This window comes from Panthera onca, chromosome A3 (genome assembly GCF_046562875.1).
Source record: "Panthera onca isolate mPanOnc1 chromosome A3, mPanOnc1 haplotype 2, whole genome shotgun sequence".
Lineage (NCBI taxonomy): Eukaryota > Metazoa > Chordata > Mammalia > Carnivora > Felidae > Panthera > Panthera onca.
Genome location: NC_138341.1, coordinates 50,254,069 through 50,322,233, shown reverse-complemented (window position 1 = coordinate 50,322,233; position 68,165 = coordinate 50,254,069). Strand labels below are relative to the sequence as shown.

Below are 68,165 nucleotides of genomic sequence, written 5' to 3'. Positions count from 1 at the left end.
ATGCTGGTGTCATTTTGTTAGGGATTGCATTGAATATGTAGATTGCTCTGGGTGGTATCAACATTTTAACAGTATTTGTTCTTCCTATCCAGGAGCATGGAATCTTTTTCCATTTTTTTGTGTCTTCTTCAATTTTTTTCATAAGCTTTCTATAGTTTTCAGTGTATAGATTTTTCACCTCTTTGGTTTGATTTATTCCTAGGTATTTTATGGTTTGGGGTGCAATTGTAAATGGGATCGATTCCTTGATTTCTCTTTCTGTTGCTTCATTGTTGGTGAATAGGAATGCAACTGATTTCTGTGCATTGATTTTATATCCTGCAACTTTGCTGAATTCATGAATCAGTTCTAGCAGTTTTTTGATGGAATCTTTTGGGTTTTCCGCCTAGAGTATCATGTCATCTGCTAAGAGTGAAAGTTTGACCTCCTCCTGGCCGATTTGGATGCCTTTTATTTCTTTGTGTTGTCTGATTGCAGAGGCTAAGACTTCCAATACTATGTTGAATAACAGTGGCGAGAGTGGACATCTGTGTCTAGTTCCTGACCTTAGGGGGAAAGCTCTCAGTTTTTCCCCATTGAGGATGATATTAGTGTTGGGTCGCTCATATCTGGCTTTTGTGATCTCGAGGAATGATCCTCCTATCCCTAATTTCTTGAGGGTTTTTATCAAGAAAGGATGCTGTATTTTGTCAAATGCTTTCTTTGTATGTATTGAGAGCATCATAAGGTTCTTATCCTTTCTTTTATTGATGTGATGCATCACATTAATTGTTTTGCAGATACTGAGTCAGGCTTGCATCCCAGGTATAAATCCCACTTGGTCGTGGTGAATGATTTTTTTAATGTAGTGTTGGATCCAGTTGGCTAATATCTTGTTGAGGACTTTTGCATCCATGTTCATCAGGGAAATTGGTCTATAGTTCTCCTTTTTAGTGGGGTTTCTGTCTGTTTTTGGAATCAAGGTGATGCTGTCCTCATAGAAAGAGTTTGGAAGTGTTCCTTCCATTTCTATTTTTTGGAACAGCTTCAAGAGAATAGGTGTTAACTCTTCTTTAAATGTTTAGTAGAATTCCCCTGGAAAGCCATCTGGCCCTGGGCTCTTGTTTTTTGGGAGATTTTTGATTACTAATTCGATTTCTTTACTGGTTATGGTCTGTTCAAATTTTCTGTTACTTCCTGTTTCAGTTTTGGTAGTTGTATATGCTTCTAGGAATTTGTCCATTTCTTCCAGATTGCCCATTTTTTTTTGCGTATAATTGCTCATAATGTTCTCTTATTATTGTTTTTATTTCTGCTGTGTTGATTGTGATCTCTCCTCTTTCATTCTTGATTTTATTTATTTGGATCCTTTCCTTTTTCGTTTTGATCAAACTGGCTAGTGGTTTATCAATTTTGTTAATTCTTGCAAAGAACCAGCTTCTGGTTTCATTGATCTGTTCTACTGTTTTTTTTGGTTTCGATAGCATTAATTTCTGCTCTAATCTTTATTATTTCCTGTTTTCTGCTGGTTTGGGGTTTTATTTGCTGTTGTTTTTCCAGCTCTTTAAGGTGTAAGGTTAGGTTGTGTATCTGAGATCTTTCTTCCTTCTTTAGGAAAGCCTGGATTGCTATATACTTTCCTCTTATGACTGCCTTTGCTGCGTCCCAGAGGTTTTGGGTTGTGGTGTTATCATTTTCATTGGCTTCCATATACTTTTTAACTTCCTCTTTAACTTCTTGGTTGGCCCATTCATTATTTAGTAGGATGTTCTTTAGTCTCCAAGTATTTGTTATCTTTCCAAATTTTTTCTTGTGATTGATTTTGAGTTTCATAGCATTGTGGTCTGAAAATATGCATGGTATGATCTTTTTGTACTTGCTGAGGGCTGATTTGTGTCCCAGTATGTGGTCTATTCTGGAGAATGTTCCATGTGAACTGGAGAAGAATGTATATTCTGCTGCTTTAGGATGAAATGTTCTGAATATATCTGTTAAGTCCATCTGGTCCAGTGTGTCATTCAAAGCCATTGTTTCCTTAATTTTATTTTTTTAAAGATTTTATTTTAAAATAAAATAGGAGGTCTGGGGCAGCCTAACCTGAAACCAGGGAAAGGGGGAGATGAGACCAAGAGAGCCTCCACTTATATCAGGAAGTCACATCAGGGAAACCCAAGGGTGCTAAATGCACTGGAAGAATTCTGAATCTGTCTCAAGTCATCCAGAGAGACTTTGGAAAGCCAGCCTTGAAAAGAATAGAAGATCTACTAAAGGGCACCAAGGAGACAACTTGAAAGAGAAGTGGAGGGGAGGACAAGGCCAGCCTTCTTCTGTATGAAGTGACCCTCTCAGCACAACAAAGTAAAAGTCATTGTTACAAAAACAAATTTTGATTAAATTAAGGATGCAAAGAAAATAGATAAAAATCCAAAAAGATAGAAGTTTACAAGCAGTAATTGAGAGTTAAGGGAAAAAAGAAATAAACAAAAATCAACTATTGTATGATCCATTTATAAGCAGTACGTAGAACAGGTGAATCATAGAGACAGTAGCATAGTGGTTACTAGGGACTGGGGGAGGGGGAACAGAGTGTTGGTGCTTGGTGGGCCAAGAGGCTCACTAGGTTAAGCATCTGACTCTTGATCTCAGCTCAGGTATTGATCTCAGGGTCATGGGTTCAGGCCCCACATTGGATCTGCACTGGGTGTGAAACAAACAAACAAAAGATAATAAATAAATGTCAACAGAAGAGAAATTTTTAAAGGCATGATTTTTTTTTAAAGAAATAAAATAATTTTCAAAATATGTGATGAAGCCAGGAGTTTATAAATTAAGATAGTGTACATAGAACAGACTTTTTAGAAGAGGGAAAATAAGAATGGTCACAAAGCCTAAAAGAAGGAAAATTAAGCTAAAATAATTCAATAGACAAACCACAAACTGTCAGCAGTGAGGACAAAATACACTTGAAATCATTTGAAAGGAAAACAAGGTAGCAGTTTGAAAATATATGACAGAAAGAAAATGAAGGGCATGCTGATAGGGGAGCAGTCAGAGAGAAGGGGCGGCCTATGTGACCTCCCAGATAGGAATGTGTGTGGTGGGCAGCACCAAGCCCCCAGTGACCTGGTCCTGTTCACCCTTCTCTGGTCAGCCTCTCATCAGGCAGGTATGTGCTGCCGTTCAGCTTCCCACGCCCACGGAGTCCCTCATATCCAACTGAAGTTCAGGTTCAAAGATAGCAAGGTTATGCAGCATCATTAAGGATCCAGACTGCCTCTTGATGCTTCCAGGGAGAAGCTACTCGTGCCTTCAGTGGTTTGGGGAAAGGGACCCACCCCCTTGTTGCACCCAACAGACAACAGACCCCTTCCTCTTCCCCTCCCACCTCTCAAAATGCCCCATGGAGAGAGTTCTGCTGGGGACCCACTGTCCTGCCAAACATCACTCCCCTGAACCCCCAGGCTTCTCGTAGGATCAGAGCTCCAGCCCCCCATGAGGGTGCTTGCTCTTCCCTCCTGTTTCCTAGACCCACAAAGCCATGAGGGTGCTCACTTTTTCCCGTGGGCACTTTTCTACCTCACTGAGCATCTACTTCAAGCAGCTGGTGCGTCTCTGCTCTGCTTTCCACCCCAGTGAGTTAAGATGGCCCCATAGGGGTAAAAAACAAATTTACCTACTTTGACCAAACTCATGTGAGTAGCTCCACTGTTACATAAAAGGAAACCTTCACATGATAAGTGAAATAAGCCTCCCATAGGGGAGGTGTTGGCTGGAGAGAGGAAGCTTCAGGTTCTGCTCTCCCCTATGGGCCTTCTCTAACCATAGCTCTAGGTGACTTGGCCTGCAGTGGTAGTGCCCCTGTTTAATTTCCTCTAATGCTCAAAGTCGATGCCATTTTGTCCAGTCAGCTGCTGGCTTTAAAACCCCAGTCTGCCACCTGATCACAAGTATGTCCTGCATAGTTGTTCTAAAATAAACTTTGTAGGGGTGTCTGGGTGGCTCAGTCATTTGAGCAGACGTCTGACTTCCGTTCAGGTCATGATCTCACGGTTCATGAGTTGGAGCCCCGCATTGGGCTAGCTGCTGTCAGCCCAGAACCCACTTCAGATCCTCTGTCTCCCTCTCTCTGTCTGCCTTACTTGTGTTCTCTTGCTCAAAAATAAACATTTAAAAAACTAAAATAAAATAAAACTTCATATAACAAGACTCACATCAAAAATCTAAATTAGGTTATCCCCAGTATACAGAGCTGAGCATTTTCATACCGATTTAGTTCAGATGGTAACCACCTGGCTTGTAATACATGTAAAATTTATTTGTGAACCTCCCTGATGCTCACGATGCTGCCGCCCCCCCACCCCCCGTAGATTAAATGTTGTTTTTTCCTGCGTGGTTTTAAAAACAAATTAACTCTGGTCAAAAGGTGGAAACAACCCTAATGCCCATCAACAGATGAATGGTTGAATAAAATGTGTGTGTGTGTACACACACACACACATACACATATTACTCAGCCTTCAAAAGGTAGTGAAAACTCATACATGCTACAATATGGATGAATCTTAAAAACATGATAAGTGAAATAAGCCACACACAAGAGGACAAATAGTGTACAATTTCACTTAAATGAGGCACCTAGAATAGACAAATTCCTAGGGACAGAAAGTGGAATAGTGGTTGCTAGGGATTGGGAGGGGGGTGGGGAATTACTGCTCAATGGGTACAGGGTTTCTCTCCTGGGTATTGAAAAAAGTCTGCAAATAGTGATGATAATTGCACGACATTTTGAATATAGTTAATGCTACTGAACTACACATTTAAAAATGGTTAAAATGGTAAATTTTATGTAATGTATATTCTATCACAGTATTAAAAATACGAGAAGAAGAGGCAGAAGAAGAGGGGGAAGGAACACAGGCCGGCAGACCTTCCCGCATGTTCTCAACTCACATGTGCACATGTGCATGTGCCAGGCAGAGGCATGTGTATGGCAGGCAAAACCAAAAAACAAATTTACCTACTTTGACCAAACTCATGTGAGTAGCTCCACTGTTACATAAAAGGAAACCTTGATGTCCTTAAAATTTTACTGAGTTCAGAATAAAACCTCATCCTTCAGATTGAACAAATAACTTATTAGCTGAAAAAAGGTGAAGGGAAGTTTAGAGTCAGCATTCTAGGGGGTTTTTTTGCTGCTGGGTCCAAGTCACTGACCTGTAAAACTATCTTGGACCACATGCTCCCTCCTTCCTATTTTCTACAAACCCACACTTGCCCAAAGGGGTCCTTGCACAAGTCACAAATCTGTACTTTGCAATTCCCTGTAAGCCATGGCCTCAACTCTGCCTGCATTCCCATTGGCCCAGTTCAGGAAAAGCACTTTCCCTTCCTCCTCCTCTTTCTGCCCCTTCTTCTCCACTCTCCCTCCTCTTCCTCTTTCCCCTCCTCCTTCTCCCGCTCCCCTTGACCTCCTCCTCCTGCTCCCCTTGACCTCCTCCTCCCTCCTCCTGTGTCTCACCGACAGAGTCAGCAACATCATATCTCCACCAGAGTTCCAGGGCCATAGGCACTGACTGTGACTTTTAGATTCCTCAGGAAAGTGTCAACCATCAGCTCTTTCTCCAGCAGAAGGGCACATAGGTGTCAAGCCTTCTCCGTCAGTGGGCTTGGGGTCGCAGGTGGCTCCTTGCCCACCCTTGGCTTGGTTGGGGCAGACTCACTGCTGGCTAGCCATAACTTCCATAATGACCTCTCAGCATCTCTGCTCTCTCCAATCTTTTGTATCTTCCCTTTGGGTTTTAGAGCCATCTAAACTCTTCCTTTTTTTTTAATCTCTCAAACTTCTTTACAAGTGAATTTCACATAACAAAATTAATCATTTTAAAGTGTACAAGTCAGTGGCATTTAGTACATTCACAATGTTGCCCAACAACCACCTATATCGAGACTCAAAACATTTTCATTGCCCCAAAAGAAAATTGGCAGCCATTAAGCCATCACTCTCCATTTCGCCTTCCCCCCAACTCCTGCTAACCCCCTAAACTGTCTTGGTAACCCCTTTGGAATTTCCACATTTGGGTCCCAGATCTTATTTCTTATCTGTCATATCTGGTGCTTGGTCTGAAGCTCCAGTTTAACTTCCCATTATCCTTAGCCCACTATCTTGACCTAAATACCCTCCCTGCAATTCACAAATGCAGACACATTCACTTCTACGGCTTTGAGGCCCTTTCCTGAACTCTGCAGAAAAGCACTGCTTAAAACTCCACTGACCGTGAGTGTGGATCCTGTCTGGGGAAGATGAGCAAAGGCGTTATTATCCAGGGAGGGCCTGGATTCTGTTCCTGGCTGTTAGAGCACCCTCTGTGAAACAGGCAATAGGGAGCAGAGGGGTCTCCTGACTTCCTCCGCCTGAGGTGGAGCCAGAGGCTCATGGGAGGGTGATCACCATGTTGCATTAATACTGATGTGCTAATACCAATCTAGTGTGCGTAATAAGCTTTGTATTCACACTTTCTTTTAACAGGCTTCCAGGCAATGTCCTGCCGATCTGGGGACCACCCTTTGAGTAACAGGGACTAGACAGCAATAACTGCCAGAATAAAAGTAGGATGAACTGCTTCTTACCTGCTCAGAAGTTATCTTTCCAACCCAATTACCCCTGCCACTCGGCTGAAAAGTGGAGAAGCACTTTTCAAACAAAGAGGATAGGTGGGAGAGGTGGAAGGCAGAGGAAGCATGTGTGGAGGCCTTAAGCAGAAAGACAGCTTTGGTTTATTGAAAGAACTGAAAGAACCTCAGGGTGATTGAGATAGTGAGTGCAGGGAATTGGAGCAAGTGATGGGCAAGCTCCATTCCTGGTTCCAAATTTTCAGGGGCACAAGCCCTGCCCCCTCTGGGAGACCCTCCCCCAGTCTCTGGGGTAGGTGTCCTTTTGATATTCTTTGTCCAGTATTTCCACCATCCCCACACTTATGACATCACTGCACTTGCTCCTTCCTTGGTCTCTCAGCATCCATCCCCTGGCCTGTAAGCCCCTGGAGGGCATGGACCATGTCTACCTGGGATGAGCAAAACCATTTAATTGTCACTTAAGAAAACTTTCAAGGCATTGGGACCACTGTGGACCTCCCCCATCTCCAGCACCAGCTGGTGCCCACTTGGGAACTCCTCCTGAAGGGCTACATGGCTGAGCCTAGGACAGCTGGTGAGGGCTGGTGCCCTCCTCTTCCTACCCCTCAGAGAGGCTGGGCCCAAGGCCCTGCCATTAACTAGAAGCTGGAACACAACTGAGAGGAAACAGAAGCTTGATTTAAAACGGGGTGGGGGGCACAGTGTAACAGGAGATTCTGACGGTCCAGTCTTCTGAGAAATACACAGGGAAGGTACAAAGGCAGCAGGCCTGGAGGAGGTAGAATGCCTGGCAGAAGGGACTGAGCGTGACCCAAGGCCAGAGAGGAAAGAGACTGAATGGAGGGCAACACAGTTGAGGCCCACGGTCTTGGGCAATAAAACATGAGTATTTGCAGTCACCCCATTCATTTGATGGAAGGTCCCCAGTTAGGTAAAATGTGCCTGTAACAATGCCAGTTGGCAGGTTCAGGCCTGATTTGTGGCCTACTGACCCTTCACAGGAGATAAGCTATGAGCAGGCACCTTGCCAGAATGGGAGATGCCCCCAAATACCGCTGTGTCACAAGACCCAGACTGAAAGGGTGCCTGGACTTCCTGGGTCATCAGGGGACTCACTGGCTCCCTGGACTCAGCCTCTGGGTTGGGGAAGACCGGTGCCAATGATAGGCTAGCTGGGCAAAGTGCATAGGGCTGCATACACCAGCATGGGGCCTAAGCCCCACTTTGCCACTGTATCACAGGCTTGGGGACAAAAGGGTCATACCTGGGGCTTCTGTGAAAATCTTGAGTCTCTGAGCACTTGGGGACAGGAGGCAGGGTCCCAGGTGTAGTAGGTCTGGGAGACTCAGCAATCCCATTTCCTCTTGGCCAGACACACACATTCTCAGTTTCTCTTCAGGCCTGTTCAGGACATGTGACTGGGGCCTGGCCAGTGGGCTGGCCCGTTTTAAAATCCCACTCTCTGTCCCAGGCTGTCTTCTTCCCTTTCAGTGTAGACAGTGGATGGGGGCCAAAGCAGGCTGATGGCACCGTCGGCCCCAGTCCCTCTCACAGAATTATCCTCTCCGTCTTCCTCGGCCCTTTGCTGTGTGCCTGCAGCTCCTCTCACTAAAGAGGTAGGGCCCATTTCTCTCCCCGGGTCTGGGATGTCATAGATGTGACACCCAGGAAGCTTGAAGAAGCATTTGCCTTACTTTTTGCCCCTCTGCAATTACCTTAAAACCATGGCTGAGCTCGCCTGTTGGAAAATGAGAGGACCCAGTGGCCCTGTCACTCCAGCCCACCCCATGACATGTGCATTAGGCTATCTGAGACCAAAAGAGCTGCCAGTCAAGTCCAGCCTAAATTGCTGACCACAGACGCATGAACTAAAGAAATAGGCGTTGGCGTTAGTTTATTTCATTAGTTTGTTTTAATGCAACATCTCATGGCACTAGGTAAATGAAACAGCAGCAACCCCAAAAGACTGAATGAGGGGACCACCCACCGCCAACTCCACTGGGTTCCCACATGACCGAGCAGTAAGTTTTCACTGTGCTGTCACATTGAGACTCTGGGGTTTGCTTGCTACCTCAGCAGAGCTGGCCCTCTCCGGGCTGAGCCACAAGGAACCAGATCACAGGCCCCCTCCCAGACCCTGTGCCTCAGAGGCCCCAGCAGAGGGGAGGTGGTAGACAAAGCCAAATGTAGGAATAGCGACTAGCCTCCAGATCATGGAGGAGAAGAATTGGTGCGTTTTCTGGAAGCCCATGTGCTGGTAGAGGGCCCAGGCCGAGTGCTGCACCAGGGAGGTGATGAGGATGACTTGGCTGTACCCCTGGTCCCGTGCGAACTGGAGGGCAGTCCTGACCAGGGCCTTCGCTATCCCCTGGCCTCGGTGCTCTGGGGCCACACACAGGTGAAGCAGCTGCAACTTCTCCTTCTGCAGGGTGGCAGGCAGAACGCCCATAATGCCCACCACCTGCCCCTCAGCTTCAACCACCCAGAAGCAGGAGCCAGGTTTACCCAAGTAGGTCTTGGTGATGTCAGACATATCTGTGCGCAAAGACATGGCTATAAACTTGGTCCAGGGGTATCTGGAGAGGAATCTCAGGGCAGCAAGGAGGATGAGGCTGGCTACAAGGGCCAGGACCCAGGAGCCAGAGAACAGGAAAAGGGTGAGGGGCACCCCAAGCAAGAGCACCAGGGTTCGGGGCAGCTTCAGGATGTGGCAGAAGGTGGTGGGGATGTGCTCATTCATTCCCTGGGAGAACACATCCAGGACCCGTGTGCGGTCGTTCTCCCGGTATTTGCGGATGTGATAAGGAGCCACGGAAGACTGCTGAGCCTGAATCTCAAAGTCCATGAGAGAAAGAGAGAGAGAGCTAAGTGTCCCTGCACACCTTCCGGGCCACCCTGGGGAAAAGAGAGGAAGTCAGATGAGTGTCCCATCTCTGCCACCTCCCAGGAGTGGGGGAGACCCCTGCTCATGGGCATTTCTTTCTGCTTTTGCCCAAAAGGATGTAGGCCACAGCCACTGGGAGAAAGTGTAGGGTCAGAACGATTTACATATGATCCTGGCTCTGTCCCTTTCTAGCTGTGTGACCTTAACATATCACCTAACTTCTCTGAACCTGTTTTTTTCATCTGTAGAACCGGATCAAGTAAAAACCTGGCTTCTGGGATTGTTTTGAAGATTTAATAAAGTAACATCAAAGCTCTGATATACAAAATACCCTCCTCTCCACCCTCTTTCCCCTTTTACTGGCTCACTTAGCTTGCTGGCACTTTGGGGCGGCACCATGCAGCAGCCAGACCATGTGTCCCCAGACCTTCGGTCCCTCTCCAGGAACCATACATTGTAGGAATCCTGTGTTCCCAAGTAAAAGTTTCAACAAAGACTCCTTCCCCCTTGATTGCAAATTTTAGGCTGCTGGGGTTGTGTAAGAGTCAATCACCAAAAAAGGGGCAGCCTGGACATCCAGAGGAGAGTCTGGGGCTCCAGGCCTCTCTCCAAACACTGTCCTTTCTACCCGCGTCCTCTCACCTGCTATCACAACGGCCTTGAATGTCCAGAGCAGCCTCGGAGTGGCCTCTGCTCTCAGCCTCTGCTTGGCATCCAGGAGAGACTGCCCAGGGCCTGCTCCACCACCAGGGACCAGGCCCTCCCTGGATGGCCACCTCATTGGCTGGTTCTTGCACCTGAGAGGCTGGGCTCTGACCGAGCAGGAAGCGCATTCTCCACTCACTCTTGTGATCATCAGAGACTCGGCCTGGAGTGGGGGAGCGGGGTCTGGAACAGCTCAGGGGGCCTTGCCCTTGCAGATGGCCTTCACTCTTCCTCCCGTGGTGGTTAAGGCCTGGAGTATCTCCCAGCAGGCACCTTGATGTGCTCTGGTGTCCACTCTCAGCCCCTCCACACAGCTCCTAGAAGCCTGGGGTTGCAGGCCTCACCGTGTGCTGTCTTCATGAGCTAGAGTCGAGGCTGAGCACACAAGGGGCGCTCTCCCTGCCTAGGCGTTACCTGGTCTGAGGAAGACTGACCATGGGCAGTTCCCTGCACTCATCTCACTAGGCTCCATCTTTGTTCGTTCGTTTGTTCATTTATTCATTCACAGTACTATTATGTATGATGCAACTACTAGGTGCCTAGCGTCCTCTTCAGCTATGAGCAACAGTGACACACGGCAATGGGCACCAGTACCATGTGCAGCTGGTGTGTGTTCGATCGTTAGAGCCTGTGCCATCACAGCTGTTAAATAGTTTGCGCTGAGGTGAACTAAAAAAGGGAAAAACAGAAAATCCCTTCTCCGTGGAACGGATATGCTGTCGAGGGGGCTGCTTCCCTCCCCAAACTGAGTTTGCTCCTCTCCCCACGTGCCCTCACCCTGCGGCCCAACTAAGCCCCTCCCTCTATATTCTCACCGCTTCCTGAAGCTGAGACCACAGATCTATCTACTCAAGCATTTGTCGGTAGTGTCATCAAATGATGATCCGGCCACGCGCCGTGGGGGAGATTGGGCTACGGCACAGCGCCCGGCAGACCCTGGTTTCCCGTCCTCGAAGCTCCTCACGAGATTCCGGGGATTGCGCGGCGCGCGCCACCTCTCACACTTGTGACGCGCGCTGGGCGGAGAGGGGCGGGCCGCAAGAGAGGATTAATAAGGACCCTTAAATCGAGACCGGAAGGAGAGGTAGGCCTGAGCAGGGCTGAGTGAAGGAGAGCGTTTTGGGCTGAGGGAACAGAGGCGTGAAGACACTGAGGCAGAACAAAGGCAAGGTTTCCAGGGAAAGGTGGCCAACATGGCCACGGAGAGAGGGAGGGAGCGGTGAGGGTGGAAAGGGCCGGTGCGTGTGAGGTCTGTGCCCCAGTTGTGGAGTTTGGACTCTACTCCGAAAGCGACGGGAGGCCATTGGTCTGCTTTTAGCTGGGGAGTAACCTAGGCAGGCGCGTGCACGTGTTGCTGTGGCTACAGGTGGAGAGTGAATGGGAAGAGACCGTGGAAGCGCGCAATCCCCGCCCCCCCACGGGCTAGTGCGGCACCACAGCTGATAAAGGAGCCTCGGGGTAGAGATATGCAGGATGCAAGCAAGAGCTTCTGACCAAGGAGGGCTAGTGGGAACAAAGATAGAGCCCTGCTCCACTCACCAAGCCGTCAGCTCCCCCCCCCCCCCCCCCCCCCCAGAGCTGAGTCTGGCCAAAGGAGAAGGTACCTATTTCTTACTTGCTCAAAGACATGACTCCCACTGAACTGTACATCCATCGGGCAGCATCTGTATGAAAGGGGTGCCTTGTTCTGTGTTCACCAGGAAGCCACGTGGGCTAGCAGAGGCCCTACAAGAGTAAGTGGTGACTTGGACCAGAGTGAGGCGATGGTGAGAACCAGCCCACCTGTAGGTGCATCTGGGGACAGAAACGGCAGGAGTTTGTAATGATCGAGATGGGAATGAGGATGAGGAAGGGGTCAGAGATGATAGTCACATTTCTGGCAAGAGCCTCTAGAGCATGCTGGAGAGAGACAGACTTGGAGAGAAAGATCATAACTGGGGCTGGTGGTACCATCCTGAGGCCTTCTGATCAGAAACCAAAGACGGGCAGGCTGGGATCCAGGCCCAGTGGATGGAGACTGCTGACGGTTCTGGGTCTTTGGCAGAAGGGTAGAGTTTAACTTGAAATCTGAGTGGTGAGCCATGCGTATTTGCTACATTTGTTTCATACATTTAATATTTAAACATTTCAATGTTAAGTAACATTTGAACTAAGAATCAAAACGGGGGACAGAGAGCTCCAAAGTACAGTTGAGTTTTCCTACCAAGTCTGCTATTAACCAGTCAAAAACCTCACAGTCAAGCTGAAGGGTCAAAGGTCTGTGGTCTGTCCCCACATTCTCTTTCTCTGTATTCTCTCTGGTCCTCTGTAGCATCCTCAAAACCCAGTGACCTTGGTTTACATACAGGCTTTTCATCCTCACAGCCATGAACAATGATCATGATTTATTGACATGAAAAAAAAAAAAAAGTCAAAATATAACTGCAAGAAATAAAGGATTATAAAGCCGTAGGTTTTAACTCATTTTGGTGAAAATGTAACCTGAAAATAATGTACGGACACAAGCATGCAGAGAGAAAAGTCTGAGTGATCATACCAGATGCTGGCAGCATCTGTCTCTGGATGGAGGGCCTGTGGCTCATTCTCTGTGTAAAAGATGAAGCCTGGAGTGGGCTGAGGCTCCAGCCTCTTGCTTTCAGATGATGAAACAGAGGTTTGGGAATCTACCTGGCTCTGCCTCAGCTGGATCTGAGAGCCTAGAGGGACCTATCTAAGATCATGAACTCCTAAAGGTAAGGCAGAGGTGCTTATTCTATTAGTTCATGTTTTAATTAACTTTTAGTGTATATAATTCAGTGGCATTTTGTACACACACTGTGTCATACGGCCACCACTTCTGACTCCAAAGCCTTTTCACATCCCAAAAGGAATTCCCTTGCCCCTGTGCAGTCACTCTCTCCACCTGTTCTCTCTAGACCCTGGCAACAACTAACCTGCTTTCTGGATGTTTCATTGAAATGAAATCATGTGATATGTGAACTTCTGTGTTCAGCTTCTTTTACTTTATGTCTTCAAGGTTCACCCATGGTGTAGCATGTATCAGTACATCATTGCTTTTCTATGGCTGAATAATATTCCATGGGAGGAATAGACCACATTTGTTTATCCATTCATCCAGTGATGGACATTTGGGTTGTTTCCACCTTTTGGCTGTGGTGAATAGTGCTGTTAGGAACGTTTGGGTACACGTTTTTGTTTGAGCACCTGTTTTCAGTTCTATTGGTTGTATACCCAGTAGTGGAATTTCTGGGTCATATGGTAATTTTATGTTTAACATTTTGAGGAACTGCCAACATGTTGTCCAAAGTGGCTGCACTGTTTTACTTTTCCACCAGTAGTGAGCCCTATTTTATTTTACTACCTGCCTCAGCAATACTGCCTGGTACATAAAGGGAAGAGATTGTTGTTATTCACTGAGAAATCAGATGACTGACACTGTGACGAAGCTATTTTCCTATGCTCTGCTATTTGATATTCATGACAACCAAGGACAAAGGTTGCTATTAATGTTCCCATTTTGCAAATGGGAAACCAAGGCCAGAAAAGCTGAGAGATGTCCTACCCAAGACCTCACAGAGTCACTGTTATTCCAAGAGTTGTGGATTGGAGAACATGTCACTAAAACCCCACACTTACATCTATGACACACATTCCCTACTATACCAGCGCAGCCCAGAAATGGGCCAGTGAGATGGATGATGGTAAATGAGTGGCATTACATTTTGGAAGTCTCAGGGAGAAGAGAAAATCAATTCAATTACATTTTAATTGAGTTGGCAGAATCTCCTCTAACCTCTCGTCGGGGCTCCCAGTAACCCAACATCAGGCCAATGCCCTGAACTTTTACTGAGAACTCATCACTTAAAGGAGACGAGTGGAAGAAAATAGTAGCAAATCATTTCAAGGGGAAAGAAGTAGGTAAGAGCATCCTTGGTAAGATGCACAGAAATCCTAGGTCAGTGATTCCAGCTCTACAGAAATGTTCTGTAACCTTTCAATTCTCTGAGAAAGTGAGAAGGTCTCAGGCCCCAACACTCAAATTAGGGTAACTCCAGCAAATTTTATGCAGATGATGAAAGGGACTAACTCTGAAGGTGTGGGTGGGTAGAGGGGGATGAGAGATGGTGTGGGAGCCAGGTATGTTATTGCCCAGAGGCCTGAAGCCAGGTGGGAGGGTGAGGTGACAGGAGCCTGACCCAGGAGTTGAAAGGTTCAGGGACAAAGCCAGTGCACCTGACCTTACAGGGAGGGGTCAGGTTAATAAATACCCAGGCCTCACTCTCTTCCCCTCTCCAATCTCGGCCTGGCCTCCCAGTGGCCACACCCAAGCAGAAGCCAAGAGATCCCTTGCTGACATACAGGTCAGCCACCTGGAACACAGAGAAGAGGGGGTAAAGGTGAAGAGAGATCTGGAGGGGAACATGGGAGATCAGCGGCACAAAGGACTGTGAAAGCATCAATGACAGGCAAATTCGATGACTACAAACTGCTTATTCTAAGACCGGCCAAACTAGGTTATGCTTTCCTCATTATTGTGATGTGACTGCAGAGTGGCTGCCTTCGGCAAAGCCAAGAGCAGGGAAGTGGCTGCAACGGGGGGTGCAGAATGGCACCTTTCTGCTCTGAAGCCTTTAATGAGTTCAACTCCTCATCCCCAATAATTCCACTGTAGAGAAGCTATGCTAAAGAGAACCATGTACAAATGTTTATTTGCAAGTGAAGTGAAACATTGAAAGCAACGTAAGTGCATAAAAATAGAGGAAGCATGTATGTGATGTATTACACATCAATAAAAAGAATGTGAGCACGATGGCAAGGGAGGGACAGTGGACTGAGGTGTTAGGATCTGGGGTCACATAGATTGGAGTTTTAATCCCGGGCAGGGGAAGAGAGGTCTTTGCAATGGAGATGTCTGGGGGAGCACCACCTTAACCGAGGGACCAATCTTTGTATCACCAATAATAGGGCCAACTGACATTGCCTCCTGATGATATGCAATGGCAAGGACACATAATCTAAAATATTTAAGTTGACTTAAATCATGAACAAATCCAAACTGTGTGGAATTTTGAAAGACATCTAGGGTAGGTACTCTTCAAAAAATGTCAACATCATTCTTAACAAGATTGTTGTAGATTAGAGACTGAGATGACAGATAAACACCATAGGCTGAAGAAACATGTCTGCAACTCACTTTCAAATCTTGCAGCAAAAGTGTGTGTGTGTACACAAACCTGAGCTCAGGAGAGCACTAGCAAGCAAATGTAGCAAAATGTTAACAACAAGTAGTGAATTCACTTGAAAGGTACATGGACTTTCACTGTATTATTGTCAGTTGTTCTGTAGGTTAGAAATGGAGTTCAGAGACTAAATCTGTTTTCTTGCTGGTAAAAAATCTCTTGGGATTGTAGTAAGGACTAAATGAGGTAGTGCATATACAATGCTAAGCACAGTGCACACGAGAAATGTTAGCTATGTACATATGTACTTTATTATTTATGATCATGATAGAAATCACTAAGTACTTCTACCTCTCTGCTTTCCAGCATGGGGCAAGATCACACTTCTCCGTTCCTTGTGAGGTTGGCAGGGCCATGTAACTGGCTTTGGAGAATGAAACATGAGATAAGCAAACTGGGTTCCTGAGTCACTATCCTGACTGTTTACAGATTCACACAATCTGGCTATGTAGACTGAACAAGACACAAATTTTTGTCGTGTGAAGCCAATGAGCTTTAGGGACTGTAATCAAAGCCTAGCCTAACCCAGATATCCACAAAGCAAGGCCCTCAGGTCAAATCCTGTCCACCACTTGTTTTTGCCCATAAAGTTTCACTGAAACACAGCCGTACTCATCATTTATGGTCTGTGGATACCTTTGCACTATGATAGCAAGAGTTGAGTAGATACAGTGGAGATGTTATGGACTGCAAAGCCGAAAATATTTACTATCTGGCCCTTCACAGAAAAGTTTGCTCACCCCTGACCAAGCCTGTCTTGACTGCTACGATCAAAATATAAAGTGAAAAAAGAAAACCCAAAGCATTTATAAAACATGGCTTTATACTAGCTCTATGACCTTGAGCAAGTTATTGTTTCTATAATCTTTTAGTTTCCTGGGTGTAAAATGGTGGTAATATTAAGTGTTTATAACATTATGATGAGTAAATTCTTGTATGTAAAATACTTGGAACTGGGAGGCTTGGAAGGGAAATACTAGATTAGCCAGAAGTAAGGGCAGGAATATGAGCTGATGAATATAAAATCACTAAGGCAAGAACCTAGTAAAAATCCAGTTATTCCAATTAAATAAAAATAAACCTGAATAGAAACCGAAGACTAGACAACAACAACAAATAATAGCAACAGTGGTTATCTTTCAAGATATTAAGAGAGAGGACTAGGAATGGTTTGTTATACCATTCTGTGTTTTAAAATTTTCCATAATTGAACGTTTTTTTTTTTAATTAAAAAAATTTTTTTAACATTTATTTTTGAGAGAGAGAGACAGAGCATGAGCAGGGGAGGGGCAGAGAGAGAGGGAGACACAGAATCTGAAACAGGCTCCAGGCTCGGAGCTGTCAGCAGTCAGCACAGAACCTGACGTGGGGCTTGAACCCACGAACCGCAAGATCGTGACCTGAGCCAAAGTCAGACACTTAACCAACTGAGCCAACCAGGTGCCCCTGTTTTTTTTCTTTTAATTTTTTAATGTTTATTTATTTTTTTTTAATATATGAAATTTATTGTCAAATTGGTTTCCATACAACACCCAGTGCTCATCCCAAAAGGTGCCCTCCTCAATACCCATCACCCACCCTCCCCTCCCTCCCACCCCCCATCAACCCTCAGTTTGTTCTCAGTTTTTAACAGTCTCTTATGCTTTGGCTCTCTCCCACTCTAACCTCTTTTTTTTTTCCTTCCCCTCCCCCATGGGTTTCTGTTAAGTTTCTCAGGATCCACATAAGAGTGAAACCATATGGTAGCTGTCTTTCTCTGTATGGCTTATTTCACTTAGCATCACACTCTCCAGTTCCATCCATGTTGCTACAAAAGGCCATATTTCATTCTTTCTCATTGCCACGTAGTATTCCATTGTGTATATAAACCACAATTTCTTTATCCATTCATCAGTTGATGGACATTTAGGCTCTTTTCATAATTTGGCTATTGTTGAGAGTGCTGCTATAAACATTGGGGTACAAGTGCCCCTATGCATCAGTACTCCTGTATCCCTTGGGTAAATTCCTAGCAGTGCTATTGCTGGGTCATAGGGTAGGTCTATTTTTAATTTAATGAGGAACCTCCACACTGCTTTCCAGAGCGGCATATTTATTTATTTTTAAGAGAGAGAGAGAGGCAGAGTGCAAGTGGCAGAGGGGCAGAGACAGAGGGGTAGACAGAATTGGAAGCAGGCTCCAGGTCCTGAGCTGTCAGCATACAGCTAGATGTGGGGCCCAAACCCACGAACTGCGAGATCATGACTTTAGCCAAAGTCAGACACTTAACCGACTGAGCCACTCAGGTTCCCTGAACATACACATTTTATAATCAAGAAAGAAAAATCAATGTTTTCTTATGAAAAATCTTAATATTTCTGTCATTTTACAAAACATCTTTTGTTGACATTCTACAAATGATACCATCCAACAATGTTCCAATACTTTCTTCTTGTGAAGACAGTTTATATATCTGTGAAAATAAAAGATGAATTATGACATGCTAATATATTCATGCACTACTAGTTTCCATTATACAAACATATATAAGTGAAATTATTTATCATTCAACTACTGGGATAATGACATGAAATCACAAATCACGAATGTGATTAAAATATATAAAGTAGATGGCAATTCATCATTTATGTCAAAAGTTCCCTTTAAATTAGTTATGGTAATAACCCTCTACACATAGAAACTGAATCTATTTTTTTTTTGAATCTGTACCAATTTTTAAAGCATACGTCAAGATATTAAAGATCAAGCTTACACAGTATATTTGAAATGTAAAATAAATCTAAAATGTATTCTGCACATTTTTTTTTTTTTTTCTTCAGAGAGGAGACAGCACGAGCGACAAGCAGGGGAGTGGGAGAGAGAATCCCAAGCAGGCTCCATGCCCAGCACAGAACCCAATGCAGGGCTTGATCCCATGACCCTGGGATCATGACCTGAGCTGAAATCAAAAGTAGGGCACTCAACCAACTGAGCCACTAACGTGCCTCTGAAGTTATTTATTCTTTTTTTTTTTTTTAATGTTTGTTTATTTTTGAGAGAGACAGAGCAGAGTAGGGGCAGGGAGAGAGAGGGAGACACAGATTCCGAAGCAGGTTCCAGGCTCTGAACTATCAGCACAGACCCTGACACAGGACTCAAACTTGGGAACCAGGAGAACATGACCTGAGCTGAAGTCAGAAGCTGAATTGACTGAGCCACCGAGGCATCCCTGAAGTTATTTATTCTTAATTAAAGAATGCTTTTATCAACTAAATTTCTAACTAAATTTTACATAAATCAGCATCTTCTTTTTTTTATTTTTTTAATTTTTTTTTAATGTTTATTTATTTTTGAGACAGAGAGACAGAGCATGAACGGGGTTGGGTCAGAGAGAGAGGGAGACACAGAATCGGAAGCAGGCTCCAGGCTCTGAGCTGTCAGCACAGAGCCTGATGCGGGGCTCGAACTCAACGAACTGCGAGATCATGACGCTGACATCAGATACTCAACCGACTGAGCCACCCAGGCGCCCCTATAATCCAGCATCTTCTAATTCTTTGCATCTGTAACTATTTTTCAAGTAATTTTTAATTACATTAACCTTTCTTAAAGAAAAACAAAAACCAGAAGGATCAGTGATCAACAAGCAAACAACATCAGTATTATTCTTCATCTATCACACTTTGTAAAAATACAGATTTACAAACCTTTTTGACTTCTGTAATATTTGTTATGTCAGGTAGATTTTTCAGAGAAACTTGATGACCTTCTACCTGAGATATTAAGTCTTCTTGATTTATTTGTTTTTCTCCCTCTTCAATGTAAACAATTAGAATTGAAGTGTCATTTGCTGAGATACCAAATTTTTTCAAAGCTTCTGAAATCTAAGGAAAAGAACAACAACAAACAATAACCAGTAGCTTCTGTGTCTGAAACATCCCCCCATGGGCCTCCTTTTTCCTTGGTCAGGTTCTTATTTTTCATATCCTAATGATTCTACCTACAGTGTTTCTCTTCAACAACCCTTCTTTTTTTTTTTTTTTTTTTTTTTTTTTTTTTTTTTTTAATTTTTTTTTCAACGTTTTTTATTTATTTTTGGGACAGAGAGAGACAGAGCATGAACGGGGGAGGGGCAGAGAGAGAGGGAGACACAGAATCGGAAGCAGGCTCCAGGCTCCGAGCCATCAGCCCAGAGCCTGACGCGGGGCTCGAACCCACGGACCGCGAGATCGTGACCTGGCTGAAGTCGGACGCTTAACCGACTGCGCCACCCAGGCGCCCCGACAACAACCCTTCTTGACACCCACCACATCTGCCTCTAGAGTACTCTCTGCTCAAAACTGCACCTTATTCCTGGGCAATCAAGTCTACTTCTTGGCGTTTCTTAACATCAACACTCCCTCCCTCTGGCCCCAAGTGACCCTCTAGCCATGCACACCCACCTTCTACCCAGACTGGACCACCATTTGGTGTCCACCATTTCATACATTTTTTCCTATGCTCAAACTTTGTCCTCAGCCTGGAGTGTCCTCATCCCTCAAGGTCCAACACTAATGTCACTAATGTCATCCTTTCTCCTTACAGGAGTTGCTTCTTTGCTGTTTCCATTGGTTTGAAGTATTATTCCCATTATGTCACTTATCTTAGTGCATTTGGATTTCTGTCTTGTTTACCTGCCTTCCTCAGGAACATGTTTCTCCTGTCCTAGAACTGTAACTGTAAGAGGGACAAGCCCAGCAGATGTTTACCAAAGTGAAGTTTCTCAAATTATTTCAAATGATGTCAAAGAAATTATAATTATCTGGTAATTTTTTCTCCAGGTACTGAGGAATTCTATTATCATGCATTCTATAAACTTTATAAAATTTCAAACATTATTTTAAACCATGCTGCGGGTTTCCTAATTGTCCTTTGGATGATGTTAGTACCTGGTTGTGTTCTTAATAGCAGTAGTAATACTAAAACTTCATCAGCAAAATTTAAGTTATTTTTTTCATGTGCCACAGGTAGAATATCTTTAGCTCAATAACTTTGATTACTACCGGTATTTCAAACCACAAACTCTTCCTGAGCCCTGGGTATATGAGTGAGCCTGTGTTAAAGGCTGTTCCACGTACCAGGCAGGCTTCTGGTATATGGAAAAGACATGGATTCTATCCTTAAGGAGTTATAGGGAGAGTAAAAGATGTGCATGGTAACACACAAATATCCATGCTTAATGTTTTGCCATTTAAATTTATATATCATTTAGAGGGATCTTCCTGACCCTATATGGTAAGAAGGACAGATAAAACTATCCTCATCTAATGTAGCTAAATTTTTGTTTATTCCTATGTGAAGTGACTCCAAAGCTTATTTGTCTAGGAAGAGGCAGTGCTAAACCTCAATCTTTCCAGAACACTCTTCACTATTACAGCCCAACACTGGGGAACACACATTAGCACAACACAATCAACATAAATAAAGTAAAATCCATATTAATTACATTGTTATTTGGGGAAAGGTTGAAAATAATTTCAGTTGATAGAGTTTTTGTCTTCATTTTTCCCAGTCTGTAGAGATGAACTGCTTTGTTTGAGGCCACAAGTATCTGAAATGGATCAACAATCTACCAAAGAGAACATAAAGAATTACACACGGAGAATCTGGAGCACTTGGAAGACACATGCCTTCTCTCTTGGTAACTCCAATGTCAGGCTGTTTGACTTCATCACAGTTTCTATGGACTAGGTTTTCAAAATTGCTGGGTGTTCAGTAAATCATAGAATGTTAAAGCTGCAAGGAACTTAAATAGTAAAAATTTAAAAAAGAACATTGGGGGGTGCCTGGGTGGCTCAGTCAGTTAAGCGTCCAACTTCAGCTCAGGTCATGATCTCGTGGTTTGTGAGGTCAAGCCCCGCGTTGGGCTCTGTGCTGACAGCTCAGAGCCTGGAGCCTGCTTCAGATTCTGTGTCTCCCCCTCTCTCTACCCCTCCCATGCTCATGCTCTGTCTCTCTCAATAATAAATAAATAAATATTAAAAAAAAATTTTTTTAAAGAACATTGAGCACTAATATGGGGAAAGGCGATAGTCTAAACATTTTACCTGTATTATTTTAATTCTTAAAACTACCCTATGAAATCAGTAGTATTATTCACACACAGTAGATGAGGAAGCCAAAGCAAAGAATGTTTGGGTTTGAATCCCAGCTGTCACTTCCTACTGAGGGACCTTGGGCAGATCCCTTAGTTTTATCTGTTAGATGCAGATAATCATAGTAGTTACTTCATAGGGTTGTTGTGAAGATTAAGTGAGTTAGTATATGGAAAGCACTTAGAACAATGGCAGGAACAGAGCAAGCATGGTACAAAGGTTGCCTACCACTTGCTCAAAGTCATAATAAGTGGCAGAGCTGAGATTAAGTCCTAGTAACATGGTTCCACAGTGTGTGCTCTTAACCACTATGGATGCCTCCTGTGCAGAGATTTTTCTAGTTTAAATGAGTAAATGAAGCTCCAGGCATTTGCCATTACATCAGAGTCAGAATACAACCTTTCATATCTCCTGGGAAGGGCCTAGCACTTTGGCTTCTATTCACTATTAAATTCAAGGTTGGCTCAATCTGACTCCACAGTTTAGACAAGAACTATTTATCCAAAGATGACAATTTTAGGCTAACCTGTAACATCATGAAAAATTAACATATTATTGGAGTGCCTGGGTGGTTCAGTTGGTTTGGCATCCGACTTCGGCTCAGGTCATGATCTCTTGATTTGTGGGTTCGAGCCCCACAGTAGGCTCTGTGCTGACAGCTCGTAGCCTGCAACCTGCTTCGGATTCTGTGTCTCCCTCTTTCTCGCCCCCTCCCCCACTCATGCTCTGTCTCTCGGTCTCTCAAAAATAAGTAAGCGTAAAAAATTTTTTTTAATTAACATATTCTTAAATGCCCCTTTATAGCTCATTTGTTCTTACTTGTACTTACCACCTTAGGGTTTATTAATGCACCATCAATAGCACCTTCCATGGCCTTTTTTCTCAAGTCTCCAGCATTTTTTACATCTTTAAACAACAGAAGGGTCACCCTGCATTCGGGAAATAGGTCCAGCTGATGCGTTAACTGCATTTCACAGACAAGCACGATTCTAAAAGACCAAAAGACTTCATCTGTTTAAAAGCTAATGGTATAATTCAACTAATAAACATCCTCAGTAACAAATATAACAAGATGACAGAACTGTTACACTAGAAGAATCCATCCCAAAAGCACATTTGGCATCCCCATGAGATGTCTACCAACCCTGCTGAGTTGTTCCTAGCTTCCTTTACTGAAAGACCAAGGTTGCTGCCTGCTTCTCTGGTTGTGCAGGCAGGCAGGCTTTGATGCATGGCTGAGGAGCAGCTTCTCTAACAGACAAGTAGAAGCAGAATGGCAGGAATTCTTTAGGCCACGGATTACTTATGGTGTGAATGAAACCTCACTCCAACTTAGCCTTTTTAGCTTTCTGATCTTCCCATTTTATGTATATTTTAGCAGAACCTAGACACAAATATTAAGAAAATTTTATTGAAGTACAACACTTGACTCAAAGATACTCATTTCACACATGACATTTAAGTAGAGAGGGGGTACAATTATTTTTAATGTTTTATTTATTTTTGAGAGAGAGCATGAGCATAAGTGGGGGAGGGGCAGAGAGAGAGGGAGTCACAATCTGAAGCGGGCTCCAGGCTCAGAGCCGTCAGCTTACAGTCTGATGTGGGGCTCAAATCCCCGAACCATGAGATCATGACCTGAGGCAAAGTTGGATGCTTAACCAACTGAGCCACCCAGGTGCCCCAGGAGGGGGTACAATTATTAAAAAATCAATACAGGCCTTTTCTTAGACATAAGTTTAATAAGGAAAGGACAAAGACATAAAAGAAACATAAAGGACAACTTTAACTAGAAAGACAACCATATCCTTGAACTGAAAAACTAAGTATCTTTAAAACAATTTCAAAGTGTTAGTAAGTTATTTGGGGGTGGCAATTTGGTAAGTTCATGTTATCCTTGGCAGTTTCCATTTCTAGGACTCTTTTCAAGGAATAATTAAAAACCTGAAAATTTACGTAATAAGATGCTCCTCTCATCATCCTAATAGCAAAAATTTGAAAACAAACTAGCAAATAACAGATTGTTGCAACTAAACAAGCATTAAAAACTGTCATCTTGGAGACCGGTTAATTGGTGTGAAATAGCAATAAATAACATTAAGTAAAAACATCTGATTGAAAAACAAAACACAGGAGCACCTGAGTGGCTCAGTCAGTTAAACATCTGACTTCAGTTCAGGTCATGATCTTACAGTTCCTAAGTTCAAGCCCCACATCAGGCTCCTCCCTGGCAGTATGGAGCCTGCTTGGGATTCTCTCTCTCCCTCTCTCTCTGCCTCTCCCCCACTGGCATGCATACTGTATCTCAAAATAAATTGTAAAAAAATACATAAAAAAAGAAAGACAAAACATAAAATGTGGCATAAACTGTGGGCTTTTCAAAAAGGAGCATAAAAAATATTGAAAGGAAGATACACCAAAAAGTTATCTCAGACTTGGTGGAATTACATCTGACTTTTTGTTAGGATAAAAAATATATGTGTGAATAATATCCTGGCACACAGCAGTTCAATCTTTATTGTCATAGTAACATCCAATGGGGAAAAGATAGATACAGAAAAATATAATGAATACATTCCCAATTACACAAAAAGATGCACACAGAAAACAAAAACATGAAACACACCAAAATATGGCCATCTTGGGTGGCAGGATTATTGGTAACGTTTATCATCTTCTATAAAAAAAAAAAAATTGCACTGAATTTTCTACAGTAAGCACACAAAATAAGAGTACAGATAATCAGCAAGGAAAAAAACTTTCCGTTTGGTTTTTTTCCTAGGGAAAAAAGGTCCCCTTGATGAGGTTTTGGGGTGATAGTGGGGTTCACAGCTGATGGTCAATAAAGAATTCATGAAGATGTCTTTGGTACAAAAGTGATTTTATTAAAGCATGGGAACAGGAACCCAGGGCAGAAACAGCTGCACAGGGGTTGTGAAGAGTGGCTTGTTACATACTATGAGTTTAGGGGAGGTAAAGTCAGAAGGGAAGGTTCCAGACACTTTCTTATGCTAAAGACTCACAGATTACGGGAGGCCTAGCTATTGTCAAACTAAGTTGTTGTTGTTGTTTTTCCCCTCTAGCAAATCATTAACATTAAGACAGCAGGGAGTTCCAGGACTTTAGGCTATTGATGGGATTACGTTTCTTTAGTAAACTGGTAGAGACTCATCAGTTTAACCATTTGTTTTGTCCTTTCCTTTCTTCTTGGGTAGACAGGAGTGTCCATGGAATGTCACACAGATCCCACTGGGGTGGGGGTGTGCTAGCTTATATTTTGCCCTCAGCCCGCCTTATGGTCTCTCATCAGCCTAGCAAAAGTCAAAACATAATTCCCTCACTTAGGCCAGAAACTTAGAATCATCGTTGCTCTCAATCACAGCAAATCCAGAGTCATACTCCTAGCTCCCATAGTTACTCTCTAGTCTTGACGACTTTACCTCTTAAGTACCATTTTGACCCGTCCACTTCTCCCCAGTACCCACTGCCCCCAGCCCAGGCCGCATGTCTCAACTACAGCTGTGGCCTCCTAGGGGTGGTGGCCTCGCAGTTCCAGCCCTCCTACCATCCAACTTCCACCTGGCAGTAAGACCGATCCTTTCAAAACGTAAACCATATCTCGTCCTTCCGCCGCTCTTGTGATAAAGCTCCCACTTAATGGCAGGGCGTTTCAAACCCTCCAGTCGCAGCCCTCTCGCCTTGTGCTGCTGCCAGCGCACCTGTCTCCAGACCGCGGTCTTTCCGCTACAGCCCAGTGGCCTCCCCAGTTTCAAATGCCCAGGCTCGCTCCCCAACTCTGCCCCTCCGACAGGTACAGCCCCTGACTTCTTCCTCCCTCCCTTCAACTCCGTTTAAAAAGTCCATTTACCAAGGTCTCAGGCCCTCTTACACGTGCTCCTCAGCCCTTTTCATCGGTTTGATGAGTCCTCATTCAGCTGTGTAGCACTCAGAGAGCATGAGCTTGTCACTGCCGTACTGAGCCCCCGGTGCTGGCCCTCCGCCCGCCCTGCCAGAGAGGACTCACCTGCGCACTCTCGGTCCTCCCGGAAGGCCTTCCCCTCGGAAACAAACCCCTCACTTTCCGGAAGCTGGGCCGCAACCGCGCAAGTCCCTCCCCAGAAGCTCCTTCCCCAGCCTGAGAGACGCCGGCGGACGCAAATGGGAGCCAGGGCCCCATCTGTCACTTCCGGCTATGGGGACGGTAAGGATCCGCGGGCCGGACGCTGAGGTTTCAGGGCGCGTCTCAGCCTTTCTCCAACGCGTTTTGGCGTTGGGGGAGACATCGGTTTCTTCTTGTGCAAAGAACAGTGTTGGCCAGGATGAACTCCACATTCATCTCAGCTACAGTTCTTTTCGGGGACGGACGGAACTTGTTTCCTTCTTGCAACGGTGCGGTCATTTAGGAAAGCTCTGGAGTGGACCGCGATTTGCTTTGGGTACTTAAGAGGTGACAGTACGTTGGTGAAATCAACCTCTTCCTGCTTCTAGCAGGTTCAGAGATTTGTCGTCTCTAAGTGTATCAGCCTCTAAGAGAGGCTGCAAATAATTATTTTCCATGTTTTTTATGGTTCCGGTTCATCTTGGTCCATACTTTTCTTTACACAGGAAAACAGGTAAATTTACGCAAGTAAATAACAAATATACCGGTCGGGTGGATATGTGCTATGGAGAAAAAATAAAGGAAAGGGAGGAATGCCTGGCCGAGGGTATTGCTATTTCAAATAGGATGGTTAAGAGCTCACCAGAAAGGGCCCTTTGAACAGTAACTGGAGGAGGTCTGTTTAACTGGGAGAGCAGCATTCCAGGCAATAAAGAGAGTTCAAAGGCTCTGAGACACTTATGGCCTTCCCCCACTTAAGGGATAGTAAAGAGAAGCATGGGCTTGAACACAGTGGGAATATATATAGGTGTAAAAGATATTAAAAAAATTTTTTTAATGTTTATTTATTTTTGAGAGAGAGCATGAGCTGGGGGTGGCATGGGGCAGAGAGAGAGGGAGACACAATCCAAAGCAGGCTCCAGGCTTTGAGGTAGAGAGGCTCCAGGCAGAGAGCTCGTGGTGGAGCTCAAACCAACTCTGAGATCATGACCTGAGCTGAAGTTAGACTTAACCAACTGAGCCACCCAACTGCCCTCTAAAAGATATTCTGACAAAAGACTGGTATCCAGAGTACATAAAGAACACCTACAACTCAGTAAGAGAAAACAACCTAATTAAGAATGGGTGACAAATTTGAACACTTTATAAAGGATCTGTGATTCAGGCCAATAAACACATGAAAAGATGCTCAACATCATTAGTCATCAGAGTAATACAAATTTAAAACATAATGAGCTACTACTACACACCCACACAACTAAAATTTAGAAGACTGATAGTATAAGTGTTGTCAAACATAATTTGTATCCTCGTATATTGCTGATCTGAATTTTATAAAATAGTATAACCACTTTGGAAAAGAGTGTGGTAGTTTCTTAAAAAATTAAATGTATATTTACTTTGCATTTCATTCCTTTGCATTTTCCAGGAGAAAGGAAAACACGTACCTAACAAAGTTTAATACGTGAATGTTCATAGCAACTTTACTCTTTTTTTTTTTAATGTTTGTTTTTAAGAGAGAAAGAGTGCAAGCGGGGGAGGGGCAAAGAGAGGGAGACACAGAATCTGAAGTGGGCTCCAGGCTCTGTGCTGACAGTACAGAGCCAGATGTGGGACTCGAACCCACAAACCATGAGATCATGACCTGAGCCGAAGTTGGATGCTTAACAGACTGTGCCACCCAGGTGACCTGCAACTTTACTCTTAATAGCAAAAAACTGGAACAACCCAATGCCCAAGAACAGATCAGCGGACAAACTGGTAAATTCATACAATGAAATAGTAACAAAAAGGAATAAATTACTGATACTTGCAACAATATTTGCAACATGGATGAATCTAAAAACCTCTGAAAAAAAAAGCAAGAAACTAGAATATATTACTGAATGATCCTTTTTCTACAACACTGTAGGAATTGCAAACTTATTCTAGACTGACTGGAAAGCAAAATAGTGGTTGGGAATGGAGGAGTGGGAGACCTGGATGGACTGGAAAGGACGCCAAGGGAATCTTTGCTGTGAAGCCTGTCGATGTTCTGTTTCTTCATGTAGTGGTAGTTATAAGGGGACTATGACTTTGTCAAAATTCATCAAACTATACACTTAGAAAATACATTTTATGGACAATAAATCATGCATTATGCCTCAATAAAGTTGATTAAAAATAGACATTTAAAGAAAAGTCGCTCCGTTTATAGCAGCTTATTTATAACCACCTAAAGCTGGAAACAACTCAAATGTTCATCAAGTGAATGGATAAACAAATCATATATCCATACAATGGACTACAACTTGGCAATAAAAGGGAACCAACTATTGTGCCATAACAATAACATGGATGGATCTCAAAATAATCATGCTGAATAAAAAAAGTCAGACTTAAAAATAGTACATACTGTATGATTCCACTTAAATACAACTACAGTGATAGAAAGCAGATCAGTGGCTGCTTGGATAGGGGGCCTTTCCATCAAAGGAAAAAGGAAATTACAAAGCAGCACAAGGAAACTTGGGGGTAATAGATATGTTCTATATTAATTGTGGAAAGGGTTTCATGATTATATACATATCAAAAGTATCAAGTTGTACACTTTAAATACTAAGTGCTCGACTGTTAAAAACAGAACAAACTGAGGGTTGATGGTGGGTGGGAGGGACGGGAGGGTGGGGGATGGGTGTTGAGGAGGGCACCTTTTGGGATGAGCACTGGGTGTTGTATGGAAACCAATTTGACAATAAATTTCATATATTGGAAAAAATAAAAAATAAAAAAATAAATAAATACTAAGTGCTCGTAGGGATGTGAGCAACTGGAACTCCTATACCCTGCTGATGGGGATGTAAAATAGTACAGCCATTTTGAAAAAATTTGGCAGTTTCTTCTAAAATTAAACACGCGCTGACCTCATAGCAGCAGTCTCCCTCCAAGGGAAATAAATGCAGATGTTCACACAAAAACCTCTATACAAATGTTTATAGCAACTTTGTTCAAAAGTCAAAAACTGGAAGTCTATCAACTGGTAGATGGATAAACAAACTGTGGTATATCCATACAATAAAAAACTAACTCAGCAACAAAAAGGGAATCAACTATCGATCCCCCTCGATGACATGGACGGATCTCAAAGGCGTCATGCTATTTGAAAGAAATCACATCCAAAAGGCTACATGCTGTTTGATTTCACTTACATGACGTTCTAAAAAAAGGCAAACAATACAGAGACAAAACAAATCAGCAGTTGTCAGGGCCTAGGGTTGGTGGGAGAAGTTAATTACAAAATGATATGAGGGAAGTTTTGGGCGTGATGGCAAGGTTCTCAACTGTGGTAGTAGTTATAAAACAGTATATTTGTAGAAACTAATAGAACTGTACATGAAAAAAGGATGAATTTTACTGTTAAGTCATTTCAGAGATAAAGATCCCTTTACTACAGTTGCAGGGGAAGAGATCACTATCATGAAATTAGTTCAAAAGATCTAATTTGGTGTTGGTTAAATGAGAACTTTCACAAGATTATCAACCTTGTTCTCCTCTGCAGTATATAAATATGCATATCTGTGTATCTTGTATAAATAGGTATATCTGTTTCCATCTGATAAAATGATTCTAATCTTGGAAGTGTTATGTGAATAAATGGGTTTTGAAGACACCAAGACTTCAAAAACTATTCCCAAGGCATGTGAAAATTACCTCCAAAATGAATGCCTACCTATAAGTCGGTAGACTATCCTTGCTAAATTGTTAACTTGAATATAATTGACATTTCTATATTCCTAAAGATAGGATCTCAATGTCACATCAGTGGAAGAGCTCTGGTACTTCCCATTCTCATATGTATGGTTGAACAATGGTTAAAAACTGTGACTGCTGGGGAGCCTGGGTGGCTCAGTGGGTTAAGCATCCAACTTCGGCTCAGGTCATGACCTCACAGTTTGTGGGTTCGAGTCCTGCATCAGGCTCTGTGCTGACAGCTCAGAGCCTAGAGCTTCCTCCTCTGCTCCTCCCCCACTTGCATGCTTTCTCTCTCTCAAAAATGAATAAATGTTAAAAAAAAATTAAAAACTACAGAAACTGTGACTGCCAAATTTATTAACAAATGCTTGAGTATCTTACCTAGGTCCTCTGGAAAGCAAAACCTGAGGCAAGGATTAAAGTGCTGATGTTTTATGTGGGATATGCGCGAACAGACTGTTAGGGTTAGGAAAAAAGGGAAGTGAAGCAAGGAAAGAGGCAAAGCAATGTGAGGTAATGGACTGCCTTATAGGCAGACTTCACGGTGAGCCGGAAGACACACAGGTTGTTGGCATATGTGTTCACTCCGTGGGCTAGACTTCTCTGGAAGGCTTGAAAGGAAAACTTTTCCTGACGGTAGTCCACAGAGGAGACAAAGGAGGAGGAAATTTGCTTGCCAGGCTCCCTCCTGTCCTCTGTGTTCCATTAATTAAGGCTCCCCACAGTGGGAGCTGACTCCTCCACTCTTCTGATCCCTTCGTGGCAGCTCAGAAAGCCAGATCCTGTGGCCTGCAGTATAGCATCTCCTGCAACTCTAACGTGGATAAATGACATAAGAGAGAGGGCTGGTGTAGAGGCTGTAAGGGCCGTGCAGGCCCAGTGTAACTTGGGCTCTTGTAGCTTAGGGAATGCAATAAAGTTTGCTGGCAAGGCAAAAAAGGAGAGTGTGGGCCAGGAGGGAGATGGCGCCTTCTTTTTTTTTTTTTTTTTTAAGTTTATTTATTTATTTTGGGAGAGAGAAAGCACACAAGCAGGAGAGGGGCAGACAGAGGGAGAGGATCCCAAGCAGTCTCTGCACCGACAGCACAGAGCTGACACGGAGCTTAAACTCATGAACCATGAGATCACGACCTCAGCTGAAATCAGGAGTCAGACACTTAACAACTGAGCCATGCAAGTGCCCCCAGATGGCACCTTCATGAAGGAAGAGGGGATTGAGGGAATCTGAGACTGCTTGGAACCTGTGTGTCATGTAACAAGAGATATAAATGAAATGAATGCTAAATAGTGATACAAGATACCTTGTAGGAAAAGGAATGATTCAATAGTGGGTAGAGTTGGGAGAGAAGACTTTACTGAGATGGGCTTCAAGAAAGGGAATGATTTGCTTATAGACGCTGCAAAGCCATTACAGGCAAGGGAACAACCTGGAAGACAAAGACATGGTACCCATAAATGTTCAACAGAATGTACTCAGGAAATTGCACACTGAAGAATGGAGTAGAATATAGCAGAGTTGTGTTTTTTTTAGTATTTATTTTTGAGAGACACAGAGACAAAGCACCAGTGGGGGAGGGGCAGAGAGAAAGGGAGACAGAATCTGAAGCAGGCTCCAGGCTCTGAGTGGTCAGCACAGAGCCCGATGTGCGGCTCGAACTCACAAACTGTGAGATCATGACCTGAGCCAAAGTCAGACGCTTAACCGATTGAGTCACCCGGGCGCCCCTAGCAGAGGTTTTAAAATCAGCTCGGAGTCAGATCACAAAAGGCCTTGACAGGGAGTTGGACGTGGACTCCAAAGGCCATGACCATCCAAAATTTCCAAAAGGGGAATAACACAATGAGCTTGTTTTCAGGACATAATTCTGGGGGCAGTTGTTAGAACTACGTTAGAAAGGTGGTTCAGACAGGTTCCTAGATGGGGTCTCCCTCCACATCAAGAGTGCTTGTGGCTGACATTACAGGGCCAAATCATGACTTAGGACGCTCAATGGCCCATGCTCCTGGGACATAATGCATAAAAATCAAGCTTACCAGACTGAGGATTAACCCCAAACCCAGTTTTATTGGCAACAGAGGCTCATTATACTGGCTGGACTGAACTCCTATCTGTATCTATAGTTCCTACCCAAAATGAAAGTAAAGAAATTTTTACTGATTAAAAACTCACAAGAGAATGGGAGAGATACCAAATGGTAGATGAGAGAGAGCAATAAAATTATTGTCAAATGGAGAAAAATAAAATCTAAATGCGTGTGGCAAGGGGAAAGTAAACAAAAAGCAAATTGACATTATTACAACTCCACCATGAGACAACCAGAGCTGCCATCAGTTTTGAGGGCTTCAATCTTTTTTTTTTTTTTTTTTTAAGTAGGATGCATGTTCAGCACAGACCCCAACAGGGGTCCTGAACTCATGACCCTGAGATCAAGACCTGAGATGAAATCAAGGGTCAGATGCTCAACCAACTGAGCCACCCAGGTGTGCTAGGGCCTCAATCTTAAGTACAAAAAGATGGGCAAAGGTCACCAAATATTTCAATAACACCTCTAATATGAGAGACAGGCATCAACAAACAGACAAACAAAAAGAAAACAGGTGATTCAGGAAACAGAAGGAACCTAAAAATAATTGATAACTTTGAAGAGAGAGAATACGTTCATTTAAAAAAAAAGTGCTTGGAAAAAAAGGCATTCAGAACATAATATATGGAAGGTAGAAGATAAAGCTGAAGAAATTCTCCTGATTAAAAAAAAAATCCAAAAAGTTAAAAATGGAAAATAAGAGGAAAAGAATAATTAATTTGGAGGTACATTAAAAAAAAAAAATCCAATGTTCAACTAATAGAAGTTCCTGAAATAGAAAGGATAAAACTGAAAGAAAATTTCCCAGGACTGATATATACAACTTGCCAGGCTGAAAGGGCTCACTAAGTATATAGTGTTGCAAATTTTAAAATAACCCACATTTTTAAACATATGAAATTTCAGGACATTTGAGGTAAAGATCCTAAAGCTTTCACAGAGAAAAATTACAAGTCACAAATGAAAGTTCAGGAATCAGAACACAGGGTTTCAAGAGCAACAACAAAATGTGGGAAACAATGAGTAAATGCATTTAAAAGTGCCTACATACAAGTCTATAGCCTAGCAAATTATCAACGGGGTTGAAGAATAAAATAAAACCCATTTCAGACATGCAAAAGTCTTGAAAAATTTACATCCCATTAACTCTCCCTGGGAAGCTATAGAGGGATATATTCCCCCAAACAGGGAAGTGCACCATGAAAGTCTCAGCTAAGGGACCCAGAAAATAAAAGAGGGGTATAAGAAATGACCAGAATGACAGTGAAAAGAAATCCCAGGACAACAGCTATGCTCCAGATATAGAGAACTATCAAACTTCCCATCATGGGCTGAGTTGTGCCATCCCCCCATTCCCAACAAATTCAAATGTTGAAGTCACCCTAACCTTCAGGACCTCAGAATATGATTTGGAGGGTCTTTATTATTATTTTTAATGTTTATTTATTCTGAGAGAGACAGAGTATAGCAGGGGAGGGGCAGAAAGAGAGGGAGAGAGAGAATCCCAAGCAGACTCCACACTGTTAGTGCAGAGCCCAACATGGGGCTCGAACTCATGAACCAAGAAATCATGACCTGACTGAAATCAAGAGTCAGATGCTTAACTGACTGAGCCACCCAGGTGCCCCTGGAGATAGGGTCTTTAAAGAGGCAATATGTCAGGGCACCTAGGTGGCTCAGTTGGTTCAGTGTCTGACTTCAGCTCGGGTCACGATCTCACAGTTTGTAGGTTCGAGCCCCACATTGGGCTCGCTGCTGTCAGCCTGTCAGCACAGAACCCACTTATGATCCTCTGTCTCCCTCTGTTCCTCCCCTACTTGTGCTCTGCCCAAAATAAATAAATATTTAAAAATAAATAAAGAGGTAATACGTTTAAATGAGGTGATAAGCATGGGCACTAATGCAATACCACTGGTATACTTATAAGAAGAGGGAATCTGGACAGTCACAGGTGGAGGAACATGCCAGGACAAAGGGAGAAGACTGCTGTCTGTAAACACAGAAGAGACCAACCTTGCTGGCACCTTGAGCTCAGATGTCTAGCCCCTTGAGCCGTGAGAAAATAAATTCCTGTTGTTGAAGCTGCCCAGTCTGGTACTTTGTTAAGGCAGCCCGAGCACATGAATATAGCATCCAACCTGGAAAAGACCAAGAGGGCTCCAGGAAAGATTTCAAGCAAAAAAGGATCTGCATCTATCATATCCGTATGAGAACGTTACAGTGGTGTTGGGATTTGGGGGATGAACCAGTAAGAGGTGCAGGGAAAAGAAGCAAACAAACGAGGCAAAATGAGGACAGAAGCTATAGAAGAGAGGAACAGAATCCCGGCATGCTGTGGCTCAGAGGTGAACAACAGCTGCCTAGTAAACATGAACCTGGAATATTGACTGAACCATAAATTGGGAAATATACTGAAGAGATGAAGGACTAGAAGTGTGCATGTGGGTAAGTGATGTGCACGAACTAAATCCTCATCTTCCACAGCGGGAGGGTAACAGGTAGTATCACAAATGGAAAAATCAACAAGTGGCTAAATAAGCATAGTATTTAAACATGGAGGCAAATACTAGAAGATAATGCAAAACTACTCAGTGTTTGGGGAGTGATAGCCAGGGGTAGGGCAGACAGGGAACTATCCTTTTCCATGGTAATCTCAGTAGAACTATTTGAATTTTTTTATTTTAATTTTTAAATTTATTTATTTATTTTGAGAGAGAGAGGGCACAAGAGGGGGAGGAACATAGAGGGAAGGAGAAAAAGAATCCCAAACAGGCCCTGTGCTGTCAGCGTAGAGCCTGATGTAGGGCTCAAACTCACGAACCATCTCCAACTCACGAATCGCGAGATCATGACCTGAGCCAAAGTCCAGAGTTGGATGCTTAACTGACTGAGCCATCCAGGTACCCCAGAACTATTTGAATTTTAAACTACTCATACATTTTTTAAAAATAAAAATGAAAACTCTAAAAGCTTAAAAGGCCCCTGAAGACCTCTGAAAAAAAAGGGAGTCGCTGGTCCCTTTTGCCAGAGGTCTTAACGATGGTGCGGTGCGAGTGGAAGCCACAACTCTAGTGTGGTGCAGAATGAGACATGAGATAGCAAACGGAGACTAATATATTTTTTTTTTTTTTAACAAACCATGTTGACAACTGAAAGGGAAGGGGACAGAGGGCATGATAGGGTCACATGTTTCGAAGGTAGCAGTGCTTATAATCATGGCACTTGTGCTGGCAATGTCCTCCTTAGAAACTGCTTCCAAGGAAAACTATCAGCGAAGCTGGATTCCCATACCTGCCCCTGCTTGTTCTTTCACGCCTCACCAGTTGTCTTGCTCCAATTTCAGTCCAAGTGAGCCTTCATGATGTATCCTGGGGAACAATTCTGCAAGAATAACCTTTTAGCAAGAAGAACTACATGTGTCAGGCACAGGAACCTGTCATGAGCCATCACTTAGATGAAGGTTAGCAGCCCGACTGAGCTAATTAGACATGGGCCAGGGCAGTGGTTGAACTAGAAGAGCACTTCCTGAGAGTCAGGTTCCACATGTTGGTATGTAAAAGAGCATAAAGAAAATACCTATCACATGCAGCATGAGACATTCTAGGATACAAATCTTCAAAGTCAGAGGCTTTAAAAAAGTGAAGCCAGGTCGCCCAGGTATTCACCAAGTATCTACAGAGGCTTGGATGTCATGTTAGTGAGGCACTTTCTTGAGCAAACTAAGGTCTCTGGCTTCTTTGCAACTCAGAATATTTAACACCTCCCAAGTGATCCATCTGCATGTTCCAGAGGTATACCAGCGGAAAAGAACTTAGAAGTCAAGATCAAGGCACCACTCTACTGTGAGGCCAGTGGAAAAAGATCCCAGTAGGTTTATGTTCAACAGAGAAGCAATAACACAAGGAGCCATGCTTGTCGTCTACAAGTTTTCCTATATCTCAGGCTTTAAATGTTGTATCCTCTTCTGTTCATTAAAGAACTTTTATGGTCTATAAAAGTTTTCCAGTTTTCCAAATAGTTCTACTCAGTAGATAACAATTACCCTGTCAGGCAAATTCCCCAGCATTCTGATTTCTCAATCAGTTTCTTGCCCAACTGGTAGTCAATTCCTAAAAGTTTACCCATTCCTGTGTTAGATGGCATATCTGACAATTCAGTGAAAGAAGTTGGTCAAATCCTACAACAGGCTTCCAAAGAAAGAAATGTCTAATCATAAAAATACAATTACTAATTTCAAGTAGTGATTAGGTTCTAAGGAGATGGTTGGACTCTTAGGTAACAGAAATCTTGAACAGTTAGGGGGAAAAAAAGATACCCTTAATGATTGGGTCATTAATAGAATATGAGAAGAACACTAAAAATTTCTGCACATACACTCCTATCACAAAATTGGTCAGAAGGAAATCATGGATAAAGAAGACAGAATTTTAAGTTTTACTTATTTATTTTGAGAGCGAGAGCATGAGAGGCGGGGGGGGAGGGGGGGGGGGATCCCAGGCAGGCTCCACACTGTCAGCACAGAGCCCAACACACAGCTTGATCTCACAAACTGTGAGATCATGACCTGAGCTGAAATCAAGAGTCAGACATTTAAATGAACCACCCAGGCACCCCAAGAAAACAGAATTTTTGAAAAATAATTCACGAGAGAAATTCTTTATTACTTTATGAGTTCTAAAATATCATCTTCTTTAAAAAAACTTAAGACTGAATGACAGATTATTTCCTTTACTGTTGTAAATACTGCAAATTTCTCATCAAAGAGGTAAGTATCAATGTAATTTTTCCTTAAGTTTGAACACATGAGGGAGGAATGAAGCAGATTATAAACCTCATTTGATCTGATCTTATAAAAAGTCACTCCAGCTGTCTTCAGTCTTGCTCTATCCACAGAGAGATTTCCAGGATAGGTTTGTGTCATTCGGTCCATCCACAATAGGCTGGATAGGATAGTCCGTAGTAAGTGCCAGGATACCACCTTTTATTCTGGGCTACTTGACTGGCATTTGGCATTACATTCCAAGAGTACCTCAATTGTGAATAGTCCTCTCCAGGGGGCCCAGGAGGAGGGATATGGCCTCTCTGGGAAACATTCTGATTCTGTGAAAATTTTCTTAAACAAACAAACAAAAAAGCAATTAATTATTATTAGTTTAACAAAATATATAATAAGCTTTATAAAATAATACATAGATATTCTGGCTCTACTGTTTTCTACCTGTATAACCTTAGCAGATAAGTTGCTTAATCTTTGGATTTCTTAGTTCTTTATAAAATGGAGCCAATACCTTCCATCTTCATGGGTTGTTTTCAAGGTAAATTAAGACAACGTAATTAAATTACCTACCACAACACCTTGGCACATGGTAGGTTTCCAGGAGCCATTCCACTTTCCCTACACAGATAAATGCCCACACTTTTCTTTTTTTTTTTTTTTTTTTTTTTTTTTTTTGGGACAGAGAGAGACAGAGCATGAACGGGGGAGGGGCAGAGAGAGAGGGAGACACAGAATCGGAAACAGGCTCCAGGCTCCGAGCCATCAGCCCAGAGCCTGACGCGGGGCTCGAACTCACGGACCGCGAGATTGTGACCTGGCTGAAGTCGGACGCTTAACCGACTGCGCCACCCAGGCGCCCCAATGCCCACACTTTTCTAATCAAATACTTTCTCCCCAAGTCTGGCAGAGTTGACATGAGACAGAATAAGGTATTTATTTTTAAAAACAGGAAGCTGCTTTCACTTTAAATACATATGTAAATTAGTTATAAAGTATAGAATTCTAATTATGGGACATGTAACAAATGTGGAAAATTAAGATTGAAGTTTAATTGTTTCAAAAGCAAGATCAGTAAATATATCATACTGGAGTTTCACTACTTTCTCTATAATCTGTATTTACTCTTAAATAACACCCTTCCTTATTCTGTAAACTTTACCACTATTAATGCAGCCTAAGAATGCAAGATCCTTTTTGGTAATCACATCAAATTGTTGGCTTAAACGAAGTTTAGAATCAATGAAATTTTCTAAGGCATTTTTCAACTGCCTCTGAAAAGTCACATATTCCCCCATCTTGTACTTGATTTTTCAGCTCTAAATGCAAAATATGGAGCAAATGATACCTCCTGGTTGACACTGATCATCCAGAAAACATCAATTCCTCACCATTGCTATGTGTTTGCACTAAATTATGATATAAATTTCTATTTCAATTCCAGAAAAGTAGACAGAAGAGATACCTTACTGACTGCTGCAGATCTTGGGTCTGGCTGTGGAAATGCCAAGAAGGTACTGGATAGCCTTGGGTCTGATGTAGGTTATACCTCTGTCCTTGGTTAACAGACTTAATAGTGGTGTGGACTGGTTCCATCATATGTGTTGCGGCTTCAAAACCACTTGATCTGGATACACTGGAATCCCAACTCCTCAAAGAGAACATTTCCACACGGTATTACTGGTTTCCAAATTTAGTAGCCAATTTAGTAACTACATTTTGGTCCATGAAAATAACAATGCCATCCTCCCCCACTTCTCTCCTTGTTTAGATTCCCCAAGCAAGTAAGTAAGCCTCAGGGAGAGTGGATATGTACAGCTGAAATAATCTACAAACATATCTCCCTAACCACAAACCTCACATAAAAAATGCAACGTACCTTCTGATGGGGCCCTTCTGAAGGTCTTCAATATAGTTTTGTCTTTCCAAGCAATGTCCACGGCACCTATTGAATACTGAGGAGTGGATGAACTGTTAGAAATAACTGTACAAAAAACAAGTCTTTTACAGAGAAAGTAGATCAAAGCTGAAATCCACTGACGAATTATTCAAGCTGTTAATACCTCACTATTTCCAGATACATCCCTTTATAAACTTTTGGCAAAAGACTGTATTATGTCACAGCAAATGAATTACAAACGTTTCTTTTTTTCCAAAATTTGAGAAATACATCTACATTTCCACCTTCAACTTTTATAAAAAGTGAAAAATAGTGACAACACTCATACTTACATTCAATTGCATCATCTGGCCTCATGCCTTCTACATCAATCAAATATCTAACAAAACAACATAATTGAGTCATTTATATGTAAGAAGAAAGAAATCAAGTTTATTCAAAAGAGGTCCAATTTCATTTACAAATACAGATATAAAAACCCTAAGAAAGTATCAGCACATCTAATCCAATAATTATTCAAGAATGATATACTATGACCACAAAAAGACTTCATTCCAAGGATGCAAGGATGACCCAACTTTAGAAAATCTATTAATGTAATTAACAATTTAGTTAGTAAGTGAAAGAAGAAAATACAGGACCAAATTGGTACTTGTTAAAAAGGCATCTGATAAAATACAATAGTCCTTTTTGATCAAAATGTTTTATATACTAGAAACAGAAGACTTACTTAATGTGACAGAGTATTTATTAGGAACCAACAAATAGGAAAAAACATATTGGGAAAAATATTAACATTGTATCTAAACAATGCTATCTAACCAACTGTAAAGGGCCAGAAGCTTAGGAGTCACCACCACTGTCAGCCATTTCTTCCTCACCCTCATCTTCAACCCACAAATCCTAAAGATGATATTACCTGAGTATCTCTAGAATATGTCCACATCTTTCTACCAAAATGACCACCACACCCTCGTCCAAGTTACCATCATGCCCTGGTTTCTACAAAAGCCTAACCTATCTTCTTGTTTCCACCTGCAGTGTAATCTCTACTCAGCAAAATAATCACTTGAAAATCCAAATTTGATTATATTCTCCACACCCTTAACAAAAAAAAGTTCAATGGTTTTCGATTACTCTGAAGATCAAGTCTAAAACCTTAAACACAGACCTGCATGATCTAGTTCCTCCCCACACTCCATTTTAAACCTTTTTTTAAGTAATCTCTACATCCAATATGGGGCTTGAACTCACAAACCCAAGATCGAGTTGTATGCCCTTCTGACTGAACCAGCCAGATGCCCCTACAGCTCTATTTTAAACTTAAAAAAAAAAAAAAAAAGTAATCTCGGGGTGCCGACGTGGCTCAGACGGATAAGCATCCAAATTTCAGCTCAGGGTCACGAGATCAAGCCCCACGTTGAGCGCCCCAGAGTGTGGAGACTGCTTAAGATTCTCTCTCCGTGTCTCTCTGCCCCCACCCCCTGCTTGCACACTCTAAAAATAAAAAAAAAATAAAAAAAAAATAAAAAAAGTGAAAGTAATCTCTCTACACCCAACATAAGCCTCAAGTTCATGACTCCAAGATCAAGAGTCACATGCGCCTCTGAATGAGCCAGCCAGGTGCCCCTCCGGCTCAAACTCATGACCCCGAGATCAAGAGTCACTTGCTCTACCGACTTAGCCAGCCAGGTGCTCCCCGCTACCTTTTTTTTTTTGAACTTCAGCTCCATTTTAACACCATACTTCCCATGGCCCAGCCTCTCTGGCTTGTTCCTCCAACACAGCATACGCTTTCCTATTATCGGTCCTTGCTGTTCCTTATGCCCAGAATTCTCTCCCCAGAGTCCCTAATAGGTTAATACCTCATCATCCTTCAGATATCAGCTCCAACATCCCCACAGAAACTTTCTGTAATCTCCATGCTAAAGTCAAATCCTCCCTATTAATATGCCCTCCATGAACCATGTCCCTCTCCTTCTTGGCATTTGTCAGAGTTGTAATTCCACATGCATTTGTGTGATTCTTGCATGTCTATTCTCTCTCTAGACTTGTTAGAGTTCCCGAAGGCCAAGTCAAGTCTCTCAAGTCTTTCTGCCAGCGTCTAGCACAGTGCTTACACATAACAGATGCTCAGTAAGTGCTTTCTGAATGAACAAATAGAAGTCAGTCCAGTGCAGCAGTCCTCAAAAAGCATAAAAGCATCAACTTCTGATTCAGAAATTCCATTCTGACTAAAATTATCTCAAAAAATAGCATATATATTCAAATTTGTTCATATAGGAATGTTCAATAATTCAATGTTTTAAATATCAAGAATTTCTGACTTTTATGTTCATCAGTAAACAAAGCAATACAGCCTTTAAAAAAGAATGAGGGGCACCTGGGTGGCTCAGTCAGTTAAACCTCCGACTTTGGCTCAGGGCATGATCTCGTGGTTCATGGGTTCCAGCCCGGTATCGGGCTCTGTGCTGACAGCTCGGAGCCTGGAGGCTGCTTTGGATTCTGTGTCTCCCTCTTTCTCTCTCTCCCCCTCCCCCACTTGTGCTCTCTCTCTCAAAAATAAACATTTTTAAAAAAATTTTAAGAATGAGGTTCCCAAATACTTTCACAGGAAGATGTTCACCATGTTATATTATAAAACAGGATGTCTAAATATTATACCGTTAAATTACACATATATGCTTATTATCTGTCTGCATTTTTAAAGTCTGAAAAAATACGTATTCACTTATTACTGGTGGTAATCTTTGGGTGGGGAGCAAGACTTCTTTCTATTTCATACATTTCAAAGCTGACTGTATTTTTTGCAACTGGCTTGCACCTACTATTGTACACAAAGCAACCTAAACACAGTCTGTCTCTTGGGGTTGGCAACTCACCTGCAGATGAGATAGCCAGTCCTGTTTAAACCATGAGTACAATGAACACCAATAAGTTTGTCTACAAAACAAGGAATACAGAGTTAAATAGGTGATGTAGATACACTAAAAACAAGTTCTACAATTTTCTTTAGAGTACCATTTATTAGTTACCATAGCACTACCACTACCCTGAAAAGGAATAACTGATGAGGAGTGAGTAATTTTAGGAACACACTAATAAAGAATCATCTAACATAAAGTCAAAATTCATGGTCTGGGAAATTTTGCTTCACCCCTCTTACATGCAGTCGTGTAAACTGGAGATGGCCTGGTCAGGTAAAATGGCACCAAGACGAACCCAGCTGTCTTAATCTAGAATGCCTATCAGTAACTGATTAAATATAGAAAACGGGAGTGAAAAAGAAAACAGGCCACAAGAAAAATGAAATTTGTTTCTGAGTGAAATGAATGGAATGCTTTACTTTCGATGCTGAATATTAAAAAGAATAGTTTGGGTGGGACTCATGAGTTCCCAAAGCGCTTCCATTCCTCTGTCATTTGCTGCTCCACACATGCCACAGTCTATGTGCCCGTGAAGCCCCCGGTTGAGCAGCACTGTCAGTATTTTCCAATGAAAAAAGCAAGAACGGGGGTGCCTAGGTGGTTCAATCGGTTAAGTGACTGACTTTGGCTCAGGTCATGACCTCATGGTTCATGGGGATCCTGCGTGGGGATCTGTGCTGACAGCTCGGAGCCCGGAGCCTCATTCCAATTCTGTGTCTCCCTCTCTCTCTCTGCCCCTCCCCTGCTTGTGCCCTGTCTGTCTCTCTCTCTCTAAACATTAGAAAAATTAAAAAAGAAAGAAAAAGTGAGAACTGGAGATGTAAGGCCAAGCTGCACAGCAGGCAGAGAGAACAAAGACTAGGATCAAGTCTAAGATTTTTCCAACTGTGCCACAGTATTTCTTAGTCCATCATTTAAAAAATTATATAAGGGGGCGCCTGGGTGGCTCAGTTGGTTGGGCGGCCGACTTCGGCTCAGGTCGTGATCTCGCGGTCCGTGAGTTCGAGCCCCGCGTCGGGCTTTGTGCTGACAGCTCAGAGCCTGGAGCTTGTTTCAGATTCTGTCTCCCTCTCTCTGACCCTCCCCCGTTCATGCTCTGTCTCTCTCTGTCTCAAAAATAAATAAATGTTAAAAAAAAAATTTTAAAACTATGTAAGAAGTTAAATAAAAAACAATCACGTGTAGTTGATCTCGGCAAAATTTATGTCTGTGACTAGGAAGTGTCTGGTAGGAAAGCACATGGCCTCCCCTGCCTGGGTGACCACCTCCCTACCTCTAAATCTCATCTATTTCAAGTGATTCTCCATATGGAAGATGTTAACTTAAAATACAAACTCGCAGGGTTGCTCCCTTGCTGAAAAACCTCCATTTAGCACAGAATAAAGCCCAAACTTTTAACACAGCATTTAGAACTCTTCATAAACAGTACCATCAACCTGGCTCTCCAACTGAACCGTAAGCCCACAAGAATTTGAACTAGGACTTACAAGGACCTACGTGACCCACCTCTTCCTGCCCCTGCCAACCTCCCAGATCCCATTTTCTACTGCTCTGCCTTCACACCTTCCGCATTCCAGCTACACTGGCCTCCTTCCTATTCCTCAAACATGCTGGGCACAGTCATGCCTCAGGGACTTTTGCACCTACTATTCCCTCTGCTTTGGAATACTCTGTCTCCCCCACCCCCCAAATATCCAATGGCTCCTCACTCCTTTTAAGGCTCTACTCAAATGACATCTTAATAGAGAGGCCTCCCCTGATCACCCAACACATTCCCTCACTTCTGTGTCCTATCTGTTTTTTTCCAAAGCACTTCTCACCATCTGACATTTCAGTTACTTATTTATCCCTCTCCCCCACTAGAACGCAAAGCATAAAAGAGCAAGAGCTTTCTTCTGTTCCTGCTTCCCAGAACAGTGCCTTCAACTTCGAAGGTGTCCTGTAAATACCTGTTGAAAATGAACATATGAATTCTATACCCTTTCACACGACCCTCTAGTCACACCAGAGGCTGCCGCTCCCTGGCACAAGTTCACGCCCTGTGCCTTTTGCACTTGTTCCCCAAACCTGGGCTGTCCTTTCCTCATTCTGGCAAAGTCCTCTTCCCCACAGCCCAACTCAAATGCTCCTGTCTCCTCGGTCAGGCCTTCCTCAACCTCTCCTCCATATTCCTGTTGCACTTAATTCTTTTGTTATAATTAATCCATTGTCTTAATTACCACATGTTTATCTTCCTAGGGAAGTTTCTAATGAACAGAGAATGCTATCACCTCTGTATCCCATGCCCTACCAACAAACCTCAGTGTTTACTGACTCCATTTATTTTCTGAGTCTCTACCAGTTCTAGGGGGTGGACAGTGTAGTGTCCTCCTCTTCTTCAGGGAGCCTGGAATCTGTGGGAGGGGACGCTTAGAACAGAGGTAGACAAAATGGATCATAAACAAGGTCCCAAGACTGCTAGAGCAGAGAGCAGAGTGAAGTCAGCACCATACAGGCAGAAGACCAACATGGTGTAACACGTGAACAAACAAGATTTACAAACGTGTTCACGTGTACTCATACGGATCTTCTAACCCTCGCAGAACAGATGGAATACTATCTACAGTTCCACACAGAGGAGCCCTGAAGCAGCGAGTAGGCTGGCCGCTGCACCCTAACATCTTACACAGTCATGTTTCTGACATAAGTTAATATAAATCAGATTATTTACCTCCTCCATAAATGACGTGGCTGTCAGAAGCAAGGCCAAGCCCATGAAGTTTTAAAGTTAAAGTACAGGGAAGATCTGGGAACAAGGCTTAAGATATTTAAGTGCTAATGCCTGCATTAGGCAACCACGTTACAGTGTGAAAAATTATCTTAAAATTCTTGTCTCTTTCTATCTGTCATCTCCCAGCCCCTATCTTCTCACCTGCATCTCTATTCTTTCTCCCCTACTTCCTGTTTGTGTGTGTATGTGTACATATGTGGAATATTTACTGTCATATTTATGTAATAAAGCATACACTCCTCAAGCTAAATTTAGAAAGAGAACAAAATGAACACTTTTTCCTGCAGGTCGGTGGCTTTTCAAAGACAAAAGATTCCTCAGTCTTAAAATATAGCAAATACCACATTCTTTCTGATGGCCAGGTGCCGGAAATAGTTAAGTGTATCCTTAAAATTAAGACACTAATAGCTTAATAAGATCTATTTTCAACAGAGTAAGGTAGATCTTAAAGCAGAAATACGAAACACCAGCCTTTTAAAGTTTTTCCTGTCTGAATAAGAGGTGGTAGTGTCCTTCCTCAGTTGTATCCAAAGTGGAAAAACAGCAGAAACATCTTAAATATGCATGATGAGGATGCCACTGCACTGATGCACTTTGCTTTGCCTGTAGGGGTCTGTCTCATTCCAAACCTTTTCCTTTTGGTGTCTCTTTTATAGACCCTAAGACGTTGAGATTTTTTCCCCCTTGTTTTCAGTGTAAGGTCACACAAGCCACACTCCCATACGCTTTGACGCAATACATCAGTTCTTAACCTTTCCCCCGCAACTCTTACCTCTGAACCAATGAATAAAAGAATGTGTTTATTATGTATTTCCCATTCAAAAGTTTTAAAGAGATGAGTAAGCTAGTTCACATTTTTCATTAAAACTACTTTTCAAACTAAATTGTTTATTTGTGACCATACAAGGAAAAACTCACTCTATTAGCACCATCTGACGTTTCTACCTTAACATTATCAAACACAACAGGCCTAACGTTAAAACTAAAAATTCCAACCCCATTCAATATGCATACCAATGTTCAAGTAAGAGGGGAAAAAAAAAAAACAACAAACTCACCATTGTCTTTATTTTCCTTCAAAAACTCATTAACAGCACATTTGAATTTAAAAATAGTGTCATCATCAGGCACCTGATGCCCAGTTGTATAAATTTTTAAGTAAGGAATAGTTTCTGGTAAGTCCTATAAGGCAAAACCATGAAAATGCATATTATTTCATTTGTAAGTAAAGAATTAAAAATTAGAGAAGCCAGAATATAAACCAAGAGGTTACAATAAACATAGTTTATCAGTAATTCTGATAAAAAAGACATTTTTTCCCAAGCTGCTTCAACCAGGAAGTATCATCTGATTTTTAGTAAATCTACAGAATGGGGGGAAAAGAAATGAAACCTACAGAACGGGTAGTCAATAGGATACAAAACTGAAAGCCAAGTCCATTTAAATGAATGCATAAAAACTAAAAATTATATGAATAGTTCTACTTAATATTTTGTATTTTGAGAGTCATAAAGCCGCTGTGATTTAAGTAGAATAGTAGAACAGAGTCAGAAAAACTTGGATTTGAACTGTGAGACTGAGCAAATTTCAGGCACTGTTGAGAGCTGGTATTCTCAGGGGCAGGAGAAATTAGATACCAATAAAAGAAGAGGTTAAGTGAAAATCCTATGGTTCTGACTTTAAATGGAAAGTACCAGCATGAATCTATGATTTATTTTATATTAAAAACAAACACATATTTCCTAGTTCTGATCACAGAAAAAGCCTACAAACAACTGATGTCATATTCAGGAGCCATACTCAGAGAAGCTCCAACTGGGCAAAGATCGGGCCTCAATTTGTGCCTCAAGGAGAATAACTTCATTGAAGTCCAAAATGGTACAAAAAGTAAATAAATAAAACTCATTGGTCACCATCAGAGGATATTAGTGGATCAACTCATTATTTTGACACCTGTTAAATAAAAGGAAAGAAGCACATGCCTCTACAACTAGGCAACCAAACAGATGATGAGGGAAGCTTCTCTCAATAGAAATATGCCCAGCTAATAAATGAACAAGGGACAGAATTCACTATTTTTGAAGCCCCAAATGAATTAATGCATGTGGGTATCAGTCATCAGTGACTGTAATACCACAGAAAAAGATAATCACTTACAGGTCGGTCTCCACAGAAGAACACATCATAACCTATGAAACTGTCTCGCAAAAAAAAATAAAAAATAAGTCTAATCTGGTCAAGCCTCTGGGTCCAACTAACAATTTACAGGAAATAAAAGACTGAAGAATATGTTAACACATGGGGAGGAAATCATCAAATCTAGATAGAACAAACTGGTTTCTTCAAAAATTAAAACTCAAGGGGGGAGAAAAAAAGTATGTGAGAGAGACATGGAAGGAGAACTTACAGATTAAATAAGACTTCAGAGACCTAATAATCAAAAGCAAAGGGTGAATCTTATTTGGATTTAATTCAAACTTTTTTTTCTTTTTTTATGTTTATTTATTTTTGAGAGAGAGAGAGACAGAGTGTAAGCAGGGGAAGGGCAGAGAGAGAGATAGGGAGACACAGAATCCAGAGCAGGCTCCAGGCTCTGAGCTGTCAGCACAGAGCCAGATGCAAGGCTTGAACTCACAAACCATGAGATCATGACCTGAGCCGAAGTCAGACACTTAGCCGACTGAGCCACCCAGGCGCCCCTTAATTCAAACTCTTAAAAAACATTTTTATGACATTTAGAAGAACTGAAAATTTGAGCACTGACTGGATATTTGATGTTAAATAATGACAGTAAGGAATAAAAGTCGTATATTTTAAATATATATACAAAAAATGTACAGGTGAAATTATATGCTATATAATACATGGGATATGCTTCAAAATTATATGGAATGGGGTGAAACCAGAAGGTGTACAGATGAAACCCGACAGCATCAATTAATAAAGATTAAAGCTGGATGAGTTCATGGGTGTACAATGAATGCCCACAGTATTATGCCTACTTCTGTGTGTTTAAAAGTTGTGGTAATTATTTAAAAAATGACACTGGAGGGGTGCCTGGGTGGCTCAGTTGGTTAAGCGTCCGACTTCAGCTCAGATCATGATCTCACAGTTCTTGAGTTCAAGCCTCACATCAGGCTCTGTGCTGACAGCTCAGAGCCTGGAGCCTGCTTCAGATTCTGTGTCTCCCTCTCTCTTTGCCCCTCCCCTGCTCATGCTGTCTCTGTGTCTCTCTCTCTCTCTGTCTCTCTCAAAAATAAATAATAAAACATTAAAACCAAGAAACAAACATGCAAAAAACGACACTGGAAAAGTTTGGTGGTCTCAAAGGTTTCTAAACATAGAACTACCATATGATCCAATAACTGCACTCCTACCTAGACATGTAAAGGAGGTGAAAGCAGGAATCTGAACAACTATTGGTACATCAATGTTCACAGCAGTATTATTCACAGTAGCCAAAAGGTGGAAACAACTCAAGTGTGCATCAACATGTAAAGAGAGAAACAAAATATGGAATATTACTCAGCCGTGACAAGGAATGACATTTTGTTACATGTGTGAAACTTGAAAACATTATGTTTAGTGAAGTAGGTGAGACACAAAAGGACAAATATTGTATGGTTCCACTCCAGAGAGTAGCATACAGGTTACCTCCGCAGGAAGAGGAAATGACATGATTGTTTAATGAGTGCAGTTTTTGTTTAGGATGATGAAAAAGTTTTGGTTATAGGCAGCGATGATGGTGACACAATGTTGTGAATGTATTTAATGCCACAGAATTAGACACTTATGAATGGTTAAAATGATATTTACGTACAACTGGCCACACACACACACAAAAACAGGAATAACTGAATTTAAGTGTCAATTCTTCCTTTTTTGAGCCTCAGATTCATCATCTGTAAGATAAGCAGTTGTGATCATCTATCCTCTGAGCTTAGTGCAGAGCAAGCACTCAGCAGATACCAGAACTACTATACTTCATCAGCAAAGGACTGTTGTGAAGATTAACTATGATAAGGTATGTAAAAGTACTTTTCAGATGGCAAACTGTTTTACAAATCTATTTTCTAAATTTTTTAATTTATTTTGAGAGAGAGAAAGAGCATGAGCAGGGGAGGAGGGCCAGAGAGACAGAGACAGAGAATCCCAAGCAGGCTCCGCACTGCCAGCAAAGAGCCCGATGCGGGACTCGAACTCACAAAACGTGAGATCATGAACTGAGCTAAAACCAAGAGTCAGATGCTTAACCGACTGAGCCACCCAGGCCCCCTACAAGTATTAATAAACGTTTAGTGTTACTGTCGTCCAAGGCCATGAAATTGGTCAGAAGGATAATTCCCTCACACTGATATGTCACATGGGCCAACAGATTATATGGGGTTCTGTTTTTTATCAGAGATATTAGGGAAAGGAAAGCATAAAACTTAGAGCTAATAGTGGTCTTTTACCATGATGTTTACACGCTCAGTCAACTGCTTAAAATAAGTGCTAGTGGATATTTACTTCTTTTCTTTTAGGCTGCTATTCTTACTAAAAATTTATTTCATTTTCAAAATATGGAACATGAAGCTTATAGAATTTCTTAAGACACACAGAGCCAACATTACAGTTCAATTCATGTCTTTAATCTCATTTTGAGACACCAATTAGAAATATGTACTTAAGGAAACCGTTAACTTCCTTTTTTTGAACTATTACCCGTGAAAATAAGCCAGGATTCACCTTAGTGTAAGATGATAACTACTGAATTACTAAGAATTATTATCGTATTGGAAAGTCGGTCCTTTTCAGTTAAAGGTTCCATTTACCTCTGGTTTATAATAGCGATGAGTGTATGTTAAGTCAATAATCAGTCCAAGTTCTTCATTCTGTTTTTGGAGTTTGTTAAAAAGATCCAAGGGGGAAAAACGTTCTTCTGGAGCAAGGTGCTTTTCAAAACTCTGTTAGAATGAAAGAAAAAGCAAACATGTGCTTAAAATCCTTTTCCATTTATTCAAGCCCTGTGATGCTAACACACAATGAGATTCAAAGAAAAGTTTCCACTCTGCTGGAATTTATAAGCTAGATTACAATCTTTTCTTCCAGAGATGAGGCGGGAGAAAGTAAGCTCATTTCTATGTATTTATTTCTGTGTTTACTTGTCTCATGTTGATCTCCTAACCAGACTGCAACTGCCAGAAGGCAGAGACTGCATCAATTCTGTCCAGCAAATCTTCGGCTCCACCTGGCGCATCTATAACTACTTCTAAATACTTCCTGAATACTTCTCTATATGAAGGGTGGCTTCTATTGCTAAATATTCTTTTACATATTTGGCTTATTCACCTACTCTGCTCTGTTTGGTTATTCAAATGTCAGCCACATACTTTTTTTAAATTAATAGACTAGTTTTTAGAGCAGTTTTAGCTTCAGAGCAAAACTGAGCAGAAAGTAGAGTTTCTTCTTACACCCTCTCTCCTTTACCCCACACAACTTTCCCCACCATCGACATTCCATACCTGTAAGGTCCATGTGTTACAATCGATGAACCAACATGGACATGTCGTTTTCAAAGTCCACAATTTACATTACAAATCACTTTGTGTTGTACAGTCTACTGGTTTTGACCAAAGAATAACGACACGTGTTTATACTTACAGTATCACACAGAATAGTTTCCCTGCCCTAAAAATTGCCTGTGCTCAACACTTTTAACACAGCTTCCTATCTGACAGGGCTCCATGATCCCCTTCTCCCAGTATTCTTCTTTTTCAGAATTTTCCTGGCTATTTAGGTTTATTTTTCTCTATGAGTTTTAGAATCAATCTATTTGAGATGATGTTAAATTTATAATAAGTTAACTTAGGAAGATTTGCCAGTTTGATGATATTAAGTCTTCCATGTAAAACTGTAAAAGTGTTGAAGAGTATATTAATTACAATGAGGCATATAATCTCTCCAGTAAGCTTCTTGCAGACTTGGAGCTGATGAATCAAATATCCTGTCCAGTCATGTGAACAACAACTAACTTTAGAAAGCCTTCCTGTCTGTTACCATTTCCCCCTCCTTTGAATTCCTAGGTATTTCTTGCCATGGCATTCATGTGACACTTGACATACTCTATTTCATATTCCAGTATGCATAAGAAGTGACTGTCAAGTGACTGCTTTTCTTTGGGTGACTTCCATAAAACACACAGGAACTCAATGTCACGTTTTGCTTCCTAACTCTACAGCATGAAAAGGAACTGCACTCGGGGGGGGGTGGGGGAGGTATGCAGCTCTGTAATCCCCTGTACAGTGCCTAAACAATCCCAATGCTGAGCCAGATAACCTGAGTATACAGAGCTAGGAGGAGGCTTTTTGTCATGACATCATACAGGAAAGATCTGTGGCTGTGTGGAGGAAGGGAAACAGAAGAGTCTTCCTGTTGTCTACCTTGCTGGTGTACTTTCAGGCAAGGGGCTAAGCAGGGGCCCTTGTGGAAGCTCGGGAATCCACTTTTAGAGACCATTGGGTAAGGAGTTGAGGAATCAGGACAACTGCACAGAGGAAAGGAGGAATATAGGAGATAATTCGCAGCAGCTCCAAATGGGGGCTGGGAATGTCCATTCAATAAATATTTGTTAACGTTTACTATATGCCAAACATTATGCTTGGTGTTGATGGATGTGAATAAGAGCCATAAGATTATCTTTATGAGAAGACTAGTTTTTAAGTCCAGAGATGCAGAAGAACTGACACAGTAGATGAAAAAGGAACCCTGACCTATGAGTCACAAATTAAATAAAATCTCAACACATTCAAAGTGGCTTTTCCAGAAACCAATCCATGCTATGCCGGGCAGTTTCATGAGTCTCTTCTTACCTTTTTTATATTGGTCAAATGCTTTCCTCACCTATTCCTTCCTCAGTTCTAACAAAGACACAGTTTTCAGAGTTTCCATGCTGAAATCGCAACCTTGCTAATCAAGGGCTTTTTATTTTTTAGTTATGATGATGGGAGTGAAGTAGTCTACCATTTAGTAAATGGGGGTCACAGATGCTAGAAATCTTGCCAAATTCAGAACAGTCCTACAAATGTGTCTCACACCTGAATGACTTTTGAATGTCCTATTCAACACCTCATATAGGTGAAAAACTGCGCATAGTTGTCTAAGCCTTAGAACCTAACTCCATTTCACAAATAAACACAAGAGGTTTTCTGCAGAGTTTTAAAGTACATTGCATTTTCCAAGATAGTAATCACGTTTCAGTCACGTAAAAATTGCACTTTGTTTTATTTGAAAATCTACTAAGAGCTGTTCACTATCATGGAAATTTCTGACAGGCAGTAAAACCCACCTAGATCGGTCTGCATTTGCAGTGTTTGTATTCATGCTGCAAGTAACCAACTACTTTTTTATTTCTAATATAGTCATGCCCAAACATTTACATATTGAAATTAATTACATATTACTTTACTGTAAGTTACTTTATCTTATTTAGTGTTTACATTATAACTAGAGCATAGGTTGACTTTTTTTCTTTAAAATTAAGTAGCGAAGTAGTATTTAACTATAACTATTTCAGGATACTAAAGGGGATACACAACGTACTTGTTATTAAAAAGGGAAAATGGAGGGGTGCCTGGCTGCTCACTCAAAAGAGCAAGCGACTCTTGACCACAGAGTCATGCATTTGGCCCCTGCACTGGGTAGATTACTAAAAAAATAAAAATAAAAAATAATGAATAAAAACTTAAAAAAAAAAGGGAAGATGGAGCATGTCAGGGTTGAGAACCAGCATTCTATATCATGAATTCAGATTTGTGAAAGAATACTGAATTAACTTTTGCTTACCTTTTTCAAAGGAACTTTGAAAGCAATGAAACGAGTCCCAGGCATCCGTTGTCCAACTGGAAGATAGTCTTTCCACCTATTAATACATTTTTTGTTAGCCGAATTTTATGTTAGCCTGTACCCCAGCATAGAATGATGGCTCCTTGTAAATGGACACCATAGCCCACACAGACGTTCCCCTCTTCTCCCTGCTTTGAATTTTGCTGTTCCATGGACTCAACCCCACCTAGTAACAACTTATACTTTTCTAGACACAGGCAACAAAACAGTGCACAGGTCTCAACAAATAAGGAACATCGAAAACCAGACTTGTCCAGTATTTTCGTATCCCCGATAAAACCTAGCCCAGTCCTGAATACTCTGGTGTCATTACTGTATAGCTGTTGATTAAAAGTTTAAATTCAATTCTTTGACTTGACAGTTTATTTTCAGTCCTTACACAACTGGTGCCATCAAATGCAGTCAGTAGGGAACTTCAAGTTCACATTTTAAAAGAAAACCTGATAGAAAAGGGACTGTGAACTTCACTTAATAACGTTAGGAGTCACAGTGAAGTCATATTTGAGCTGACTTCTGTAGGATGAGCTAGTTAACTAAGGTGAATTCAGTATAGCTGAAGCATAGAAAGCGAGGACAGAAGTGGCACAAGATGGGGCTAGAAAAGCAAGGGAAGAGTCTAGTCTCTGCAGACTCTTAAAGACCATGGTAAAGAGTTTCTTTTTATTCTTCAAACCATGTTTTTGATTGATGTTTATGGGCAATAGTCCAACTAGTCTATTAAAAAGACTTCCTGTGGGGTGCCTGGGTGGCTCAGTCGGTTGAGCGTCCAACTTCGGCTCAGGTCATGATCTCACAGCTCATGAGTTCGAGCCCCACGTCGGGCGCTGTGTTGACAGCTCAGAGCCTGGAGTCTGCTTCAGATTCTGTGTCCCTCTCTCTCTCTGCCCTTCCCTCGCTCATGCTCTCTCTTTCAAGAATAAATTTAAAAAAACATTAAAATTTAAAAAAATAAAAATAAATAACAAGACTTCTTGTGTGAAGAATGGATTGGAAAGAGACAAGAGTTAGATATACGTACACTACTTAGGACCTAACCGCAATAGATCAGGCAAGTTCTGTATTAGGATGCTGACAGAGTAAAGATATTCAGGAGATAAAATGAAGGGGACTTGATGTAGGAGATGGGAGGAAAGGAAGATTTCAAGGAATAAAAGAGTTCAATGCACACATGAGCAAAGTCTTAAAATTAATCATTTGCACAGAAGAAGCTATTTCAAATGAAACGTGTTAGGAAGCAAACCTATGCCCTCTGTGATTGCTGGAAACAATATAAATCAACTTTTTCGGAGGAAAGTTTGGATGTACTGGTGGTTTTTTTTCCACTCAAACTTGGTCCTCATTACTCACGTTTGCTGTGTCAAAACAGCACAGCTCGAGGAACTGAGGGAGACTCCAATTTGGTAATTAAGGGGTGTCCCCGACACTGGCAGTCAGTCCCATCTTAAAAAGCCATTCCTGTGCATTTTAACAGAGAAGCAATGGCCAGAGCCTCGCTTTTAACGCAATGGGGGGAGAAATCAGAACCCAGTTGCTGTGGGCGGAGCAGCGTGAGGATCCATGCCTCCCAGCTTGGGTGGACGGGCCAAGCGCGTCGCGGGGACAGATACAGGTAAGAGACCACAAGACATGGAGCCCAGGCCGCCGAGCGCCCAAGTGGAGGGCCACGCCCAGGGGCCAGGGCAGATTACCTTTCCGGGACGTGGTTTCCGCCCCTCTTCTTGGTGGAGCGACGTCCAGAGTACGCGCGTCCTTGGCCCCAGCCGCCGCGGGCATGATGCCACTGGCTCATGTAGGCCCCAAGATGCCTCCCACCCAACAGCAAGAGAGCCAAAGCCGCCAGTCCAGCGCCTACGGTGCCAGAACAAGATCCCGGAGCGGAAGCGCCTAGGCAGCAACCCACGCAGTTCCCAGGCCCCTTGCAACTGCGCACGCGCCACCGACAGTCGTGATGACGTCACCACGCTGGCTGACGGAGAAGTTTGAGTAGTAAACAGGAGTCAGAGAGCGACAGTGCCCTCCTAAGCTGGGGGTCGGTAGCGCAGGTTCGATGAGCATGTAGACACCAGAATTCAAATAGTACAGGACATGGAATGAGGGTTAAGTCCCAGTGCCCCAGTTCCTTGTGTGGTTCTTCCAGGTATTTTCCAACTGCTTACATTCATACTTATTGTACATATATATATGTATATATATATGTTTATTTGTAAATATATGGATATCTTTCATTTTGTACAAAAGCAGTATAGTATACATATCCTACAGTATATCTTGGGTACTGATTTTCCCAGTCAGTTTATGCATACATCCACTCTATTATTTTTAATGCCTGCTTTGCATAGTATTTCATTGATTATAAGAGCCATAATGTATATAACCAGTCCAATAATTGTTTTCAGGTGTTTTTTTTTTTTTTTTTTTTTTTGGTCCTCTGTAACAGGCTGCAGTATGAATGCCCTTATATATGTATACAACTATATCTAAATCCCTAGAAGTACAATTTCTGGAATGAATGATATGTTGGATTAAAATTTGGAAGGATACTTCCACATTACCCTCCAAAAATATTGTATCAACCTACACTCCCACTCACAGTGAAACTTTTATTGGGTTCTTATCATGCACCAGGTATCACATTAGAGGTTGACCTTAGGTCTGTAGGGTTTTAGAAAATACAACAAACAAACAGACTGAAAGACAGGAGTGGAAGCTCAAGTCTAAGATTTCCACACAGTGTCAGGCATAGGGAACTGTACCTACTAGAAAAAGTCTGAATTCTGCTATAATTTAAACAGAAAAGGACAGCATGTCCTAGAGTAGGTATGGAGACAGACTAGAGTACTAATTCCAGGTTAAACTGTAGATAATTATAATAGCTAATTTTTTATTTGTATTCATTAGTTTCTAACTTGTGAAAGTGTCTTACATACACTTAGTAGTCTGGTACTGGGTAAACTGAGGGCCAGAAAGGTCAGAGTTATTGAATAAATGATCAAATGAATGGATAAAAAGATCACTATCTTTAATGTTTCTGGGACAGTCATATTCTAATCAAGTTTCAATCCACAAGCATTTACAATTCGGAAAACTTACACATAATTTAAAACAGGTCAATATTAGCAAATTGCTATTTGGAAAAAGAAAAGGTGTAAGTTAGCACACTTACAAATAGACACATTCAAATTTGGTGCTAAATCATAAAATATTCTTTTGGAATTTATTTTTTAAAAAAAAAACAATATTCAATAGGCATTCAGTGGCCAAAAAGTATGAATGGTACATATATCTACAGACATGAGAATATATAAAATGTGACGTAAGTCTATCAGAAACCATAAGGTATATTGGTCTTGCACTTCTTCTTTTTTAATTTTTAAATTTTATTTATTTATTTTGAGAGACAGAGAGAGTGAGCAGGAGAGGGGCAGAGAAATATGGAAAGAGAGAATCCCAAGCAGGCTATGCACTGTCAGCATGAAGCCCAATGTGGGGCTTGCACTCACGAACTGTCAGATCATGAACTAAAGAGAACCAAGAGTCAGTTGCTCAACCGACTGAGCCACCCAGGCACCCCTGGTCTTGCACTTCTAATTTGCTACAAGACACAAACTCAGTTATAGTTCACGCAAGAAAATCCAGATGTAGGCATAACAGGATTTCCAGAAAATATGGGAACTAGAAAAGAGTAGGCCTTTGGATGGGAGTAGGTCCAACATGAGGTAAAAGAGTACCTTGGGATGCCTGGGTGGCTCAGTCAGTTGAGCATCTGACTCTTGATTTTGGCTTGAGTCATGATCCCAGGGTCGTGGGATGTAGCCCTGCATCAGGCCGTGCTGAGCATGGATGCTGCTTAAGATTCTCTCTCTCTCTCTCTCTCTCTCTCTCTCTCTCTCTCTCTCTCTCTCTCCCTCTCTCCCTCTCTCCCCGTCTCTCTTTCTCTCTCCCTCTCCTTCTGCCCCTCTCCTCCACTCACTCTCTGTCTCTAAAAAAAGAAAAAGAAGAAAAGAAAAGAATGCCTTAATAGATATGTAGTATACTGGAATGGAAAATATAGGAGCAAGGGATATTTGGAACACCAAACAGCTGAGTAGTTGACACTAACAAAATCTACTAGTATCTGGTAGGGCCCCAGGTACCAAACCTTTGGTGTTTGAGGGATTCTAGTCTTTAACCCAGTCAAAAAGTAACAAAAGGGGAAGTAAAGGAGAGCAGTAGCAGTAGCAGATGGACTGGATATGTTACACCAAGACAAGTCCTATTTATCCCAATGTCTGCAAAATGCAGGAAGAGGGTCTATAGGATAAGACCATACTCTAACCACAAATATAAGACTTTAGGTCAGGATAGGGCTTGATGCTAAGTTCCAGAGTGTTTGACTAAAGCTTTTTAGGTTATTCCTCCTCCATTTTAGAAATTAAGATGATTCTGTAGGTTAAGTCAAATGGCTGAAAATCTGGAGAGAAGATAGAGAGGCTGGGAGCCAGGAAAGGCCTAACTAAGGGTCTGCTTAAGTAGAACTGAATGTTGGAACTAGATATTTTAATATGTAAATATTTCACTGCTACCACAATTTGTGTTACTACACTTCCTCCAACCTTACAGCACTCACCCTAACCTGCAGTAGCTATAGATTCCCTTGATTTCCATAGGAACATAGAGAAAAGAGAAACTGGTCTGGCTTGCCTATTATTTCCTATATATTGTTAGCCTCACATTATATACTAATATCATAGAGGTAGGCTATTTGAGGTATGAGTCTTAGAGAAAAAAACGCTGGAAAACATTTATAAGCTTAAGCCATATCTCTATGCTGCAACACCCCTCACAATTTCTTCTCAGATAAGCATCATCCCCCATCACTGAACAAACTCATATCTCATAATAGGAAAAGTAGGCCTATAAATGAAACATTGTCTCTGGAGGTACCACCTGTGAGCTATCTTCTTGTGGGCTCTTGGCATCTTCTATCACGTACCTCCTACTCTTTGGCCACAGGTACTCTTTGGCCCAGAAAAGTCCATAGGTAGGCTGATCTGGGCACTCCTAAAAGCTTACCACTGAGGAAAATGACTTGATCCATAGATTTCCTCCCCCAAACCAGCTTACTTCACATAAAAAGCATTAGCAGTTCAGAACTAACTCACTTCATCACAGGGACAAGAGTGGTTAGTAAGAAAAGTACTAACCCGGGGAACAAAAACAGAGGTAATCCAGGCCAGTTCCAGCTGGCTGCAGACATCTTCCTTATGCTTGGGTGCACAGTGTAACTCACCACAGGGCCTTTCTCATGGACCCTTTTTAAGTGTCTCCACAAAATCCAGCAGGTTGATTAGTTCATGATGCTTCAAAAGAATCATCAAGAGAAAAACATGCGATATGTCTTACAATGCTGGATACCTTAAAAATACAAGGGAAAAAATATAGAAAAAATGGAGCATTTAAAAACAACTTATATCCTGTGAACATACCGATCAATGATATAAATGAGGTAATATGACACAAAACAAAGTGAAAAAATATATTTAAGATTATTCTTTTTAGTGTACAGAATTCATGGCAAATGCTGCACTATCTAGTTGCATAAATAAATATATTTATTTAACGAATATAAGATATTAAATACTCATATATGTTATATAAGTTATATTATAATCAATATATTATATATGCATTGATATTATCATTGTTGTGTCAATATTATGTTAATATATAAGTACGGATTTACACTTATATGTATATAATTGCATGTTCTGTTACTATAAAATGAGGCCAAAATGTGTCAACTTGTTTCTCACAGAAACCCAAAATCCACACGAGGCTCTTTTTTCCTGTACCCTTTCACTTTGCATGTTCCCTATTCTCAATGAATGTCCTCTTCTTTCTGTAAACTATTGTACTCTTCATTTTGCCTGATCTTGCACCCAAGCATGGCAGGCAGAGAATCCTAGAGGCCCAAGATTCTACAGTGGCTGTTTGCAAGAGGGGAAGAGGCTATGGTAACTGCCACACTGGATACACTTATGTGAGAATGAGAAAGGGAAAGTACCCTGAATGCCCGGAATGCCTCTCACGTATAAAACAGCTGGATGGGATTGCAGGATGCCTGTGTGGCCCAGAGATGGAGGGAGCAAATTATGGGCAAAAAGAATTGCAACCAAATGCTGGAAAAGGAAAGATCTGCAATCATCTGTGTCTTCCGACTCTCTGGTATTTGCTTCTAACGGGCAGAATTCATTCTGCAAAGCATCAGGCACTGAACAAAAGACTCCTGCTGCTGGAGGTTGACAGGAAGTAACATCCATGAGTGTAAGAATGCAAGATCAAGACCCCTCCCACAAACAATGCCTATGATGAAGGAGAGGAGAAGAGAGATCTAAATTCAACCTTGCCCAGCACAGCCCAGTCCAAGGAAGGTAGGATTCAAGGAGACGAGCCTTGCACCACATTGTTCCCCACAAACTTCACTGAAGCACTGAACAAACTTCACCCTACTCTTTAATCAAGTTACAAAAAGAATTCCTTAATTCCTTCCTTTGCTTCTTAAAAGCTGCAGTAAGTTTACTAATCAGATCCACTAATATTATTTCAGAGCCCCTTTAATTGTTCAACCTAGATGTGCCTTTCCTTTCTAAGGATGTTAGTTAACTGGATATATAATTGTAAATGTAGAATACAGATGATAAAATATAATACATAGACTATGAATAACTATTAGTTCGTTATATTAATGAACACCTCTAAGAAACATTGAGATGATTTCCCTAAGATAAGAATGTGAGAGAAAGTGAGACTATCACATCTGTCTTATAGGATTAGGTACCACTTAGGTGTTGTTTTAGTTCTCCTGCCACTCCTTCCACCAATCCCGTCTTCTTGTTGGGAATCTGACCTCCCTATTGGCTACCTCGTACCTTTAAACTGCCTGCTTTGTGACATCATTCTCCCACCAAACCCCCACCACCTGGTGGAATCTTGGGGTTTCCATGGAGTCACCTGTAAATAAATTTGGATCATCGCAAGTGACCAGTGACCAGTGACCAGTGACCGGTGACCAGTGACCTTCGTACTGGACACATGCACTCTTCGGCTTCAGCCACTCAGACATCCTCCAGTATCGTCTCCTCATCCTTTGTATCCGGAGTTGATGTTTCCTCTTCTCTGACCATGTCTGGTAAGGAAAGAAACTTAAAAGTTTTTCATTAGATTTTATTTTTGCCCCTAAATGTAGTAGTAGATTCAAAATAGCATAGAATCATGGGAGAAAGTATTGAACTAAAACTCTGGAGACCTCACTTCAGTTTTGACTTTGGCATTTATTACCTGTGTGACTTTGGACAAGTCATTGACTCCTGAAACCTGTTTTTTCTTCATCTGTTATATGAGGATGTTAGATTGGTTGTTCTCTCTGGTCCCTTTCTTTTCTAATACTGAGTCTTAAAAGGCACCCATGTCGAAAATGAAATCAGAGGCTTGTTGAAGAGTGTTTCAACAGAAAGAGAGAAAACCTAGGTTATGTAGAAAACTAGCAACATTTACCAAGATATTTCATCTGTTAACAGTTCCTCCACTAATATTTTAACTTTAGTATTTTTAATTTAGTGCTGCTCAAAAAGTCAAATTCACGTGTTTTCTAACTAATGTAGGTGTAAAGGGAAAACAGGAAAAGAGGATGGAGGAGAGTGGGCTCTAGGGAGGCAAGTCTTGAAAGGTAAGGAAGTTTAGGATTGTTTCCCTCAGCACAGGCTACCAGGAACCAAGGAGGAGGGGAAAATATAAGAATGAAAGGAAAGAGCATAGAGGTGCTCTCAAGGGGAGAGGGTGGGGGAAGAGGTAGTTTAGGGTGGAATATTGAAGGAAACCAAAGATTTTAAATTAAAGCAGAAAGAGCATAAAATGAAATCTGCTTAGAGCAGGTCAAAACAAAGTTGATTTTAGCTAATACTTACATTAAGAGACTAGGAAGGAAAGTAAGGCCGGAATTGGGCATCACCAGGAAAAGCAACTTACAGAAAGGTCGTACTCAGTTGTTGTTTGCTTGCTTTTTTGTATTGCCTCTCTGAACACAGATGGCACTGAAAAGTTTTGAATGTAAACATTTTAAGAAATATGCTTTAGAAATGATGCTTCTTAAAAAAAAAAAAGAAATGATGCTTCTTATCCAAGAACTTAATAAAAGTGGGTATCTAAGAGGCTGGAGGAAACCGAATATTCAGTTTTATTTCATTCTGCTTTTTTAAACCATGTAGGTGTTTTGCCTATTAAAAACAAGACTCAGTTTATCTAAAAATTGGTATCTCCTAGACTGAATCATAAGGACTAATTCCTTTGTGTGATAAGTAGGTTCCAAGTCAAGGCTTCCTTTCTTTTTTTTTTTTTTTTTATTTTATTTTATTTTTTTTTTAATTTTTTTTTAACATTTTATTTATTTTTGAGACAGAGAGAGACAGAACATGAACAGGGGAGGGGCAGAGAGAGAGGGAGACACAGAATCGGAAGCAGGCTCCAGGCTCTGAGCCATCAGCCCAGAGCCCGATGTGGGGCTCGAACTCACGGACCGCGAGATCGTGACCTGAGCCGAAGTCGGACGCTTAACCGACTGAGCCACCCAGGCGCCCCTCAAGGCTTCCTTTCATCTTTTCAGTTACTTTCTTCCCAACATGGAGCACACATCTGTTTTCATAGCTCAGCAACCTAAGAAGAAAAGTCAAGCCCCACATCCCTAATTCCACATTTATCTAAAACAATTTTGTAGAGTCCTTTGGGTTTTCTTACATTAAACATTTTTGTCTGTTTGTTTGATTTCAGCGATGGTGTTTTTTTATAGGCTTCGGGGATGACATTTTCCTGAATGCTGAAGATGATTAAAATATATTTTTAGATAAATAGAAAAACCTTCATGATGCTTTTTAAATGTTCTTCCTTTTGTTATATGATTATATTGAAATATACATTTGTATTAGACTTAGTATCTGTTACTTGCTGGGTAATATTGGGGAAAATGGGACTGAGTGCAGTAACAATTCCTTTACACTTATTTTCCTCTCTGCTTTGTACCAGATTTCATTGTAATACTTGTCTACAAAAGTTGTGGCTACCTATTCATTCACATTTATGGCATTTGCTGCTTGTTATGCAGTTTTTACTGATCTATCCTTGTCTGTATGTCCTGGTTAGGAATTCATTCAAAATCACCTTCTGTTGTTGTGGGCTCCATTTTGTTTAGTAGTATTCAGCAAAATTGGATAGGCAATATTCACTTCTGTAATATTGTATGTATGATAAAGAACTTGTTATATCAGTAAACTTATTATGCCTTGATGCTTGCTACATATCCCAGTTTTCATTAATATCTATATATTTCTTCTTAGTTCTGTAATGTGTGTTTTTCATGATTTTTCTGTCTTTTCAGAACATATCTTCCTTCATATAAATCATATGTAATGTATCACTTTTATTCATGTGCGAATTATTACTACTACCATTGTTGTTACTATTACAACCACTTTATAGATGAGTAAACTGAAGCACAGAGACAGCTTAAATAACTTGATTCTATCAAAAAGCACTTTTTGAGAAACTTAGTTTCAGGTAGTCATTATGAGGTAGGATCAGAAACCAGGCTTAAGAAGAATGACCCTTAAAAAAAAAAAAAAAAGGTTTTATTTTTAAGTAATCTCTATACCCAACGTGGAGCTCAAACTCACAACCCCGAGATCAAGAGTCACATGCTCCTCTGACTGAGCCAACCAGGAGCCCCACGAATGACCCTTTGAATTTACCAGCTGGACTGAGCTGTATGCGAACTGCACAAGCAAAACAAGACCCTGAAGATTACAATGGTAATAGCTGTATCAGTTTCTAACGGGGGAGGATCTACATTCATTGTATTTCTCCTGGTTTCTGGCAGCATAATGCTCAGAGTAGGGTCCTGGCAAGGATGTCACGATTATTAGTTTTTATAACCTGGTAATGAGACCTAACATAATGGGAGAACTTGAACAAGTCAGTCTGACCTCCCTGGCCTCAGTTTCCTCACTCGTGAAATGAGAATATAGAACAGAGGTTCTCTAAGGACCTCCGAAGATGGAAGTGCTTCACTTCTAGGAAACAGTATGTGAGTGGATAACACTTCTAGGAAACAGTATGTGAGCTGGTGTAGGCTCAAGGGAAAGACAGGGCAGGGAGAAGGTTGCTTCTTGCTTATGGAATGATGTACGAAGCACACCACCTGGGTCTTCCACACATCTGTGCCCAAGTTGGGAGCACAGGCAGTTAATATAGAAGGGTACCTACCAAGCTACTTCAGCCCTTACAACCATCTTAAATGGTTTGATTTTTGGTATCTCAGCAACTATTGGTATTAGAGGCTTCTTGGTAGCAACAACTTTAAGATAATATGTTTCCTCAAACATAGTGAGAATTGATCCATCTCCCTGATTCTTCATAACCCTCTTGTTCCCTACAGAAAATTTCCAAAATCCATCTTTACTTGGAACTCCAAACTCTCTGCAGCTCTCTCTCCCTGTGGTGAGCAATGCAGCTTCCCTAGCAGGAAGTGTCTACAGCTTCTCCAGAGTCTCTGCTCCAGCAGTCAGTTCGGCATGGCTACTGCCATCAGCTTCTGGCACTTCTTTCCAGCCACTCATGGGTAGTGCCTACCTTTACCAACATTCCAGTACAACTATGTTGTCTGGAGTTACTGCCCAGAGCCAGATCTCCACTTCAGCTGCTTCCTATCCAGGTATTTTTGAGTGGGATAGCACAGGGAGCACTGAAAAGAAGTCATCTTCACTTGGAGACTTCACTGTGACTGTCACTGACCAGGACACGGCTGTTTCTTCCATATCTATGGCAGCCCAGTATGATAAAACTTCAGAGGCCAATAACATGGTCCCTCTGTATCCATCACTTTCTGCCAGCCTTGTTCAGGGAACACCATCTCAGATTCCAAATCGGGGACACAGCCTATCACTTCCCTACCAGGAAGGAAGCCAGGTATATTACTATAATCAAGGCACACTGGGACCTCTACTGTCTGGAGAACTTGGTCCCTACCTGCAGTCCTATGGCTCTGTGTCATACATAGGAAGTAAGGCCTCTGCCCCCCAACCAGAAATGGTCATGGTACTAAAGGAGGTTCAGCCCACAAATGTCCCACCACCAGCCTCCACCTCTGGAATCTACTACTCTGTATCTGCTCAACCCATCACAGAAACAAGTTTTCAAGGTGAGTAGAAATAGCAAGAGGGAAAGAATTAAGGTCGGCATTCAAAAACAGGGTCAAATCTTCAGCCAAGTAGTAGTGAATCCACAGAGAAGCAGAATTTAAGTCCTGAGACTTTAATAACCACTACCCTCACTCAGTGCTCTCCATTTTCAGACTCTGTATAAGAACACTAAATAGGGGTGGGAAGGTGGGACACTGAAATGGCCATCTATGCTACAGGTACAAGGACCCCAAGTGCATACACAAGGGCTACCACACTTTTCACTGCTCTAGCTGATCAGTCTCCTGTACTACCACAATGTAATGAACTCCCTTCCCTGATCTATTGTTTCAGTCTCTTTGGAAAGCATTTCGGAACTCTTATTGTGATAGTGCCAGTTTAACTTTCCCTCACTTCCTTAATTTACACCAGGATTTAAGACCTTGTGTTCCGAGATGCTGTCCAAAGCAAGCAGGCAAAGAATCTATCCTTATATATTTTATCAGAAAGAGCTCCATTCCCTCTCCTAGTCCATGGTGTGAAGTGTTCTTATTCTCTAAGGAAAGTGGGGAGAATTGCAAGGATTCTATAGGCTTTGTAGAAACATTTCATAATTTAAAAACCACTTTAGCCTCTTATTTTACTTAAACTTTGTATAAAATACAAAGAAAAGCAAGAATCAATGACATCAAATGATCACTGGTAAGAACTAGAAGTCATCTCCCATCTCCTCGCACAGGGTTCTGTCCATGATCCTTAAGAAGAGCTGGTAGAACCGCCTTGCCTATTGCTGGAAGGTGCATGATTTCTGTCTTGGTGTCTGGGGGAGCATCTCACTTACCAGGGAATGACTTCTTCCTTGATTTCTTTGTAGTGATGGAGACTTCCCTGGGGATGGAGACTTCCCTGGGATTGCAATCTCCAAGTCAGACATTTTGTCTGCCACAAACTCCAGAATTCCCCAAGTCCTGCAGTAGCAGAAATATCCAGGTACTTGAAAGCAACCCACCTCCTGAGCTTGGAGACATCTCAGTGATAGCTCCTGTCCAGAGTTCCAGTAATCTGCTGGCACTGCCTCCAGCTCCAAGCCAGGAACAAACTGAGAATAAGAATTTGAATGATACTAAAACCAAGCTTTCAAAGCCTCTGGATGCCTACCAGATCCCATTAGAAAATCAAGATCCTCCACTACTTCCTTTAGAAATTCCTGATATTCACCAGCTCCTGGCCTGCATTGATCCCCTTGGCCAAGAGGAGCAGTCTGGTTCTGAAAACACTGATCTGGGAAAAAATGGCATGAGTCTTGAGGACCAAGGGACCCTTGAAAATGGGATTGAATCTAGTGGTGGTTTCTCAGACATCACTACTCTAGTGGAGGATATTCATCTTCCCCAGCTCTTTAATTCCTTGAACGACCTTGATCAACCCAAAGGTCCCAAGGTGATCAATGCCAAAGATACCAGAATCATCAAGTTGAATGAAGTGCAAGAAAAGTCAAGTGTCATAAAGTTGTCCTCTGATCAAGCCAGGAAGAATAAACACAAAGCTGCTGAGACTATTAATGGTGTTCCCAAGACCAAAATCCAGCCAAAGGACCCAGGATGCTTGTTAGGGGGAGAAGTGGTTATTTGCAATGCTGGAGATAGTGACAGGGCTCGTGTGAATGCAGCTAAGCATTCCAACAGCAAATCTCAGAAAGCTGCATCCAGCAGGATCAGCAAAACTAAGAGCCATGGGCAGGAAAAGACCAAAAGGAGCAGAGAAAACAACCCCAAGAAAGCTGAAGAGAGTAAGCAGTCAGGGAACACAGTCAAGGCAGAAGAGAAGCCAACCATTCCCAAGATGAAGCGGAGGAGAAATCAACCTGAGTTTAGCCAAGAGACCTTTAAAAAGCCTCGAAGCTGCCTAGGCATGCACATGTTGGAGTCCGTACAGATTTTTCACGCGCTGGGGAAAAAGAGTGATAAGAAAATCAGACTCTCTTCCTCCTGGGCCCTGGGAAACTCCAGCAACCCTAAAGTTGCCCAGCCATCCCCAGTTATCAAACGATGGCTGGATACCCCACGTGAGGGTAAAGGTCCTGAGAAAAATAAAGTCAAAGTCCAGAAACAAGACAGTGGTGCTGACACAGAGTGTCCATCTCCATCCCAGTATGAGCTGCCACCTCCTGGGAAGGTCAAGTTGGTGCCTTTGCCTTTTCCAACCTTGGAGAAGCCTCAAGCTCGACCTGTTCTTCGGAGGCCACACTCTCTGGCCTCACGTCGGTCTGCTGTGGCTTACCCTGCCCGGCCAGGGTCCACTAGCTCAGCTCAACCTATTGCAGTCAATTCATCCCGGCCAACCCCTGTCTCCTTGACAGGTCCTGCCAGACCAGCTCGGCCAATTTCAACCAATCCAACCCGACCAGGTTTGACCAACCCTACCCGGCCTAGTGTCCCTCACTCTGCTGCATCCAGACCTGCACCCTACAAAACGTCATCCTGCACCTCTCTCCAGCAGGAACCCATTCCTACTGCTGTGACCAAACTCCAGTCCCCACCCAAACCTCACAATCAATTTCTACTCCAAGACTTCTGCTTTCAACCTATTCCATGGAGAAAACCCAATGTTCCCGAGCCAGTAATGTCGAAGCCCATCACAAAAGAACAGAGGCCAGAGCGAGAGGCCATGAAGCGGCAGGCTCAACAAGAGCGTGAGAATGCAGCCAAATACACCTCTTTGGGGAAAGTGCAGTTTTTCATTGAGAGGGAAAAAGATATGGAAATTGCTCGATACTATGGCTATGCAATATAAGAGCTGCTACGTTTGTTGGTACCACTCTGGGTACCAGCCATTTATCCATATATAGATAGATAGATATAAATTTCTCTATTTATTCAGATGTATTTTAAAACTTAATAAAACATAATAAACATAATTAATAGATGAGAAATAAAGAAGACTTTTTAGTTCTGAGATACTGTTAACTGGGGGTTTTCTTTGGTGGGGGTCGGGATAAAAGTCTGCATGAGAAAGAACCAAAAGTTGGATGGGAGAATAAGGGAAAGGGGATAAGAAGAAAAGAGGAAGGGCCACGAGGGCTGAAAGGGGAGAGATTTTCTAGGTTTATAAAAAGCAGGAGTGGGGGAAATGGCAGAAGCAGGGTCTGAGGTTAGGGTTAAAAGAATAAATAGAATTGAAGATGACAGGAGATGAGTCAGTCTAGGCTGACCAGAATAAATGTAAAGCCTTTCGTGGAGGCTGGCCTTACATCTCATGTCCACCCTCTAGTATTTTAGAAAACAAGAGATTCAAGACATACCTCCAAAATGTTTGGGTTGTCCTATCCATCTATGACTATAGCTGGGTAAGGTAAGTACAAATCATCCATCTACTGGATGGATGGCAAGGGCTCACATTTATCCTGGGGGCAGCTGATCACTGGAGCCTAGTCAAGCCAACTGCTGTAGCAGGAGGCCCGCCGAGAAGCAGGAGGCACGCCGAGAACAGGGCCTGGGATACAAATCACTGTTTATTAAACACCTACGCACCAGGCCGGTGAACGCACTACTTCAGTTAACCAACACAACGACATGCAACGCTAGTACAACTGTGCCACTTTACTAGTGAGATTCAGCAATGGGCTTAGGTCACACTGCGGGCAGAGGAACGAGGCTTCAATTGGAGGCTTATATATGCCTCCAAAGCCTTCAGTATTAGCAAGCGCCAGCAGATGGCCAACCCGGCTTTCAGATCAGAGCATCCGGAAGTCATATGGTGGTCGAGATCAAACTTCCGGAGGGACTTAAACGTTAACCAGGGGGGCCTGCCAGGTCGTCCTCCATCGACGCCGATGTGCGTGCCCCTTTCTCTAAAACTGACCAACTGAAGCGCAGGAGGAAAATCAGCTGGAGGGGTCCATTCCCACAAGGTAAGAGCGGTGGGCACATGAGGGAACTCAGTAGCGCTCCAACGGCTGTAGCACGCAGGTGCCAAAGGTCTAGAGGTGCTCCTTAGGACTTGGTGGGACAGCTAGAAAGAATTGGGGGGGTAGAGAGAGTGAGGGCGTGGAGGGGGTGGGGCAGGAAAGGGAATGGAGTGGGGGGAGGGGAGGGATGGGGACAACGGAAAATCACCACGGAAAAATTGGCAATTTGCTTATTTTTTTTTATGGTAATTTGCTTTTTAAAAATCATCTTGTATTGAGATATAATTAACATACCATACAATTCACCCTTTGAAACTATAAATTCAGTGTCATTAGGACATTTACAAGCATGTACAACCATCACCATTATCTAACCCATAACATTTTCATCACCCCAAAAAGAACCCCCCTGGACCATTAGCAGTCACTTCTCATTCTCTCCCCCCCTCCACTGGCAACTGGCAACCACTAATCTTTCTGTCTCTCTGAATTTGCCTTCCCTGGACATTTCATAGGTGTGAAATAGTACAATATGTGCCCTTTGACTTCTGTAATTAGCATTATGTTTTCAAAGTTCATCCATGTCCTAGTGTGTCTACTTCATTGATTTTATGACTATAATATTCTGTTGCACGACTCTGCAACATTTGTGTATCCACTCATCAGTTGGTGGAGATTTGGGTTGTTTCTGCTAGTATTTTACATTTATTGAGAGTTTCTTCACTCCGCTTCACAGATAATGACATAGGCTTGGAGAGTGTCAAAAGTTTGCCCAGGATTAAGAGCTAGCAATTGGGGGTGTTGGGGCTTGAACTCAGGCAGTCAGAATTCAGAGGTAATAAAGTCACATGACAGAACAAGGTACAAAAGGTATTCAATGGAAATACCCAGCTGCCCATTTCCCTGCCCCCTTAGAGACATCTACTTTTGCCACACTGTATGTGAATCCTTCTAGAGAAACCATTTGTCTCAACATGAATGTATCACAATGTATTGACTAATTTGCTCCACTGATTTAGAATGTCACTTTTAGAGCATACTAACTTCTTGTATGTATTTGTATTACTCTCTTCAGAGTTGTCCTGACTTTTTTGCCTACCTTTTATATTTGCCATTTCTCTGGAATTCTTTTTATCTTCTTTTTCATCTTTAAAAGTTTCCCACTTTTCTTATTTGTTTCTCTTAAGGCATTATCCATTATGTTCATTTACGCTTGTATTATTTTTAACTTAAGTCTTTATTTCTGATTTTTTCTTTTATTTTTAATTCTGTCCTGAGCTCTATCATCCCTCCTAATTCTGATTTATGTTGGTCTTTCATCTTTTTTTTT

At 42.0% G+C, this 68,165-nt stretch overlaps 4 protein-coding genes across 10 annotated transcripts; 1 reads left to right on the top strand and 3 right to left on the bottom strand.

Moving 5' to 3' along the window:
• Nucleotides 1-8,382: 8,382 nt before the first annotated feature.
• Nucleotides 8,383-12,255, bottom strand: NAT8 (N-acetyltransferase 8 (putative)). Its single transcript, XM_060657579.3, has one exon. The coding sequence runs from the start codon at nucleotides 9,455-9,457 to the stop codon at nucleotides 8,729-8,731; it is 729 nt and encodes a 242-aa protein (XP_060513562.1). The 5' UTR covers nucleotides 9,458-12,255; the 3' UTR covers nucleotides 8,383-8,728.
• A 5,274-nt stretch (nucleotides 12,256-17,529) lies between these two features.
• On the bottom strand, nucleotides 17,530-25,694 carry TPRKB (TP53RK binding protein). Of its 6 annotated transcripts, none has more exons than XM_060657520.3 (6): nucleotides 25,579-25,665; nucleotides 22,699-22,938; nucleotides 22,384-22,543; nucleotides 20,906-21,028; nucleotides 19,128-19,304; nucleotides 17,530-17,893 (listed from the first exon to the last, which is right to left on the bottom strand). In XM_060657520.3, the coding sequence occupies exons 2-6, from the start codon at nucleotides 22,785-22,787 to the stop codon at nucleotides 17,807-17,809; spliced, it is 636 nt and encodes a 211-aa protein (XP_060513503.1). In that variant the 5' UTR covers nucleotides 22,788-22,938; nucleotides 25,579-25,665; the 3' UTR covers nucleotides 17,530-17,806. The 6 variants fall into 6 exon arrangements, with proteins under 6 accessions (XP_060513503.1, XP_060513496.1, XP_060513511.1 ...); XM_060657513.2 differs by lacking the exon at nucleotides 25,579-25,665 and adding an exon at nucleotides 25,423-25,572; XM_060657528.2 differs by lacking the exon at nucleotides 25,579-25,665 and adding an exon at nucleotides 25,423-25,572 and having other exon boundaries at nucleotides 22,384-22,483.
• A 10,415-nt stretch (nucleotides 25,695-36,109) lies between these two features.
• On the bottom strand, nucleotides 36,110-53,658 carry DUSP11 (dual specificity phosphatase 11). Of its 2 annotated transcripts, none has more exons than XM_060657500.3 (9): nucleotides 53,413-53,658; nucleotides 51,665-51,740; nucleotides 48,655-48,786; nucleotides 44,899-45,022; nucleotides 41,026-41,086; nucleotides 38,476-38,522; nucleotides 38,123-38,198; nucleotides 37,709-37,894; nucleotides 36,110-36,582 (listed from the first exon to the last, which is right to left on the bottom strand). In XM_060657500.3, exons 1-9 carry the CDS (start codon nucleotides 53,511-53,513, stop codon nucleotides 36,387-36,389), a joined length of 999 nt encoding a protein of 332 aa, XP_060513483.1. In that variant the 5' UTR covers nucleotides 53,514-53,658; the 3' UTR covers nucleotides 36,110-36,386. The 2 variants fall into 2 exon arrangements, with proteins under 2 accessions (XP_060513483.1, XP_060513474.1); XM_060657491.3 differs by having other exon boundaries at nucleotides 37,709-37,891; nucleotides 53,413-53,651.
• Nucleotides 53,659-57,439: 3,781 nt separating this feature from the next.
• Nucleotides 57,440-65,873, top strand: CA3H2orf78 (chromosome A3 C2orf78 homolog). Its single transcript, XM_060657479.3, has 3 exons — nucleotides 57,440-58,892; nucleotides 62,187-62,948; nucleotides 63,803-65,873. Exons 1-3 carry the CDS (start codon nucleotides 58,796-58,798, stop codon nucleotides 65,719-65,721), a joined length of 2,778 nt encoding a protein of 925 aa, XP_060513462.3. The 5' UTR covers nucleotides 57,440-58,795; the 3' UTR covers nucleotides 65,722-65,873.
• Nucleotides 65,874-68,165: the final 2,292 nt, after the last annotated feature.

What these genes read in the sequence shown, in the direction of transcription:
- NAT8 (XM_060657579.3), bottom strand. Translation starts at nt 9,457, where the DNA reads ATGGACTTTGAGATTCAGGCTCAGCAGTCTTCCGTGGCTCCTTATCAC.
- TPRKB (XM_060657520.3), bottom strand. Translation starts at nt 22,787, where the DNA reads ATGCATCAAAGCCTGCCTGCCTGCACAACCAGAGAAGCAGGCAGCAAC. An exon ending in GCTAGGAACAACTCAGCAGG is followed by an intron (nt 22,544 to 22,698) that starts GTTGGTAGACAT and finishes TTGGTCTTTTAG; the next exon opens with AATCGTGCTTGTCTGTGAAA. An exon ending in ATATTACAGAAGTCAAAAAG is followed by an intron (nt 17,894 to 19,127) that starts GTTTGTAAATCT and finishes TTATTTTCACAG; the next exon opens with ATATATAAACTGTCTTCACA.
- DUSP11 (XM_060657500.3), bottom strand. Translation starts at nt 53,513, where the DNA reads ATGAGCCAGTGGCATCATGCCCGCGGCGGCTGGGGCCAAGGACGCGCG. An exon ending in GCCAGATGATGCAATTGAAT is followed by an intron (nt 38,199 to 38,475) that starts GTAAGTATGAGT and finishes TCCACTCCTCAG; the next exon opens with TATTCAATAGGTGCCGTGGA. An exon ending in CAGAAGGGCCCCATCAGAAG is followed by an intron (nt 37,895 to 38,122) that starts GTACGTTGCATT and finishes GTTCTCTTTGAG; the next exon opens with GAGTTGGGATTCCAGTGTAT.
- CA3H2orf78 (XM_060657479.3), top strand. Translation starts at nt 58,796, where the DNA reads ATGCACTCTTCGGCTTCAGCCACTCAGACATCCTCCAGTATCGTCTCC. An exon ending in CTCTTCTCTGACCATGTCTG is followed by an intron (nt 58,893 to 62,186) that starts GTAAGGAAAGAA and finishes TGTTCCCTACAG; the next exon opens with AAAATTTCCAAAATCCATCT. An exon ending in CACAGAAACAAGTTTTCAAG is followed by an intron (nt 62,949 to 63,802) that starts GTGAGTAGAAAT and finishes ATTTCTTTGTAG; the next exon opens with TGATGGAGACTTCCCTGGGG.